The sequence below is a fragment of the Maniola jurtina genome, chromosome 7 (genome assembly GCF_905333055.1).
Source record: "Maniola jurtina chromosome 7, ilManJurt1.1, whole genome shotgun sequence".
NCBI classification, from domain to species: Eukaryota; Metazoa; Arthropoda; class Insecta; order Lepidoptera; family Nymphalidae; genus Maniola; species Maniola jurtina.
Genome location: NC_060035.1, coordinates 4,966,001 through 5,038,089, shown reverse-complemented (window position 1 = coordinate 5,038,089; position 72,089 = coordinate 4,966,001). Strand labels below are relative to the sequence as shown.

Genomic DNA, 72,089 nt, shown 5'->3' with positions numbered 1-72,089 from the left:
TAGTTTAATATCAAATAAAAAATATGGAATGACCGATGATAAAACTTAATATGTATGGGATAAACCTTAAAAATATGTGAAATCTGTGGCATTTTGATTTGATTTTCACATGACCGCCCAAAAATAGGTGTGTGATGTTTTCAGGGATCATGGATGTGACTTTCCTTATCATACCACTAGCAACCCGCCCCGGCTTCGCACGTGTAGCTTATTGAAATGTTCGTAAGGATCTCGATTTTTTTTGGAAATAAGCATAGCCTATGCTACTCAGGAATAATGTAGCTTCCTATTGGTGAAAGAATTTTTAAAATCGGTTCAGTAGTTCCAGAGATTGTACAAAAACCTTACAAACTGTATCCCTATATAATAGATAACTTTTAATCGTCTGACCAGATTAGGATGTACGAATCCAATATATTATTATCATCCCAAATGACACTGACTATAATTAAAATTCTGTGAAAAATTCAATACGGTGGCTAATAGGTAAGTAGGTACCTATCAAATGTACTATAAAATAAAATAAAACAATTTACTTTTTAGAACACTTTTTGTCACGGCAGTCGTGTTTATTATTTTTTTAATTACCACTTGTTTTTATTTTCTACTCGTCATGCTTTTGCGATTTAGCTCTTGATTAAAAACCATGTTTAACTTAACAACCTTATTTTTTGTTCGCTTTTGATAGAGATAAAAGTTGGCACTGACTTGTTAAGTAATTTGTATGAACGACGGTTGACGAGAGAGGCAATTTAACTTTTCAAGCGAAGAGATAATTTTGACACAAAAATAACTTAATAAGGTCTCCTTTCAATAGATTGACAGCCACCACAATTACATGCATTTAACTTGAAGAGGATAATTTGGGTATTTTTTAATGTAGATACACATAATTTATACAGGATAATATCATTCGAAGAAAAGAATAAAAATTGCTTTAATGATGAAGAAAAACATCATGAGGAAATACTTATTATATGCCTGAGAGTTCTCCATATTGTTTTCAAAATGTGTGAGGTCTGTCAATCCACATTTCGCTAGCGTGATGGACTAAGGTCTAAACTCTTCTCATTCCAAAGATCCGTGCTCAATAGTGGCCCGGTGATAGGATGAGACGATGGTGGCATAGGTACCTACGAGATCGTTCAAATTGAAAACGCACTAGCATGGATTATTTCTCGTATCTGCTATACTTGCCCGTATAATCATTAGCCTGTATCTAATCAGGGATAATTGGTTGCTATGTGATATCGCGGAGCGGTGATAGCCTAGTGGTTAAGAAGTTGGTCTCCTATTCAGGAGGTCGGGGTTCGATTCCAGGTACCTACGTCTAAGACCGCAGAGTTCTTCATAATATTCTCAAAGGTGTGTGAAGTCTGGCAATCCTCTCTTTGCCGGCGCGGTATAGCCAACCCCTTCTCTTTCTGTGAAGAGACCAGTGCTCAGTGATGATTCGGCGATGGGTTGATCATGATGATGATGTAATGACGTAACGGAACGTTAAATTGTTCAGAAAATCGTTTGATTTTGCTACTAGGGAAGTATCTAATCGCAGAGCTGATTTAAGATAGTAAATCAAATCTACTCAGCTGTGAATAGAATCTGGGATCTCCTTTTAAAGTCATTAAGCAAATTGCTCTAGCAAGTATAGCGATGAACGAAAAAATGATCGAAATACCACATACCATGCCGATGTAATCGTAAAACATCCTCTTATTTGCATACACCGTCTAAATGCAATCGTACATCTAGATTCTAGTTCTTAGGACACAACGCCTAAACTAGACTATTGAGTAACTCAGTCTAATTGGTAAGATGACATAAGTAGGGGGTCCTTTTATCGATATATGGTAAAATGCGGATCTACCTAGTTACATCGTGCGTGCGATTGATTCAATTGCCACATGCATGTAGTGCCAAAGACCACCGATAGATAATTTTAGTGAAATTTGCAGTAAGTTAAGTTATACGTTCTTGTAATATAGGTAATTACTGTCTTATTTTTAGTTTCCTTTCCAACTAAATATACTCGAGTACGAGTAGGTTTCAATTTCGTACTAATATTGTAAATACGAAAGTATATTATGCCTATCTGTCTCTTTGTATACTAGACTTTTTCTCTACCCATTCACTTAACTTATTATAACGTTTAGTGAAGGAACCACCTGCATGCCAGGGATATTAAACTTTTTAATTTCCACGGAAGTTTGAAAATCCCTAAATCCACATGGAGGAAGTTGTGTTTATCATCTATTTGGTACAGAGACAGCTTGCATCACATCGCAGTAGGGAAAGACATACGCTTTTAAACTTTTGGTGCCGGAAAATCTAAGGGTTCCCATACTGGAAACGGATATAGGCTACTTTTTATCCCGGAAAATCATGGAGTTTCCACAGGTAAAAAAAAACTAAACTTAAACGAACGAAGTTGTTGGCGTCATCTAGTATTATTAATCATCTAGTATTATTAGTATTAGTCGACAAAACTAAAACTGTGACTTCGGATTTCGAAGTCATTGATTTATTGCTGTGATTGAATGATGTAATTCTAATTAATTATTTACGACAGTACTATACTAAGCCACATGGACTTTTATAAAATCAACTTCAAAAAACATTTTTGTTAATGTATGCTTTACAATGGTCATTGGTCATAAATCAGGTAGGTATAATGTCAATAGTGAAGTACCTATGTATTTAGTTTATAGCAAAACTATCAGCCATCTCTTACATTTTCTGACGAAATGGCCTGTTTGCCGTTAAGAAATAAGTGCACCCTTCGGAGTTAGACAAATTGAAAAGTAATTTATTGTAAACGTTGCACGTACGCGGTACGTCTGTATCTTAATAGGGATCAATTTGGTTGTAGTGAATTTGTAATTATAAAATAAAATATTGTAAGTACATGATAAGTATTAGATTCATTATACAGGGCATCATCAGGACTCTCTTTAAGTGCTTTGACGGCATACGCACTTGCTGGTAAAAGGTGAAGCATGGTCTTATTAGTGGGAAGTCCCGGGTTCGATTCCCGGCTGTGATTTGGAATTTTATAATTTCTAAATTTCTGGTCTGGTTTGGTGGGAGGCTTCGGCCGTGGCTAGTTACCACACTACTGGCAAAGATTTAGCGTTCCGGTACGGTGCCGTGTAGAAACTAAAGGGGTATAGGTTTAATAAAGACTGCCATACCCCTTTCAGGTTAGTCCGCTTCCATCTTAGACAATATTATCACTTACCACCAGGTGAGATTGCAGTCAAGCTTGTAGCTGAATAAAAAAAGACCCGTTCTCAGTAGTGTGCTGGTGATGGGTTGATCATGATGATGTTGATGAACCTTTTCTGTGGTGTTCACCTTTTCCAGGTGAAAACAAAACAAATGATTAATATACCTACATGTCAAATTATATAACCTTCTCCTTTTTGGATTAGCTGTATAAAATACCAGAACGTGTGACTATGGCATCTAAAGTTCACTGCCCATTACAAACGATTACTACAGACTTATCACTCTTCTTGTTTGTTTATCATACTTGCGTCATATTGTTAACCAAATATATTCAAACATTTTCTCATCTTCAAATAGCAAAATAGGTATAGTTAGTATAGTTTTATATTAAAGTATAGACATCGGCTTGCATTCTATAAATGCCTATACCTAATGTTTTGAATAACCCCATTTCATAATCCCATAATATATTTCTGTACCTTTTCCTGTGTGTACACTGTACAGTAAATAAAGTTAATGTCTACAGTAAATCAATTACTATCTTCGGTATAGTAGGCGTGAATTATTGTATTTCTGTACCTTTTCCTGTGTGTACAGTAAATACAATTAATGCATTATCTTCAGTATAGTAGGCGTGAATTATTGTATTTCTGTACCTTTTCCTGTGTGTACAGTAAATACAATTAATGCATTATCTTCGGTATAGTAGACGTGAATTATTGTATTTCTGTACCTTTTCCTGTGTGTACAGTAAATACAATTAATGCATTATCTTCGGTATAGTAGGCGTGAACCCTAAAGACTCTTCACAGCCCAAAAGTGACCACTATTCGTTACAATGACTGACATTACGCCCCGAAAGTAGGTTGCGATTTATATGCGTCCAAAACACAGTGTCCAAATAGTGATAGTAAAAGTTATGTTGCAAAAGTCACTGAACTTGATTGTTATTTTTATAAAACTACTTGCATCCTTAGGTCTCTATACTTAACGACAGATTTGCCAGAGGTACGAGTATAAATGAGGAATATGGTCTATCACGCAATACTTTTTTTTTGGTACATTAATGATCACACACTTACCATAATAATATACAAGTGTAAATTAAGAAAATTTATAGCACCCCGACAAGTGAAGGTTACAGTAACTAGAAAAAAGCTGATAACTTTCAAACGGTTGAACCGATTTTCTTGAATTATGGCTAAGAACACTCCCGATCAAGCCACTAGTTTCATTAGTTTAGGAGCTACGATGCTACAGACAGATAGGTACACAGATGCACGTCAAACTTATAACATCTCTCGTTTTGAGTCGGGGGTTAAAAATACGCACAGTTACGGTTAGGTAGATACTGTTGTATTAGGATCTTTTTTAATAACAAACCTCTTTTGTATGTTAATATTCCTTCGTCATGTAATGACAGTAAAAAAAGATACATAATAAAAAGACATGTAAAACTGATGGTGTCTTATTTAATAAAATAATTTTATAATTAAATTATAAACACGACATGGCGCAGCCGGTTACCGTTTAAAACATAAATAAACAGGTGAGAAATATATAATTATAATTTATAATGGAGGAAAAGGGCAAAACTGTCAAAGAGAATAGACAGTATGGATCGATAAATCCACCAACAGAATTGAGCTGGCAGGGCTCAATGGCCGAAAATTGGCGTTTGTTTCGACAAAAATTCGAGATTTATTTAATTGCATCGGACAATGAAGGTAAAAGCCCAAGGGTAAAGACAGCCTTGCTGTTAAATGTAATAGGCGAAAGATGTATAAAAATATATAATACGTTTGTTTTTGAAAAAGCGGAGCATGGCAATGATATAAATAAAGTCATGCAAAAATTTGAAGACCATTTTAATCCAGAAAAAAATGAAACATATGAAAGGTATAGATTCTTTACAAGAATGCAAAAAGATGGCGAGTCTTACTAAGATTTTGTGGTTATGTTAAGAGACTTAAGCAGCACATGCAATTTTGGAGTTCTTACAGAAAGTTTAATTAAAGATAGATTAGTTTGTGGAATTACAGACACAACTGTAAAAGATAGACTTTTACGTACAAAGGATTTAACATTAGATAAAGCCATTAATATATGTCGTATATCCCAAGAGACAAGAATGCAGTTAGAGAAGATAACATTGGCACATATTCCGGATAATGCACATAGTAGCAATAGTTCGGATTACAACATTAATAAATTTAATGAAAAACAAAATAAATTGACAAAATCTGGCTTTACTGGCCAGCTTGAAAAGAAATATAAAGAGAATTTTAATTATGATAAGAAATTATGTAAAAGATGTGGCTATAACCATCCAATGAAAAAATGTCCAGCGTATGGTAAACCTTGTGTCCGCTGTAATGGTTACAACCATTTTTCAAGTCAATGTAGAAATCATTGTGTTCATGAAGTAGAGGATGAAGATAATGATGCAGCGGGTGAGAATGTTGAGGAGAATATTAAAACCATATTATTTGGAGCAGTTTTTGTCAATGCACTAAAAAGAAACGTGAAGGACTGGACAATCATAGCTGGAGTTAACAACGTGCCTCTTCATTTGAAAGTAGATACAGGAGCCCAAGCTAATGTATTATCAAATAACATGTTGTTACCATTAGGTTTAGATAAACATAATCTTTGCCAGTCAAAAGCCAGACTGACTACTTATACAGGTCAGGTAATAAATTGTATTGGTAAGTGTTCACTGCCTATAAAATATGAAGGCCAAAACTATATATTAGATTTTTATGTAGTAGACTCAGACAAAGCATGTAATATTTTAGGGTTGCAATCTGCAATTGAAATGCATTTAGTTAATCCTATAAAGAACATAAATGAGACTAAAAGTATTGTAACTGAATATGATGATTTGTTTCATGGTTTAGGATGTATGAAAGAAGAGTACGATATAAAATTGAAACCGGATGCTACTCCTGTTGTTCATGCAAGTAGGCGAGTTCCGCTTGCTATACAACCTAAGTTGAAGAAAAAATTAGAGGAACTAGAAACAATGGGAGTAATAGCTAAAGTCACACATCCAACAGAGTGGGTTAACTCTATAGTTATTGTATACAAACCCAATGGAGATTTACGATTATGCTTAGATCCTAAAGATCTCAATAAAGCTATAAGAAGGCAACACTTAGAGTTGCCAACGCTTGAGGAGATTACTAGTAGACTTTCAGGCGCTGAATTTTTCAGTACATTAGATGTAAAAAATGGATTCTGGAATATAAAGTTGTCTGCAGCGAGCTCAGACTTGTGTTGTTTTAATACTCCATTTGGTAGGTACAAATTTCTCAGAATGCCTTTTGGAATATGCAGTGCTTCTGAAGTTTATCAGCATCGCATGCGTCAAATATTAGATGATTTGGATGGCGTAGATGTTTATATTGATGATATATTGATATGGGGACGAACAAAAGAAGAGCATGATAAGAGATTAAGGCAAGTTTTCAATAGACTTAGGCAAGAAAACGTAAAATTAAATAAAGAAAAATGTAAAATTGAGGTAGAGAAATTAAAATATTTAGGACACATTATAAGTAAGAATGGTATTACTCTTGATGATAGTAGAATAAAGTCTATTATTTCGATGAAAAGTCCAAAGAACAGAAAAGAGTTAGAAAGATTCTTAGGAGTAGTAAATTATATTTCCAAGTTTATTCCAAATTTTCAAAATTTATTCTCATTTTTGAGAAATTTATTAAAAAAGGATGTAGAATTTATTTGGCTAGACCAACATGAAAAGGCATTTAACGAGTTGAAAAAGATTTTAACTAAAAAGCCTGTACTACAGTTTTTCAACGAAAAGTTACCGTTAGTGCTGTCTGTTGATGCCTCTAAAGATGGATTAGGCGCTGTTATTTTACAAAATGGTTTACCAGTTGCTTATGCTTCCAAGGCATTAAACGAATGTCAACAACGTTATGCACAAATTGAAAAAGAGTTATTAGCAATTTTGTTCGGTTGCGAGAGGTTCAGTCAGTTCATTTTTGGTAGAAATATTACTATTGAGACTGATCACAATCCTTTAATAGGTATTATGAAAAAGCCATTGAATTCTTGTTCACCACGAATTCAGCGAATGTTAATTAAGTTGCAAAAGTATCAATTTGAATTAGTTTACAAGCGAGGGAAAGAGTTATACATAGCTGATACTCTATCCAGGTCGTTTGATGTGAATGATAAGTTGCAGATAAAGTTGGATGAAGAGAATATAGAAGCTAACATAGACATGGTGATAGGTTCATTAAACATCAGCGAGAAACAATTAAACTATTTTCAGAATTTAACAGATAAAAATGAAGAGATGAGATTATTAAAAGATTCAATTTTAAAGGGCTGGCCTGCTCACAAAAACTCAGTACCAGAAATAATAAGGCCATATTGGCATGTTAGAGATAGCTTGACTTATAAATCAAGTTTAATATTTAAAGGAAATTGTTTAGTGGTGCCACCAGAATTAAGAAAAGAAATGCTAGCACGTGCACATTTTCCACATTTAGGAATAACGAAAACGGTATTAAGGGCAAATGATGCTATGTATTGGCCAAGAATGATTCATGAGATAACGGATATGGTTTCACGGTGTGAAACATGTATACGTTTTAGTAATAATAATAAAAAAGAGACTTTAATGCCTCATGTTGTACCAGAATTACCTTGGGAGAAAGTAGGTGTAGATTTATTTCAATTAGACGGTTGTAATTATATGATTGTGATAGATTATTATTCAAAGTTTCCTGAAATAGATTTTTTAAGATGTACTACAAGTGAAAGTATCATTGACAAATTAAAGCAGATTTTTAGTCGGCATGGAATTCCTAAAGAAGTATTTAGTGATGGTGGGCCGCAATTTTCTAGTGATAGTTTTAAGAATTTTGCTAGGAAGTATGATTTTAAACATACTATGTCAAGCCCAGAATATCCTCAGTCAAATGGTATGGTTGAACGAGAGGTGCAAACGATAAAGAAACTGCTTAAGAAAGCTTTGTATGAGAAAAGAGATCCATATTTAGCAATATTAGAATTTCGTAATACCCCTATTTCAAATACAATTGCATCTCCAGCGGAAAATTTATTTAATAGAAAATTAAGAGGTATTATTCCTATGACTAAGAAGGCATTTAATCCTAAGGTTGATAGAAATTTACGGCGAAATTTAGTTCATAGACAAGAAAAGGACAGATTTTATTATAACAGGAATAAAGTTAATTTAAGAAATTTGGAGCTCGGAGAACATGTATTTTTTAAAACAGGGAGAGTTTGGAAAAAAGGGATTATTAAAGGAAAAATTTATGATAGAACGTACAAGATATTAAGTCAAAATGGGAGAATGTTTGTAAGAAATAGGATATATATAAAGCCTTTGAATTTTGTACCATTCTATATTCCAGATGAAAATGAAAATCTGGAATCTGTAGTAACCCCACAACCATCTTTATATACAACTTCATATGGTCGTGTGATTCGACCTCCGGTTAGGTATCCTGAGTAAAAAAGGGAGATGTTGTATTAGGATCTTTTTTAATAACAAACCTCTTTTGTATGTTAATATTCCTTCGTCATGTAATGACAGTAAAAAAAGATACATAATAAAAAGACATGTAAAACTGATGGTGTCTTATTTAATAAAATAATTTTATAATTAAATTATAAACACGACAGATACCTAGTTAGTTTTGGATTGTGTAAACCACAACTTACATTGTTAGATAACAACAGTTAGACACCACGCATAGATATTTTGGTTACCTTCACTTAAGTGCCCAGAACAAGTCAATTGTTTCTCATAAGTTTCTATTCTCGAAGTGTATGGTTCTTTCGCTATCTACAAATTATTACTGAAAGAGCTAACGACAACATTGCGTGATATTCCGAATTCAGTACTTATTCCCTCCAGAGTGTTCACGATCTTATGCATTCCCAATTATTTATACCATCACGGCTTCACGCGTCAAATCGCTTTGCAAATTGTAGACTATCACGACCCTCAGGCATTTAAGTACTTAAATTACAACTTGCTAGTAGGTATTTAGCCAAATGAGTCTGCCCGTGAAGGTCGAATGAGGTTTTTTGTAGGAAAAAGAAACAAGAAATATTTTCATATTTGATAGAAATATAGGCTCTATTAATCAAATTTTAAATGATTCTCAATAACTTTATGACAATCTTAGTGAAAGAATTATTGTAATATTATCATAGGCCGCTCTTAGGGCTTAGGGCTTAGTATTCTTAGGGCTAAGTGTAATTTTATAGGAATACAGTATACTTACTCATTTATATCCACAACTTCAACTTTACTAGATTTAAAAAACTTTAATCTTTTATTTTTTTAATAGTGTTTGCTTTGCACGAAAAGTATTTGAGTAAGCATTTTGTCCCGTATTTAGAGAATTCATCCATCTTTGTGTTTTTTTTTGTATTTTGAAGTAAAATCCTTATTTTTATTATTTTAAGAGTTGTTTCAATGTATAAATAAAATTACATCTACGAAGCATTAGAAATGTGGATGTACTGAAACCATATGGTGCTTCACAAATAAAATTATAGTGTAAGATATATTATGAGTAAAATATAACAGAGGTTTAGCAATCGAACGTTAAGAGGAAAACCTATGCGAATGACATTGACGATTTCCCCTTCAAACTAGCAATTTTGACATGTCATGACCCTCTATTGACAATTAATCAAGCAGACATTTCAATCTGCGAAATTTACGCGGACTTTTAGTATTTTGACGTAGGAGGGTAAAAGATCCAGTACATGAACGAATAAGGACTACCCTGACTTTGACCTAAAATTAAGATATATCGTTCTATATATAATTTTTATATTTTTTTTTATCTGTGTCTATACACAGTAGGTATACACTCTTAAATTATTTAAATATCAAAAACGCAAAAAAATGCGTGGTATTAATTATTATAAATTATTTTATTTAACAAAAGGATAAATTGCCAGTAAATGAACTGGGAATTTCAGTGAATGAACGAACTCTATCTAGTGCATAAACTCTCGATTCCTATTAATAAATTCTTAAGTATATTTTCGCCTTGGAATTTTAAAAAAAATGTCAGATTTTCAGTTTTTGACTTATTGTATATTTTTTTCTACATTTTGCGCGATAAATCAAAAACTATTTTACATAATAATAATAAATAAAACCTGTTTTAGAAGACTGCAAGTTACAATAGAGCCGCTTGGAACAATTTTTTTTGCTGTTTCTTCTGGTAATATTCACAATGCAGAAATAATAATCATCATGGTGTTTAGATGGTTTGCGTCAAATTATAAAATTTTTTTTTAGTAAAAGTAGTTAACTATTCTTATTTGCTCATAAACGCAACGAGGAAATACAGCTTCCACATATAAAAATTTGAGTCCAGGCCTTGCTGTTAGCTGCTAATGGGTTCTCAAAGTAGCCCGAGTATGCTTGTTTTACTGGGCACAAAAGGAAAGAATGAAAGGAGCTTACCCAGTACATCTTAAAAGATCCGTTATAGATACATGCATCCTGCCATGCCTTACCTATGCCAGCCAAACATGGGTCCAGACAAAGAATATAAAAAGAAATAGTGACTTGCTAAAGGGCGATGGCAAGGTGCATAAATTAAGCAAAAAATATTCAAAGTGAGAATTGAAGACATAAGAAAAAAGACAAAGCCTACAGACACCTTGAGACATGCCCTAAAACTAAAATGCAAATGGTCATATTGTATCGATTTTTACAGATGAAAGAAAGACAGGTAGGTAGACCGAAGACGCGTTGGTCTAATGCTATTGTGCAAATCGCGAGAGAAAATTAGCTTGATAGTACCAAAGACAGAGAGAAATGGGGATACCCAAGAGGGATCCATATCCAAGAAAGCAGAATACCAGAATAAATATAAAAAAAATTCAAAAGAAAAATAAAACCGACTTCAAAATCACAAACACTAAAAAGTAAAAAATAATTTAAGTTATTGTGGTTTTTGAAGTCGGTTTTATTTTTATTTTGAAAATTTTTTATTTCAAAATTTTTAGTGGCCCCACTGTACTATAATAATATGCCATGCCCAGCTAAAACCCTACTGTTTACTAAGCAATTACACTGATCGCGAGCAATTTGCTCCTATCCATTGAGGAGTTCTGTTCTCCATCTCAGAAGATATTCATCAGAACTTCATCAAATTTATATGGGACCACCTGCAAAGTATACCTAGCTTTTCAAAAAAAAAAATCCAGATCGGTCCAGGCGTCTTTGAGCAATCGGTGAACATACATTAAAAAAAAAATTGAATTTGCTCTTATCCATTGAGGAGTTCTGTTCTCCATCTTCAAAGATATTCATCAGATCTTTACCAAATTTATATGGGACCACTTGCAAAGTATACCCTATCAAACAAAAAAAAAATCCAAATCGGTCCAGGCGTCTTTGAGTAATCGGGGAACATACATAAAAAAAAGATACCAACGAATTCAGAACCTCTTCCTTTTTTTAAAGTCGGTTAAAAATATACTAAGATTTACTAACATGGTGTTATACCATAGAGTAGCAAACAGAGGCAAAGCTTCTAAGAAGCGAGCAAAATTTATAACTATTTTGGTAGGGCTGGCACTGGAGGATACAATTTAATTAACAATAGTTATTTGTTCAACAAGATGGTAAAGTTTGTTTTTGTTGTGATTGCCTAGTTTAAATATCGATCTTTAAATATCGATCGATAGATCTAAATATCGATTTTGAACGAAATCAGTCAATTTAGAAAGAATTATAAATGGTGCCAACTTTTTTAAATTTTGGTTACAGGTTCCTATTTTGTGATCCCAGGGAGCTCTAAATATCGATTTTGAACAAAATCGGTCAATTAACAAAGAATTTCAAAATGGCGTCGACTTTTTTAAATTTTGGTAACAGTTTCTTATTTTGTGATCCCAGGGAGCTCTAAATATCGATTTTGAACGAAATCGGTCAATTAACAAAGAATTTCAAAATGGCGTCGACTTTTTTAAATTTTGGTAACAGTTTCTTATTTTGTGATCGCAGGGAGCTCTAAATATCGATTTTGAACGAAATCGGTCAATTAACAAAGAATTTCAAAATGGCGTCGACTTTTTTAAATTTTGATAACAGTTTCTTATTTTGTGATCCCAGGGAGCTCTAAATATCGATTTTGAACGAAATCGGTCAATTAACAAAGAATTTCAAAATGGCGTCGACTTTTTTAAATTTTGGTAACAGTTTCTTATTTTGTGATCGCAGGGAGCTCTAAATATCGATTTTGAACGAAATCGGTCAATTAACAAAGAATTTCAAAATGGCGTCGACTTTTTTAAATTTTGGTAACAGTTTCTTATTTCGTGATCCCAGGGAGCTCTAAATATCGATTTTGAACGAAATCGGTCAATTAACAAAGAATTTCAAAATGGCGTCGACTTTTTTAAATTTTGGTAACAGTTTCTTATTTCGTGATCCCAGGGAGCTCTAATTAATATCGATTTTGAACGAAATCGGTCAATTAACAAAGAATTTCAAAATGGCGTCGACTTTTTTAAATTTTGGTAACAGTTTCTTATTTCGTGATCCCAGGGAGCTCTAAATATCGATTTTGAACGAAATCGGTCAATTTACAAAGAATTTCAAAATGGCGTCGACTTTTTTAAATTTTGGTAACAGTTTCTTATTTCGTGATCCCAGGGAGCTCTAAATATCGATTTTGAACGAAATCGGTCAATTAACAAAGAATTTCAAAATGGCGTCGACTTTTTTAAATTTTGGTAACAGTTTCTTATTTCGTGATCCCAGGGAGCTCTAAATATCGATTTTGAACGAAATTGGTCAATTTACAAAGAATTTCAAAATGGCGTCGACTTTTTTAAATTTTGGTAACAGTTTCTTATTTTGTGATCCCAGGGAGCTCTAAATATCGATTTTGAACGAAATCGGTCAATTAACAAAGAATTTCAAAATGGCGTCGATTTTTTTAAATTTGGTAACAATATCCTGTTTTGTGATCCTAGGGATCCTCAGATATTGATTTTGAACAAAATCTATGACAGTTCAAGAAAATAGATTTTAAACACTATTTAAATTATTATCATTAACATTAAATTAAATGAAAACACGACGCGCGACGTGTACTGCAGCCCCTGAGCTTGAGCACAGGCCGAGCCGATATAAACCGATTTCTCTCCGTACGCGACGTAGCGCCTGTGCTCACGCACACACGCGCCTCAAGCTTGTAGTAGTGTACCTATCGTAGCGCGCTTGTATGAAGCTTTGACTCTGTTCGCTACACATGTGGTTATACAACGCAATACCACACTAACAAACACTCGTACAAACATACAGACAAGTATATACTCACACACACTCACACACACACATGGACGCACGCACACGCACTTTTGAACGGTTTGAACGGAACACGGTTTTGAAATTGAAATTGAAAAAAGTGTAAGAATTTGTAAGAAAATATTTAAAAAAGGTATATCAGCCGGTTTTTTATTCCAGCTCTTAATACATGTAAAAACGTCCAATCTGTTCATTTACTTGAGCCTTTACCCTAGTACCTAATTATATCGACCGCCCCATATCAAAACAAAGTAAATGTCATTTTTCCGAAAATCGTTTTATGTCATAAGCCTAACTTTCATAGTATGTCCCGTTGTATTGTAAGGACACCCACATTAAAGTAAAATTAAAAGCTAGTAAGTCGCTTTGACCATTTTAAAACATAGTAAGTCTATGAACTGGCTAGGTTTTTTATAGATTAATGCGCCTTACTAAGTTTTTCAAAGGAATTAGATAAAATAAAATAAATATCACCCATTATCTAAATACCATGTCAAAACAGTAAATACTTAATGATGCATTAAAACTTAAAAGTAAGATAGGAAAAGTCAATGACCTCTACATGTCAACTGTTAAATATGGCTTGCAAGGGAAATACTTTGCATACTTACATAATGTTTTTAAGGTTCCATATCTCAAAAGGAAACACGGGACCCTTATAGGATCACTTTGTTGTCTGTCTTTCTGTCCGTCTGTCCGTCTGTCGTGTCTGTCAAGAAAACCGATAGGGTATTTCCCGTTAACCTAGAATTATGGGCAGGTAGATAGGTCTCAACTCTCATAGCCCAAGTAAAGGAATAAATCCGAGAACAAATTTCGTGATTCTAGATCAACGGGAAGTACTGTATAGGTTTTCTTGACGAACGGACGGACAAATGGACAGACAACGAAGTGATCCTTTAAGAGCTCCGTTTTTCATTTTGAGGTACGGAACCCTAAAAAAGAAAGTGATGCACATCTAATGAATAAATGTGTAGGCCAGTCTTCACACTAAAATATTTAAACCCCTTTAATTTAAAAACTGTCATAGCCTAGTGGTTAGAACGTCCGCCTCCTAATCGAAGGTCGGGGGTTCGATCCTGGAATCACGCACTACTAACTTTTCAGTTATGTGCGTTTTAAGCAATTTAATATTGTATATCAAATCTTTGAAAAGAGCAACCGCCGAGTTTCTTGTTGAAGACTACGGCCTAAACTTCTCTTGAATTTAAACCACTTACTAGGTTTTGATCTGAGAAAGAAATTTGACATTAATTGACAAAATTGAGAGACCTAAGCTTGTATAAGAACACAGAAGTGTCATAATTCGTGTTCACTTTGCCTAACGTCTCTCGGAGAGCAGAGAGAGATTTAAACTGTTTCTTATAATCACTGGCCATATTTCAAATGCGAAAGTGTGTTTGTTGGTTTAATATTCAATCACGCTGCAACGGAGCAACCAGTCGACGTGGTTTTTTGCATGGATACATTTAAAGACCTTGAGAGTGACATCTCTCTCCGCATCGTATTCTTTATTGCTGAGGGTTGTGACCTCTTTCCATTATTCCTACATCTAATGGTAGGTTTTCTTGGGATAATAATGCGGTGGGTTCAAAGAGCCTACGGAACTCGACTAGAAAAACGAGATTTTGACTCTTAGTTTTAACGGTTATGAATTAGTTATTATTATCAGTGATAAAATTGATTAGGGCTGCCAGGTAAAATGACATTTATCTCGGAAAATCAAAGAGTTTCCACGAGATTTTTTCCAAGTTTGCGCTACTAAGTACATATATTATGAAGAGGAAAGGTTTGTTTGTTTGTTATCGATAAACTCTGAAACTACTGAACTACTTGCACTAAAGACATAATCATCAACATCAACCGACAGACGTCCACAGTGAACATAGGTCTTTAATAGGGTCTTCCACATGCTACGGGTTTGCGCCGCCTGAATCTTTGCGCTTGCGCTTGACGACAATCATGCTTTAAAGAAAGCAATGATGAGGTCCAAGTTGGAGCACGCTTACCTGGAAGATGCCTATTCACTCTTGGCTTGCAGGTATCTATGGTATATATGGCAGGAAACACGGCCGCCGAAATGGCGTTCCAACCTTTAGGCTCTCCCCATTGCCCGCAGCATGAATCTGAGCTTCCTTATGATGGTTATATTATGTACATATAATATCTCATAAGAAATCTCTAACACACAATCCAGCTAAGTAAGTCCAATTTCGAAAAAAGCTAGCTAGCCGACAAATCTAACTCAGGCAGCCTTCGGGAACCTTCGAGATGTCTCTGTCCAAAATTCCTCAATGCTTGAAGAACAGTCTTTGAATAGTGCATATTGTCAGTGATGAAATATGGATCCGAAATATAGGTCTTTTTTTTGTACACAGGAAATGCCTGACGCATACCCCTCCGTCATGTGGGGCTTGCACCAAACTTGCACTACTACGAAATCCATTTCGGAACACGGCACCCGGAACGAGGCGCGCTATCTCCTAACATAGGTATAATACCTATTTAGAACACTTACTATCTGTCATCATAATCTATGACAACCTCCGAGTATTTACCTGGTAAAACCGTAACTTTAGAATAAAATTTAGTATATAAGCAGGCTTCATTTAGAAATGAAAAAATCCCTATTTTATTTTTCAACGATTATAAACACAACTTTCATTCAAAAATAATAAGCTTATATTCATTTTAAATAATATTTTGCGACGAAATGACGCGCACAGTCCTTCCGCCATGACAGTCCAGTGGACACTGAATTCCATAGAGCGCCTGCAAGAAAATAAATAGCACAGGAAGTTTTTTAGTTAGTTTTAGATTATTTAAGAAACGAAAAACATTTAGTATAAAACTAACAGTTAAAATTGATTGCTAAACCTAAACATATCATTTTCTGGAGGTTGGCTTCAAAGTATCAAGATGTTAAAGAAAACTTTTACAGAACAAGTTGCGAACAGCAATGTTTTCAACTTGGTTTTTTTTTATTATTGGGATAATGTATACTAAATTAAAAAAGGCCCTTATAATCTTCACAAACTGAAGTTTTTAATTGCATGTATTTAATAGCTGTTAATGCTTTAGAAAAATAAACAATTTACTTCAAAGTACAGCATTTTTGCGATTTGTCAAATAGCAATTACCTTAACCAAAAAATAATTTTCATTGCTATTATAATTCAAACCAATAATAGTAATTGGTACAAATATATTGGAAGATGACTGAATGAGACACCATTAGAAGCCTCAGGTGATTCTTTTATATTATTAGCAACAGTGTTGCATCTTACAAACGTTTCGCAAATCTGGCTTCGACTTTAGTATAATGTACGTGAAAAAGCTGACCTCAACAAAACATTGAGAAAAATTGTTACTAACGAACGACATTCTAGTATATGTATTCAAAGAAAAAAAATCTAAATGTTTTTATTCAATTAAACTTTTACAAGTGCTTTTGAATCGTTAGGAAAATCTACCACTGGTTCGGAATGCCGTTCCTACCGACAAGAACCAGCAAGAAACTTGGCGGTTGCTCTTTTCAAGTACATATTCAATTTACAATAATATGCCATACTGTATACAAGCAATTGCAGGGTCGTGTATTGCTGGAGCGAGTCATATTTATACACTAGTCACTCTGACACGGGTTTTGTTTGTTCTTTGTTTTTAAAATGTAGAATTAATTAAATACAATAAGTAGAGACGAATAGAATAGGTTTGTTCGAGAAAATGCAACAGACAGAAAGATACAGTGCTTTTGCATTTATAATATTAACTAGCTGATGCCCGCGATTTTGTTCCCGTGGATATAGGTTTTTTTAAATCCCATGGGAACTCATTGATTTTCCGGGATAAAACCCTACCCTAAAAAATGACTTATGTGTTAATCCAGGGTAGAGTCTATCCTCATTCCAGAGCCAAATCCGTCCAGTAGTTTTTGCATGAAAGAGTAACAAACATCCATACATCCATCCATATATACAAACTTTCGCATTTATATTATTAGTAAGATATCAAAAATAAAATGTAGAATAAATAAAGACGAATAGAATAGGTTCGAGAGAATGCAACAGACAGAAATACAGTGCTTTTGCATTTATAATAATAATGTGGATATCTGACGGTGGTCTCCGATACTAAAAGACGTTCAGTCTCGGACGATCAACAGTCCTTATGTATCTCCTCTAATTATGCAATTTATGCAACTACGCGGTCGGGCCTTGTGCTCTTTTCTATTGTGCGTGCTAACGATGCTTTATGGTGATCGAGATGTTATCGTCTGCTAATACCAGTAGCTGCGACAAGTTTAGGGCTAGCTAAGAACGTTATAACGATATCACAGTAGGAAGTTTAGGTACTTTTAGGGTTCAGTATCCGAAGAGTTCCAACGGGACATTATTACTAAACCTCCGCTGTCAATCAATGTCGTCTGTTTGTCTGTCTGTCAGCGGGTTGTATTTCACGAACTGTTATAGGTAAAAAGTTGAAGTTTTCACAGAAAAACTTAACTTCATAAAAATTTGAAAACGACCGCCATGTAAACTTAAAAAATTAAAAGTAGGTACATAATCTTGTACGATGGTTTGGAGTTTGGACCCCTTAAGTTCTTGAGTCTGAGCAAAATCAGAATATTTTGTTTTACAGACAGTCTGATTGTTTCAATTAAACGTGGGATTTTACAAAAGTTACAATATAATAATTTTCGAAACAGTCATCTAGATAGGTAACTATTGTACTTATATTGATAAATAATTGGCATGTACTCAGCATTATCGATGCAATGTTGCTTTTAATAAAACCGGGCGAGTGCAAGTCTACACGAAGGATTCCGTATTATAGCACCAGATATAGCAATAGATATATTATTATGTATGTATGCGATCATTTGTAAATTCACCATCATATTTTTTTATTATTTGTTGTTATAGCGGCAATAGAAATACACACTCTATGATTATTTCAACTCTCTACTTATTACGGTTCATGAGATGCAACCAGACAGACGGACAGACGAACAGCGGGGGCTTGGTGATAAAGCCCTTTCAGGTACGGAACCCTAAAAATGATAGTTCGAGTATATTACCTATTACATTATTTCCGTTATTTATATAATGTCAGTATTAAAGAAATCCTTGTCTACTTAAATAATTTTTCAATTGCTGACTACTTAACGAGTTTCTAAATGCCATTCAATAAAAATATTGTTTACGCAATACAAGGCGTAGTGTTGTTCCCATTTACTATCGCTGCTAACGCTGAATGAAAGGTGTGACGTCAGAAATATCATGCTGGGGAAGGTCAAGATCACTTGCACTCTCGACGGAAGTGAACGTCAAGAGAGAATCCCATTCTCCGTAATGCTTATGGTAGGTATTCTTTGAAACGCAGAGTACGTAAGAGTTACTCTTTCCTAGTCGTTTACTCATCTTTGCGAATAGCAAAAGTTAGAGTCATGCCGAATATGAAATATCACTTTCGATAGTCTCTATCTTTCTTTATTCTACTTACTTACCCATTGAGCTCGAAGTTTTAGTCATATTTAATTTTTTTATAACCTTTATCTTTCGCTATTCTACTTATTTACCCTTTGAGCTTAAAGTTTTAGTCATACTAGTGTTTGTCATAACAATTTTTCCACATAGAACTATGCTGCCCGCCTCCAGCAGTTTAATTACACTTGCCTACTTTGTGTTTCCATCTAGTTTTGTGATTGTAAATATACTTTTTTTATATAAACAAATAAAATACTTTGTGAATTGCATATGAAATGTTCAATAAAAATGCGTGTTGTTTTTTGATTGGTAGATTTAATTAAAAAACCATGTTTATGATTGAATAACAAATCGGTCTTATACATTTGAGACCGAAAAATATTTGCGCCTCGACTGAGACGTAGGAAATTAAACGAACGTTACGAATTATTAAATTTTAAAGTTTAAAAAATCCGCATTCTAGTATAAAGCTTTTAATTAAAAATTGTTTTGGGAAACATGGACAAGATGGAGAAAAATGAATATCTTTTAATTGGTTATAGATACCTACAGCTACTTTACAATTTATATATTTGGTTTTAAATGAAGTTCGGAATATTTTCTCCATTTTTTCTATATATTCCGCAAAATCATCGCTGGGTACAATCAAAAAATTTGCGAATTAATCTTATTGTAGTCCCGGTACCTTAAATACTGACATTCTGAGCTGAAATTGTGGCTTCTTTGATCGGGTTTCACATACAACGAAAAAATCGCGCGGTTATTGTTAGAAAAACAAAACACCGCCCGTTCGTCACTGCGGCACAGTCGCGACAGTCTGCGTGTCGAGCGCCTGCCGACATCGAGGTGCGTAGGTATAGCTCGCGTTTCGTCCGTTTGTATGAAGTTGGAATACTGATACATAATATTACCGTGACATGGCATACCGCTTGCAGGGCGTGAACGTTCGCGTAGACGTACCTGATGTGTGCAGTTATGTCTACAGATTCACGCGCGTCATTACGCGCGTGTCACGTGTACGCGCTTGGAGTGAATCGGCCTTAAATGTTAAATATCCCCAATATCTTAAACCAATAAAGTGATAACTAACAATAATATTAAGCAATATTATTTAGAGATAAAGCTTGTAAGTTTGTTTGTAGGAAGTAATCTCTGGAACAACAGAACCGATTTTGAAAATTCTTCCACCATTATTTTTGAGTGGCAATATTTAATTTTCAAAAAAATTAGAGATCCTGCGAAAATTGTAATAAGCTACCCATGCGAAGGCAGGGCGGGTTGCTAGCAATAAGTAAATCCACCTCATGAACTTTTATTTTCCAAGGGTTTCGCACCAAAAGTCTCACTAGATAGGCACTGTTTGCGAATATGTGATTGACCATAATAACATGGTCTAGTAAACAAGATTCATCAGTTTTTTTTTTTACAATAACAAGATAAGTGGCGTTCGAAGACAATAGTAATTAGCCCAATGTGTCAGTAAAAACATTAACGCTAGGTCACCTATATAGATAAACAATTAAGAGATGAGTGTACGTGGGAACTGTTTGATAAGCATGCAATCTTTGCAAAACCATTGTGAAGACGATAATCAGAATGCCTGTCTAATAGAACTGCAAAAAAATGCTAATTGTTTGAAAATACATGAAAATTATTCTTTTTTAACAATAATTACACTAAGATGTTCATTGCAGTAGGATCATTGTTTTTCAATCAGATGTAATATCTAAGCAAGAAAATTTTCAAAGCTTCTTTGATATAAATGTAAATAATATTTATTTTAGCTTAGGTATGTCTTGTGTATGTATATATTTTCTTTGCGAAATTATTAACATCCGTAGGTTTAGCGTATAGTGCAGCTATATTACAATTTTATTACAAAATAATAAATTGTGTTTAAACGATATAATATTTTCCACTTAAATATCAATTAAATTTGAGTAAAATAATAACATGCTTTTCACAAAAATTCCAAGATTATTTTTGAAATGTCAAAGAAATTACAAACCAAGTTTATTACGCCGAATATTTCTGAAGGTTAGTAATTATTAAATAAAATAACTGTTCTTCATCTGATGTTATTATAATAAGTGTTTAAATTATAAGTTTATCATTTAATTTAATTTACGTTAATAACTTGCAATTAGGTACAGATTATTATTACCTATTTGTTTATATTATTGTCAGTTATAAAAAGGTTTTTGTTTTCATGTAAGTACCTACATTAATTATTGGTTTCAACATATTACTGAAATATTTTTATTTATTAAAGTGCAAAGATAATTGTATCCATTATTATTATTAGATATTAAGGAAGGCACTGGCCCAGGATAGGTTTTCAGGGTTAGGATCCCAAGGTATTGTGCTGTACTAATATGTAAGCGTGTGTTTAACTAATAAGGATTTTCTGATTATAATTTCTAATTCTACTTAATTTACCTTTTGGCGTGGAGACCATGGGTTCGTGGGGCGAGGATGCCAGATCCTTTTTTAAGGACCTGTCATCCCGTCTTGTGGAGTCCACGGGTGACCGGAAATCTGGCAGTTACCTTGGTCAGCATATTAGTCTGGCCATTCAACGAGGTAACGCAGCCAGCGTTCTGGGCACCCTGCCTCGTTACAGTGATTTGGATGATATTTTTGTTTTATAATTTTTATATTTAAGTATTTTTAATATTTGTGAAAATCTGTTTTATTACTTTCTGAATTAAACTATTTATCTTTTGCCTAATTGAGTTATAACTTTACCTAATTAATTAATGCCATATAAGTTATTACTTATGCCATTAAAACTTACAAGTCTAACTTTTTTAATCAATAACCAATCATGTCAATTAAACTGGTTTTGAAGTAAGTAAATGTCAGCATCATTAGATGAGAGTTGTATTTTATCTATGATCTGAAAAAGACTGCTGCTCAAATGTACCTACATTGCTGCAGTGATGGCTGAAGTCTATTATTAAAAGATGTAGAGTAATAAAAAGCTTTAATAAAAACCATTAGAGGCAAACAATTATTTAGTACTAGAAGATGCCCGCGGCTTCGCCCGCGTGGATTTCGGTTTTTTAAAATCCCGTAGGAACTCTTTGATTTTCCGGCATATAAAGTAGCCTATGTGCTAATCCAGGATATTATCTATCTCCATTCCAAATTTCAGCCAAATCCATTCAGTAGTTATTGCGTGAAAGAGTAACAAACATACATACACACACACACACACACACACACACACACACACACACACACACACACACACACACACACATACAAACTTTCGCCTTTATAATATTAGTGTTACTAGCCGATGCCCGCGACTTCGCCCGCGTGGATTTAGGTTTTTCGAAATCCTGTAGGAACTCTTTGTTTTTCCGGGATAAAAAGTAGCCTATGTGCTAATCCAGGGTATAATCTATCTCCATTCTAAATTTCAGCCCAATCCGTCCAGTAGTTTTTGCGTGAAGGAGTAACAAACATACACACACACACACACACACGTGTGTGTGTGTGTGTGTGTGTGTGTGCCACAAAGGCGAAAGTTTGTGTGTATGTTTGTTACTCCTTCACGCAAAAACTACTAGAGGGATTTGGCTGAACTTTGGAATGGAGATAGATAATATCCTGGATTAGCACATAAGCTACTTTTAATCCCGAAAAATCAAAGAGTTCCCACGGGAAGACGGGCGAAGTCACGGGCATCGGCTAGTACCTACTATTTACGGATAACGCATAACTGAGTAGGTTCCTGCGGTAGTGGAGCGGTGAAGGAGAGGTGTGATGACGTGATGCGAGAGCTCAGTGATTCTTCAAATTGTAACAACTGTCACCCTCCCGTACCGCTCCACTACCACAGGAGTCTTTCCAGTTATGCGCTATGCTTATAATAGTCACTGATATTTGCAATACAAATATCTATAGCTACATATAATTTATCTGCTCTACCAATCATTCACCATCCATGATTGAGAGGGTTGACTGACCTAGAACCTATCGTCTAATGGACGCCTAAATACAAAGAAGCATCTACGGCAGAGTGAACTGGAGTGAGGGAACTCTCGGTTTGATCCTGAATCGACGCTATGGAGACGTAAAATCAAAAAAAAAATAGGGCTACTTTAGAACAACCTGCATCAAATGTACTAACAATTTCGCCTCGATAGCTCAACGGTTGAGGAGCCGACTGAATTCCGAAAGTTCGGTGGTTCAAACCGCACCCGTTGCACTATTGTCGTACCAACTCCTTGCACAAGCTTTACGCTTAATTGAAGGGGAAAGGGGAGTATTAGTCATGATTAGCATGGCTAATATTCTTTGAAAAAAAAAATTACGCCTGCCAGTAACGTCGAAGCCTCGACGTTTTGCTAGAGGTACACTAATTACTGTCGTTAACTGTGTCTCTACGGTGAGTTGTCACATGTCACTTTTGTCTTAGTATGTAATTAGTGGCATAAACCATAATCATTTTGATCTTGGAAACTCACTCGTTTGCTTATTAAATAATTAATATTAATTTTGTTGTACACAAAATGTTCGTGTCTTATTTAATAATTATAAAAGCTGAGCGCTTCAGTGCGGAAATGTAGTTAGCATTATTTTTACAATTCCATTCCAACTTAATGATTACGTATTTTATTTTTTAATTCAGGTTTGAAAAATTATTACATATATTTTTTGTAATTATTTAAGTAGACGTTACGAAAGCATCTAAACACATTTTTGTAATAAAGATTAAATATTTCCTTTATGATTCTAAGTGAAGATTTTATTGATGAATAAGTGCCTAACTATAAATTATTTTATGAATGCTAAGGCAAAGGGACCGTCAAAGTTAATTAGGGTTAGTAAATTATTATGTCTGTATGTTATTTATTGGACTTTATTCCAGCTTGAGGAAACTGGCGTTGAGGTCTTGGCCTATATTTATATCTAACGATAGGTATATTTCTAGTGTCGGTAATGTGTAATGTAATAGTGAAATACCTACTCGCACTAGACACAAATACGAAATCGAACGTGCGTCAGACTATAATGCGAAATTAACCGTAAATTGTTTTATAGGATACCTAGACCAACTTACCTAGTATGATTTAGCTTTACATTTGCCTCAATCAATTATTTCACTAATTCATCACATGACTTCATCTTACTCATTTTTTAAGCCCCGACCCAAAAAGGGAGATGTTATAGGTTTGACGTGTGTATCTGTGTATCTGTCTGTGGCATCGTAGCTCCTAAACTAATGAACCGATTTTAGTTTATTTTTTTTTTGTTTGGAAGGTGGCTTGATCGAGAGTGTTCTTAGCTATAATACAAGAAAATCAGCCGTTTGAAAGTTATCAGCTCTTTTCTAGTTACTGTAACCTTCACTTGTCTAGGGTGTTATAAATTTTTAATTTACGCTTGTTATTTAATTTTGTTAATCTACCATAGTTTTATTTTGATGTAATGCATGTGTGGTGCATCTTTTGTGCTAGTCAGTAATTGATTTTTGTGATATATAGGTACTATTATTTTACCTAGACGTCTCGTTTTCATAGATATGTTTTTATTATGCATGAATGTTTTTGATTAGTCAAATAAAATAAATTAAAATAAAATTATTATTTATTTTATTTTGAAGATTCAGAGGCCTGAAATAAATGTGATTTTATGAATTTATTATTTAATATGACTCTATTGTAGTCTGTTGAATCTTTAAGTTTCGATTACATAATCGTTATCAATAAAATGTTTCAAGCCACTAAGCTTTTATACTTTAAGTTGTCAAGAACTTTCCTACAATTGGTAGGTATATCATGTAAAGTTACTATTATATACCTACTTAAACTAGTAATATGTAGTAATATGTTCATAACTTAGGTTAAAAGAAAAAAAAAAGTGTTTTTTCGTGTTCTATATTCCTAAAAAAGGTAAAATCAAACGCATTTCATATTATTAAGTTTCTTTATTTTACATATTTACAAGCATAGGATTTATTTGTCAGTTTATCTATATACATATTATTTTATTAGTTAATGAGACAACAAAGTGTCTCTATAGTGTGATCAATTTCATATAACATTAAATACATATTTAAAAAAATAACTATAACATTTCATAGAAGATTATTTCTTTAGATGGATACGTACAAAGTAAAAGCAAGATGTACAATTATTTACGCTATCAGACTACATAATATAATGGGTACGTACCGACATCATATTAAATAATAAGGCGTCTTCACACATTGAGACAATAATGCATGATAGCAAAAATAATATGTTATGTGAATGGAGTGATACATTATAAAATATTAACTAACAGAAATCACTGAAGAAAACTTTAAGTCAACAAATAGTTCAATATAATATCAAACATCAACATCAATGTAATAATAATAACGTAAATTAATAACTCAAAAATCGCAAGTGTAAAAATAAGAAGATATTACAATATTATCAGACAAACATATTAAATAAGCTGTAACATAAAAATATAACAAAATCAGAAGTTTTGTTACATTTATATTTGAAAGTTACTTTGTTACATGTGCAAGCATCCTTATGCATGTTACAAAAGTTATTTGCTTGATGACGTTTTCTCCATCTCGCTACTTTTTGGTAAACGACAAAATGATTTGCCGTGTAATGAACGAACATAAAGGAACAATAAAGTTTATATAACCGTACAGTAATACAGTGTTTGTTTTCTTAAAGCGCTTAGCTAATCCTTTAAAAAATATGGTGAAATATACCATGTGTGACTTAATTTAGTTTTAGGGTTTTCGTAACATTTTCTCCATGGACTATCGTAAATAAAAATACATAAATAATCATCTCTACTACTTATGAATAAAATATAGAATAAATTAATCTTTGTGTATTTTAATCTACAAAGATATTAGCTTGTGATCAAATTACACATACAACCACCAAACCACACACCATAACCACCTCACAATTCAAATAAGGAAAAATCTTTCAAAAATTTATAGTTACAAAATTTTGATCTAAATCGATTCCCTAAAACCCGCGAGAGCAAAATCTCAATTTTCTGATCCCAGCGGTGGGTTTCGCTGTACGTTGTATATTATGTCAGTCAGTCAGTTTCTCTGTTTATATACAGATGACTATTTGATATAACAAGTGCTACTTAGATAGAGTATTTATAGCATGTATAGAATTATAATCACAAATCAGATAAAATGGCCATACTTCAGTTTAGTACAAGTATAAACTAGGAATTCACGCTTGTTTCAAAAATAAATGTCCACGTTTTTCAATAGCTACATCAAATTGCCGTAATTCAATTGACCGTGTTCAGAATGAGGACACCTTACTAGGGTGAAAACGCACTACTGATACTGGTAATTTTATATGTTTGGTAACAAATGCTTTGCTTGAAATAATGTTGTTTTAAAACACTGAACAGCAAAACATTCAATTATGCTTTTTATTTACGAAATATGAAAAATTTACAAAAAATATCTAAATATATTGAAGCAATTACTATACTTATTTTAGTAGCTTGAATATGATATTATATTCACCTTAATTTTTAGGTAATGATACCTAAAAATATAAGTGAATGTATTATTTTTATTATTGCATTAATAAGACATTGTAGTTGATCGTATATGAATAACCATTTTAATTAGAAATACTACATGGAAACCACATTCAATATAGTTAGTTTGAAACTATCATAAAACACTACATTTTTATACAAATCGAAACCTAGGCTTCATGGTTCACTCGCGTGATTTTCAAGGTTAACATTACCCTTCTCAGGTTCCAGTGAATCGATTTTGATTGTTCTATTTAAAACTGACCAGCTGTATTTCAATCAATCAATAAAGCATAGTCAATTTTCAATTACAATTTTATAATAGTAGAAATACAGTAGTGCGCAAACAGTATGGTCATGAACATGGTCAATACATCAAGCGCACAGTAAATAATTTACCACATCATCTTGGAAGTCATTTCAAAAAGTTGTTGTCACATGTGTCACAGTGTTAGTGCTAATAGTTGTAACGAAACAACTTATGCTACTTATTGCATTTATTTTAGCGACTGGCAGTGAAATATTGATATTATCATTCCAGCAAAGTGCGATCATTTGTTGTAAAGATATTTCTTAAAGTACATGTAGTATTTGTTCAGTACAAGCGCAATAGATTATTGTGCATTTGTTTAACAAGACATACCTATTACATTTTCGGTCTTCTAAACAATTTTGGTTTTACTTTTCTTCAAACACTACTATTATTTTAGAATTAGCGCGTTTTTTAAAGCAATTTGGTTAACCACATAATTGAAAATCCGGGGAAATTTCATCAAAATGGGTCAGTTGCAACAAGGACTACAGTAATATTTAATATTAAAAAAACTTATCCGGTACGAAGCAAATGAAAGGTTGGTACAATGTTACTTTACACTGACGAAGTCGTAAACATTTGAAGGTTTTTATATTTCAACACTATTTTCCGCAATTTTTTCGAATCTAGAAAGATGTCTAATCGCATCCATTTACAAGAACGATATTATTCATTTAAGGTACGATAGTCCATACAGAGAAAATGTTGAAAAGTGGATTGTACTACGAAGCATTGTACTACCTACGTAATTTTATTAGTTGAAAGAACAAAAAGATAATGTATGTGTTCCAATCGGTGATTCATTCAGTCCTCAAATACTGAAAAATAAAGTCATTTTATCGAGTCTCTCTAAGGTACATAATATAAACCGGCAAATAAAATAAATATATTTAAATAAATTCGATCAGGGTAATGTTATAACGATATATAAATTCCACGTAAGTATCTTATAACATCTGGCACTTTTAACTTACGCTACAACTATCTAAAACACCACAGTTGTTAGTTCTTAACAGTTAATATCAAGGATATTTACTGACCATCACGTTAATTGACCATTAATTTGTAGTATAAAATCAGAATATTAGACTTACGTAACAACTCATCATTATAATGTGCTAAATCGGTAAATAACTAATCGAGTTTAATATTTAAGAATTTTTATTATAATATTATTCAGTGCAAAAAAGAATGTGTCTTGTTATTATTTTAATTATAATTGATTTTTTTTTAATTCTTTAATACTAACTCGTTTTAAAATCGATTTTATTATTATAATATTATTATCGATGGTGTTTTCACTGTCCTGAGGAAATGTTATTACGTAAGTGACGAAGTTATGAAAAAGTTACTTTTAAGTAACCAAACGATAGTATGTTATTGTTATGCATATGCAAGACACAAGATCTACATCATACAAATATTTGCCATTTTATATAGAAAATACTTTTGCCTTTAAAAATAAATATTATTATCAAGTAAGTCAATTCGATTCCGGGAACGTAATTATAACTGTTATTTTGTTAGTAAAATAATTTATATACAAGCTTAAAAATACGATGAAAATTCGATAAGGGCAGTAACTTGATAAAATTTAGAATTTAGAAAGTTTTGTTCCTATTTCTAACATAGTATACCTATCTACCGACCATGGTGTTTAAATGTTTAATTCTAATATTACTAATATTAATGCCTAGGTTGCACATACTCCGGCCACGCGTATACTGGTCTGGCTGAATCCTAAAACAAGAAAAAATTACAAATTAACCTTATTAAAAACAAAATAAACCGTAATAGTTAACAAAAAAACCATCAGGTCTTTATTGGTAGGAAGATTAACATACAATTGACGAAAACAAAAATAAGACTGGCCCGTGGCCACTAAATGTTCTCTTCTAATAGAGATCCGAGACATGGTCACTGACTATGGTCTTGGAATGGCGACTTCACACCTGAAAGTGCAACATTGGTAGACCCCTCGCTAGGTTGAGAAACGTCTCAAACGAGTCGCAGGGAGTCCGGATTCAGGCGGTATAAGACCATGGCGAGTCGAAGTCCCTAAAAGAGACCTATTTCCATCAGTGGACATCTTTCGGTTGACGATTATGATGATGATGCTGTATGTTTTTATATTATTACTAGAGGATGCCCGCGGCTTCGTCCGCGTGGATATCGGTTTTTTTAATCCCGTAGGGACTCTTTGATTTTCCGGAATAAAAAGTAGCCTATGTCCTTACCCGGGGTGTATACCATGTCTGTACCAAATTTCATTAAAATCGGTTCAGCAGTTGGGCCGTGGAAACGTAGCAGAAAGATAGACAGATAGACACACTTTCGCATTTATAATATTAGTATGGATATGGATTATTAAATTAATTTCTCAAAACTCATTATTCACTTACTTCTAATGTGTTTCTAAGAGCTCGCTTTGTTGATTCCTTCTCATACTGCCAAAGAAGATCATTGCTTGATTCTGCATTTGGTCCACTAATATCATTGGTTTCAATGTCATTATGCTTAGCATCTTCCTGTCTCTTCTCTCCTTTTCTTGCCTGCAGTTCGTTGATATATGCCGGTACAAAGTAGCGTATACCAATGCCTGGTAACCTTTGAGAGCTGAGAACTTGGGAAGGATTGAAGTACTGTTGGACTGGTTGTCGGTTGATTGTTTGATATCTAGGCTTGTAGGAATTGACGAATCGTTGCGCACTGTTGAGTGGTTGTTCGGTGGTTGTGGGTATATTGAAGATTATTTGGGTGTATTTTGGTTGAGGCACGAAGAGTTGAGGTCTCCTGTTGAAATAAAAAGATGTTAAAGAAAATTGGTCATACTTTTTCTCTTTTGTAAATTATTCTATGCGGCAACCATCTATAAGTTCGCCATTCAGCGTTAATGAGAATATTTTGCCCCCGCCAAATTGAACACTTGCTCCTTTTTAGGGCATCGAAGGCTACGCTGCTAAGCCGGCACTGTCCATCCGTCAAATCTGTCTGTCTGTCTGCAGTCTATCAGTGGGGTGTATCTCATGATCCATAATAGTTAGACAGTTGACCAGAGAGTGTGTCATTTCTATTGCCGCTATAACAACAAATTTCAAAATGGCCGCCATGCAAATTAAAAAAGTAAAAAAGTGTTATTTCTTGCACTATTACGGAACCCTTTGTGTGTGAGTCCATTTCCCACTTGACCGCTTTTCGTAAGATGGTGATTAATTTAAATAGTTGCTCAGAGTTCATGTTTAGCCGCTTTTTATCAAATCCTAAATAAAATTTATAAATTCAAAGATGTGACAGGGAATTAAATGTAAGTCTTATTTTATTCGTAATAAATAGCTGAACATGTAAGAGACCTGTTTCTCTGGCGCTGTAATACTATACCCCAATAAGGCACACAGCCTTATACGCGAGCTCCCTAGTGGTATATCTGACTAAGTCAATTTAGGATTCAGGTCTCATCTAGTGACAGATTCGGCTGTGGCTATCGGCAAAACCATAGGCACTGCTAAGCTTTTAAATGTTCCAGTATAAATGAGCAATCAGGATACATTCAGGAAAACTGGTATCCAGTTGCTAAAGTCAAAAAATGCTGTCAGCTGAAAGCTTGTTTAAAAAACGCCATATCTTTATCCTCGTAATTTCAAGGATTAAGTTTATCTGAGGGTGTAGGTTCTAGTAAGTCATCGTTTTAAAAGAGGAACTGCGGAATTTCTTGTTGGCTTTTAGTAGAATCTGCTTTTCAAACCGAAGTGGTAGAGTCTAGACTGTCATAAGAGCTGGTAAGTCTTGAAGCGGTAATAGCCTAATAGTTAAGGCGTTGAACTCCTATTCGGAGGATGCTGAGTGCTATCCAAGATACGCAACTCTAATCGCCTGAGAATTCTCCACAATGTTCTCAAGGGTGTGTGAAGACTGCTATTCTGCATTTGGCTAGCTTGTGAACTATGGCCCAAACCATTTTCGTTCTGAGAGAAGATCCTTGCGTGATTCCGTGGGGCTGATGGCGGGTTGAGATCATAATGTTATAGAAGCTATAAATTAGCCTAATTGTTTTTTTTTTAATTTTAATGAATGTTCAACGTTACCATTGGGCGTTAGGGTCTGGTGTGTCCTCTACTCTGTCTTCCCAGACCGGCGCGGGTACTCGGTCGGGCTGCGGCGGCGGCAGCGGGTCCGGTATCAGCGGCTCGATGGGCCCATCACTGGTGCCGAACTTGACCTTGATTGAGTGCACGCTAGATACGTACACTATCAGGCAAGTCAGCAACTGTAAACAAAATGTATTTTAGGTTGATCGCAGTCTATTCTGAGGTTGAGATCTACGGAGCCTATTTTGACTTTGTTCCGACTTAAGACACAGTTAAACTTAAACAAACTCTGTCTCTCGTTTGTCCTAACTTTAATTGAAGTCTGAGGAATATCGCAAGAAAAGCACCTGCCCTTCGGCTTCACTTGGGTCCTAATAAACCTCTGAATGAATCGAAAACTAATTACCACTCGAAAAAGCAAGAATGCATATGACTACTGCTGAGGTCATTTGCACTTATAGGACTGAAATATACGCAACTTACGGCTTGTTTCATATTATTCGGTCAGTTTTGTTGTTTTAATATTTCAAAAGTTCGCTAGTAAACTAGTATACCATTACATTTTACGAGTCTAACATACAAAATTATCAATTGGGATGGTGACGCAATTTTATTTGATTTTAACTTAAGTCTTCAAAATTGTATTTTTGTCCTAAATTGATAAATAAAATCATCGTCTCTGAGGAAAGACATGCTCTAAATACAATGCATTAAATTATGTGTATGGAAATGAACTAGGCATAATTTGTATTATGTCATTTTATTACAATAATTGCGAAATAAGGTTATAACTGTCATGTTTTAATTGAGATTAATAATAATTTACGACTTCGTAAATTTTTCCGCAATCTACTGCTACGCATTTTTAATCAGAAATTTTAATCTTTATAGCTAAGAATAATTTACTTCGCTGACCCGTGAATCAAACTATCATTTGGAAGATCGTAAATTAATTAATTAATATTCAACGCAAAAATCTGAATCTCACAGCCTTGGAACCATTACAAATGCTAGTTTATTCTTTCTCACGCACCTCTTCCTATCTCTTGGAACAATTTAATTACAAATAGAGACATTCAGTCATAAAACAGTGAATAATTCGCAGTGGTGATGAAATGTGAGTGTAATAACTTTATTAATTGACTGATGAGTCTGAATTATTACCTGTAGCTAAGTAGGTATTTTCTAGACTCTAGAGTGATATATAAGCCCTTTGATATTCCGGGATTCAAAATAGCCTATGCCACTCTCCAGTTTTTTAAGTAGGTAGGCAATACCCAAGAAAAAAATCGTCGCGCCGATCCGTTTCGTCGTTGCGGCGTGATTAAAGGACAAACTAAGAAACTAATACACTTTCGCATTTAGAAGATCTAGTAGCAGAGATACCTACTAATATCTCACATTTTTGTTAGCCCTTAGCCCTTGTCTCACCACCCGGCACTTGGCTAAGGGTTAAGGGCTGAGAACTGATGATGCAATCTAAAATCGAAGCAGGCCAACTTAGAATAGCAGTTTTTTTAAACCTATACCCATAGATACAAGTGTAAATTAAAAATTTATAACACCCCCGACAAGTGAAGGTTACAGTAACTAGAAAAGAGCTGATAACTTTAAAACGGCTGAACCGATTTTCTTGGATTATAGCTAAGAACACTCTCGATCAAGCCACCTTTCAAACGAAAATACTAAGATGCCACAGACATATACACACGTTAAACTTATAACAGATACACACGTCACACTTATAACACCCCTCTTGTGGGTAGGGGGTTAAAAAGAAAGAAAAGCATCGGTTAACACGTGGTATGATACCGGATCGCTAAATCGCTTGGCGACACAAATCTTTGCCAGTAGGGTGCTAACTTTTAAAGGCTAAATTGACCTATTACAAAATTTGCAAACATTGCAAAATTTACTCAATGAATAGACTTGTAGAATAGATGATATAAATTGCAGATTAATAACAATCACCATTGTTTTTGTTAAATTAACACACCTATCCGCAACCTTCTGGCAATTGTAACGCTTTTAATAAATCCTACGTTTTATCGTAGCATCGTGAGGAATTTGTTAAGTTGTTTTAAGAACGTCGGAATTGCGTATGTCTAATTAGCGTGCGATGTTGGAGTGGTTCAACCAAAATGTAGAGGTTTGCTAAACATAATAGATACATACAATGAGATAATTTTATTTAAATTTATTAAGATCATAAGTAGCAAAATAGAAGAGAAGAATAGTAAATGATACTCGAATTTAAATTACATTACTTAAATGATCCTTGTATTAAATCTCTTGTATATTATTCAAAACTAAATAAAGCCCGCGACTTTATCCACGTTGATGGAAAATCCTATGGGAAATCTTTGCTTTTCCGGGATAAAAAGTAGCCTATGTAAGCCTCCAGGTCTTTAATTGTATTCTTGAAAAAAATCACGTCGATCCATTGCTCTATCCGTCCGTTCACTTTTTATCCCGGAAAACCAAAGAGTTCTCTATTCAATTTAACGAAGGCGCGGGCATTAGACAGTTATTTATAATTTTGTTTCATAATAATAATTAACCTAATGACAAATTAACCCAATTGCACCCCACACATTATAAATTCTTCTTTCAAAACTTAATTTGTGTTTGTAAATTAAAACTATTGACGCATGTAGGTATAATTTACGAGCGATATAGCGCGAGCTTACAATTTTAGCCATACCGATTTGCTACTTGATTTTATGCATGCCAAAGTGCAATATTATATACTATAATGAAACTTGAAAATGTTGACAAGCGGTTCTGGGTAATGTGATGCGTTGCGGTTAGGCCCGTCGTGGTATTTTTGGCTTTAAAGTCCTTAAATTAAATCTATGTCGTCACCACCGTTACTTATTAATTTTATAAAATGTAGGAAAGTGTGTCTGTCTGCTAGCTTTTCACAGCCCATTTGTTTAACCGATTTTGACGTTTGGTACAGATAGCTTGCCTCCCGGAGGGTAGGACACTTCTTTTTGTGCCGGAATATCAAAGAAATTTCCAATGGATCATTAAAAAAATCCGAATCCACGTGGATGAATTTGTGGACATCATCAGCATGTTGATTCACACTTTAACTTCTTGTTTTTTATATCTCGTATAAAAAACAAGAAGTTAAGGTCTGAATCAACATAGTAAATGTATTATGAGCACATGCACATAAAGTTATTCATAAAACTAGTGCTATGTATTTGTACTATGTTAATATCAGATAGAGAACTTAAAAGTGGAAGAGTGGTGGAAATGATAAAATGTTACTTAATTTAGGGTTTATGTAATTTAAAAAAAAATAAAGTATATAAGACTCACCTGAAACCTCAACGAAGAACTCATGTTGTGCTACTTTTGTTTATCGCTAAGTTATCATCCAAATTGGTATTCTGTAACAAACAAAATAACTATTGATTGTACAACCTACAAAAATATAATTAAAAATGAAAACATGCCTCAATCTTTGATTACATTCTGTGATGCGTAGATAAATGTTATCAATGGCAACAAGTTAATGGGTATTTAATATCTGATGAAATATACATCACTATTTTGATGTGTGAGGTACAATAGTGATGTACTTTCAACACCTCTGAAGAAAGTATTCATATCTTAATAAGGAACAAAACGATCTGATCTAGAGTTGCTAATATTACACGTTATAACTACAAGATTGTGAAATGAGTGAGAAAGGTGAACCAGTAAGTAATCTCTGTCCATCACGATGTTTCACGTAAATAGAGCCTGATATTTCATTACAATAAATGCTATGCGTACAGATACTATCTCGTTCTGTTGTAATGAATACACTTTCGCAACTTTTCCGCATGGTTTGTTGATAATTTAGCTAATAACTGTGCAGGAGCAGTCTTCGTTATGCTTACATGATTGTCTCGTAATTCATTAGCTATTTGGTTACTTGTTCTTGATTTGAAATCTATTTGGCACTCGTATCATTTGAATACCTTCTTATTAATCTGATACAACGTTATTATCAGCAAAGAAATTTTGTTTGCGTATAACTACATGACGAAAATGGTTTTAATTACTTTTAGCCCACTTATACTTAGATGTAAGATGTAAAATTTATACCTGGATGTAATAATATGGAAAATAATATCTCGTGGTAATTAAATTCTGAAATAAAAAAATAGTCTAGTCATCTGCCTGCCTAAAGAAACTTTGAGTTTTCATAACGTGCAAATAAAAATGTGAATTTAAAAAGGCAGTTATTTTAAAATCACAGACAAACACTTCAGTTTTATTTATATGTATAGATAAAAAATATTATTAATTACTATATATCTACAAAATGAATACCAATGAATACCTACTAAAACATCAGTAATTTTTATAGTACCTTAATATCCGCAGTAAAAAACACGCATTAACTGGAACACATTAAACGAAATCGCATCAGATAACCTTCTTGAAGGACAACGCACATAAGGTATTTATGTAAATATCGAACAGGTTTTACTGTACCTATTACCATCATAACTCACAACACTAAACCATTGTTAACATACAACGCAGTGGGTACAACATTTTGTAATAAATTTCCTTTTATGCCTTACCTATTCTATATTATTTCAAGGAATAATTTACATCACAGAATATATCCTGTTTAGTAGAAACACCTGGTTAATTGATATAATTACTTTCGCGCCATTTACGAGTATGTTCTGGTAAAAATGCCCGCTCTACATTCTTACGTTGACACGATATTAATCCGCAAACGCATGACGGCTTTGCTTGGTTTTCAGTACTTCCACTCATCACCATCATCTCACCCAACACCGGCCCACTACTGAGCACGGATTTCCTCTCAGAATGTGAAGAATTAGGCCACAGTCCACTACGTTGGTCAGTGCGGATTAGCAGAAATCACATACCTTTGAGGACTTACAATATTAAGTTAGGTACTGTTTTTTTGATATTTGCTACGTTTTAACGTAGGCAGAGTGACCTACGTAGGTCTACGGTCCCGTATGAACAAAATGCCAAACCACACAAAATACAATTTAAGACTTCTCTGACTTTTAAGATGCTTTTCAGTTCTCAGTTTTAGAAGAATTTGCAGAAAGGATTGCAGTCAAGACTCAGGACTGCAAGTAAGATTCATTCTCATTGATTCATATCTCAATTATGAATAAAATGAATAAAATGTAGTATAGAAGGAATGTAGTATAGAAGAAGATAATATAGTACTTATTGTCAGCTGAAAAGTTAGTCACATGTCGCGTTGTAATGTAATTTTTAGATCACTGATAGGTATACTTTCTATCATTGATTTTCTTTCCGTTTACTGTCCTAGGTACTCGTACCTACTATATACCCGTGAGTAACATCACAGCACACTTCAGCCACCAAGATTCAATCAAACTATACGTAAGTACTCTCTGCTTTAATTGCGTACTTGCGTAAGTAGATTTGTCATACTAAAGTCTAATTTCGTTTAGTGTTTTAAATTTAATGAAATAACGAATTATCTAGCTGCAATGGAAGCAGAATCGTGATTTTACTTAAGTAACCTTTTAACGGGCGAATCGTCAAGTTAGATGACAAGTTTAAATTGAAAACTAGGATATTAACAGAATGGAAAATTGTTTTCAGTATAACAAACGTCATGATAAATCAAAGTACCTATGAATAAGCGCTGGCGGCGTTACCCCAAAGCTATCAAATGATTGTTAAAATATTAACCCTTTGATACCTATAAGTTAGGTATCAAACTATCTAACAGATAAAAAAGTGATCCTTTAAGGGTTCCGTTTTTCCTTTTTAGGTACGAAACCCTAAAAAAGACTATTATAGCAAATCAGGATATCATCATGATGGCCATCATGATAAACCCATCGCCAGCTTCCTACTGAGCACGGATCTCTTTTCAGAATGAGAAGGGTTTAAACCATAGTTCACCACGCTGGCTAACCGCTAATTGCAGATTGGTAGACTTCATATAGGTATCTTTGAGAAAATTATGGAGAACTGTCAGGTTTTTTTCACCGTCAAAGCGTTCCTGCGGGATGTTTAAAAACTTAGACCCACGCAGACAAAATCTCGGGCAACAGTTAATACACCTACTCGCCAAATTGAAAACCTCCTCCATTCTTAACCGACTTCCGATAAAGAGGAGGTTCTCAATTCGGCGCGCATTTGGAAGTCAGACAAGTAGAAGTAAGAAAAACTAACAAGTTTAATTAAAATTGAACATTCTCAACGATGCCAAAAGCACCACAATAAATCACAGTGACTCGTCTTATGTGTAATCTCTTGAGCAATCCTTTTTGCTGCCAATTCCTTTTATTTACAGCGCGTGTTGCCTGTTCGTCACACCAATTCACGACGTCGTGATCTGAATACAAAGCTGGTACATTCAGTATCTTCTTTGTAAGCTGTAAACGTTAGATCACACGAGAGACATTTGGTCTTTAAACTTTTTGTCTCGTTGACTTACGCATGATTTAATCATCATCATTAGCAAGCAACCTGTCAATGTTTTATCTAATGAGCGTCACAACACCCAAATCTAACCTTAGATTTCCTTATCCAGCGATATCCCATCACCTTCTTTAAATCGTCGGTCAATCGTGCTAAATTTTATGTATGCGGTGTCCACTCTAGGACTATTGGAATCCAAGGGTCGCATTCACTCCTTTGAAAAACATAGCCTGCCATGTACCACTAAATGCCTAGTCCGGCGCACATCCCAGTCTAGGCGACGGCGACGAGACAAAAAAATATACCTATTACAAAAAATCCCTAGTCAGATATAACGCTAAGCCATTAAATGTAACAAAAAGATTTTGAGATCCGCTTTTAAAATGGAGTCTCAATATTTCTTCAAATGAATACGAAACGAATGTCTTGACTGCCATGAGTTAGTGATTTTCTTAACGCATGGGTTAAATGGTCTAATTTTAAAATATTCCTTCGCTAATTATTGTGCTAAATCAATTATTTCACAAAATATTTGATTTCCAAAAACTGTTTAATTTCTTTACCTTTTATTCACTGATATAAACATTGCTTTCACTACAACCTAATTACCCTTTAAAATATGATTAGTAAGTAAATTAACTATGAAAATTTTAGAAGATACGTCTCGAAGACATAAAATGTCACAAAGAATCAACCAAATACCAGATGAAACAAGAAAAGGGCACTTGTTGTTGTGTACATCTATACATATAATAAAATTGTAGAAAAGTGGTGTCTGTACAATGGAAATATATAAAAAAAAAGTAGCAGGGGTTGTTATTATATCGATGCCGAACCCGAAATTGTAATTAATTTTTTTTTTGTCTGTTTGTCTGTTTGTCTGTTTGTCTGTTTGTCTGTGTGTTTGTGCACGCTAATCTCAGAAACGGCTTATTCGATTTAGATACGGTTTTCACTAATATATTGTAGTAAGCTTCACTTAGGATTTAGTGTTTATTTCATGTCAATCGGTTCATAAATAAAAAAGTTATGTCAATTTAAAGAATCACGGCGCCTCGCGCCTGAGCGTCCGTGGCTATATAAAGCGCGAAAAGTCACTATTCCACGCGAACGAAGTCGCGGGCACAGCTAGTTAATTAATAATACAGTACATATACCAGTTTTGCCGTCATAAACTTGGTATTTATATCAATAAATCATAAGAACATTTACATCTCTGCAATGCCTGTCAGAATGTTCAACATCAATGTTTATATGACTGATCTCCACTAATTCAAGTACGCTGGACTTTCGATTTCCGACCTATTTTGAAGCAACTTGATTTTGCCATTTTGGTGCTGGGTAGCAGCAGTGAGCGTCATGTGAACGTACTCGGTACTAAATGTTAGTGATGAAACATTTGTCAACATAGTGTAAACACGAAGACCATTTGACACAAAATGGTAAAGTGAATTTCGATTAGTAGGTACTTACTTATTGTAGGTAGGTACGCTCGGCGCGTTAGAGCGCTTCGAATTGGCACAAAAAAATAGCTATCATTTTGTATAGCATACCATATCCAGCGTGTATGTTGTCCACTTCAGTGGTTTATATAAAAACACAATCCGCACATTTCGATTCCATTAACAACTGACATTTCATTAAAAATGATCTCACAAATTTAAAACTTGATTCAACATTGAACTATGAAACTGACCAAGCAATTTAAACGCAGATGTTATTGCATGTAAGCATGTGTGATTTAAAAAATTTACTTATGCACGAAATTACTTAACGTTCATTTTTTCGTTTAATGAAGCGATTCAATACGAGACTGCTTAGTTATGTAAATAGGTACTAACTTTATAATGGGGTTTCAAAGAATTTACCTAGATAGAAGAATACAAACCGCACAGTAACACAGGATTAGAAAATTTCATAGGAAATGGAAACTCCGGAACTTTAAAATAATGTTGGCAGGTTTTGCTTGAAAAAAATAATTGAATTAAAAAGCTTTACGAGGCAATAATAGTTCTTTTCTTTGGCAATAATTAGTTCCAAGTTTGTAAAAGTCACTTTCCACTTTATAAGTATGTACAAATCACAAACACTTCGATTGTACCAATTATGTTAATTTAATTTCCATCTTATTTTTGAAATTAAGAAAAGAGCCGGGTGGCTTACTTTTCATTTTCATTACTCATAATAAATAAGATAGGTATATTTTTTTAAATATAATGTTGATAGTTCGAGAGTTTTTATTGGTAGCTGATAATAATAAATCATTTTTTTTTTTTATTCACTATAGGTAAGCGCTTGACCACAATCACACCTGATGGAAAGTGATGATGTGGTCTAAGATGGGACGCGCTTACCTAGAAGGTGCCTATTCACTCTTGTTTTAAAGATACCCGGATTGTAATTGGTAGGAAACACAGATCGCGGAAGAGTATTCCAAACCTTAGCCATGCGTATGAGGAATGAAGACGCAAAACGTTTTGTGCGTGTAGATGGAATGTCGACGACATAAGGATGGAAACTCGCCCCATAAGGATGGAAACTCGCCCATACTTATTATACAAAAGTATTTTGTCTGTAGGTATGTCTATTATTTTTTCACGGCCCCTCTAGTCAACCAATTTTAATGTTTGGCACAGAGATAGCTCGCATTTTGGAAATGGACATAGGCTTTTTACCCTGGAAAACCAAAAGATAGTCACGGGCTTAAAAAAACCTAAATCCATCCGGACGGAGTCGCACATATTATCACCTAGTTACATAATCAATCACGAATGCACAAAATACATCACAGTGACACTGAAACAAATGACTAAAACAAATTGTGAACACTGCAATCCATCAATAAATAATTATCTCGTGTGATCATAACCTCAAAACAAATACCATCCAGTAAGAAGCATAACTGTACATAACAGTACATAGTACTATTACATTATTCTGTGACAGTACATAATATAGGTACCTAATTACTTTGACTCAAGCTTCCGGCAGTAACTTCCTTTTAATGGGTATAAAACACGGTCAACAATCATTACTATAATGTGACTTATCTCCACTTATCTTTAAAGCATGGTTCACACCATTGATGGTATACATAGTCGAGCACAAGATACTAAAAGAATTTACATGAATGAACTAAAAAACCATGAAAATGTGGACACACACACACACACACACACACACATGTGGACTCAGAATTAAGGACTGTCCAATAAATAAAAACTCTCACTCTCTAACTGTGGTCAATTAAGCAGAGTTTTCAGTACCATTTGTTGTCATAATTACTCAAAATTATGAGTACCTATTTGATTGTTTAATTACGATTGAATTGATTATGATTGTATTCGTGCCTTCGTATAAGTCTTTGGCGCCTCTTGAAGGTATACCTATTTTAACCGAATAGGAATTTGTACAGGGCGTGCTGAATCCGATTGATATTAACAGTCACACCCACACAATTAATGCATATTATTACTCAATTACCTACTGGACTATTATGCATGCCCTTTCTTGTATCTAGTACACTTAAATATTATAGCTTCAAATACAAAGTTGCTGTATCTCAGAGAATTATTATACGAATCATTATGTGAAATTATTGAATGAATAAATGCATACCTAAAGAATTATATTTACAACACGCCCTTGCCTACCTATGTAATTCATCTAATATAAATTAAAAAAAGAATCTAATCCATACAATATCGTTCCCAACTACTTAATCGAGAGCAATCCCTCGTGTTATCGTGCAATTTGCAAAGCAACCTTTACACGATAGCCAGGCCGGTTAGACCGAGGCTAAACGGTATAACATTAGAAACATAGAAATAAAATAAACTTTTACAAGTACTTTTACTACCGAGAAGAACCAGCAAGAACTGTTTTCTAGATTCGATTTGTACAATCCCGCGCATTGCTGAAGCAAGCGAGCTGCAAGTCAAATCCACGATCATTTTCATAATCTTTGATCGTGTACCATGCTTTTTTCAGGAGAATACTTTTAATAAAAAAAATTAATTTATGTGAAAGTAAGTCTTAAATTGATTGCGGATTTTTTTTATAAAAGATTTATAATATTGACAAGGATAATATAGATTTTTCGTAAACCCAACAGACCGAAGCCGCGAGCTTTCGTTAGTTTAAAATATGTATTCGTATTAATTTATGACTACCGTTCACTAGGTTATGTTATGATAGTTCTCACACAAATGGGGGTTTTAATGATTATGTTAATGTACAGAAAAACAAGAAAGTATCATATATTACGTCCAAGATGTGCCCTTTCTCTGGCTGGTATTAGAACTGGTTTTCTTATATCATAATAATGTCAATCTTGTTCTTACAAAATTAAAGAGTAAGGAGCTTCGAAGAAGATTCTAGGGATTTTATACTTTAAGTATCTACTGGGCATTTTTTAAGGAAAATGTTCTATAAAACTTAAAGCTAGCTTTATATAATTAGTGTTAAAACCATGCCCGCGTTGAATGATGTCAAGATAGTGGTTGAATTTCCGCGCTGGATACTTAGTCAGATTGCGTCAAAAATGAGGCAGCCGTTATGTTACCAGATGACGCTAAGTATTAAGAGGGCTCTCTCCGTCACTCGTTTCATACAATCGTAGTTCCAATGTCATTTGAATATTAAGCAACCAAAGTCCATGAAATTTTGCAGACATATTCTAGAAACTAATATCTATGTCTGTGGTTTTCCAGATTTCTGTTAAAATATTCGGTTTCAAAGTTACGCGGTCTTAAAAATTTTCATACAAATCTTTGAGCCCCTGTAATTTTAAAACTACATATTTTTAGAAAAATCTAAAACACCACAGACACAGATATTAGTTTCTAGAATATGTCTGCAAAATTTCATGGGCTTTGGTTGCTTAAGATTCAAATGAAATTGGAACTACGATTGTATGAAACGAGTGACGGAGAGAGCCCTGTTAACCGCGGAGAAATATATCTTGAATTTTTAGGCACTAAGACTTCATGGTCTTAATGCTAAAAAAATGACTCCCGATCCTGATGCTGTTTTCCTGCTACGAGGTGGAGCATAAATGCTATTACTAAGTGATATACTAATAATTTTAATAATAGGTAAGAAGACTTCTGTTACATTGACATGTTGTCGCTTAGTGCGCTCGTGAAGGCTACCCACGCAATTATGTTAAATCGTGGTCATGCCATCATTAGGAAAATTATTTATGATGCCCTCTCTGGCGTCCGTTATTAACGTCTATTAACTACCTACCTACTACAAAACAAAACATTAACAGAATGTAAATATTTACACAGAGCCGTGAAATAACAAGTGTAAATTAAAAATTTATACCACCCAACAAGTGAAGGTTACAGTTACTAGAAAAGAGCTGATAACTTTCAAACGGCTGAACCGATTCTCTTGGATTATAGCTAAGAACACTCTCGATCAAGCCACCTTTCAAGTAAAATCGGTTTATTAGTTTAGGAGCTACGGTGCCACAGACAGATACACAGATACACACGTCAAACTTATAACACCCGTCTTTTTGTGTCGGGGGTCGATAAGAAGAAAAGACAATTTTATGGTAGCTTATTTACACTGATACAATCTTAACTTATTTTTCGACTTACGAGTATAAAAAAGGGTGAAGGTTCTTAACTATCAGAGTATTGTTTACGAATATTGAAATTCTCCATAAACAAAATGGTGATCCAAGGAACTGTTTTATCACATCATTCATACACATAATAAAAACATTTTTTTAAACTTATCACCAAATACTTCACTTCCTGTTTTATTAGGTTAATAATGTTTTATAAAACCAAATCGAAATTTAATGTCAGTGCATAATGAACGCCGGCAAGCAGCGTTCATGATCAGCTAATGACATCATTCATGGAACAAGGTTAGCGATTCGACGCGATGGCTTGGCTGAGCGGTGTATGGTAATGACATAACTTAGTTCTCAATTGATTTAGAAACCTGTGGAGGAGGATCGTGCAGCTACAGTGTTTTAATCAATATTACAGAAGTGACTTATAGATTTTAAGTTGTTTCGTGCGTATACTTAATGCTGGCTTATAACGTGTTGAAGATACCTATGTTACGATATAGTGCGCTCTGGCTAGCTAAATACTTCAAAGTCTATCTGGAAGAACATATAAATTATAATGGCACGACCTCGTCCACGTAGATCTATGTCTTTGAAAATCCCGTAGGAACACTTAGATTTTCCACTATAAAAGGCTTAGAAAAGAAAAACCAGTGTACGTCTCCGGAATGCAAGCTATCTCTGTACCAAACGTCATGCCAAACAGCACGATCCGTTCAGTAGTTTGAGCGGTGCGTTGATAGATAGTCAGTCAGTCAGTCAGTCAGATTTTCCTTTTATATATTTAGGTTAGCTTAGATTTTAGCTTCTGTCGATAAGCTGATTTACCCAGTAGGTAAGGATTTATTGTGATGTAAATTTATATCAGCTGATCCAAAATGATAGTTGATTAAAGACGAGGTGCGTGCTCCAACATTCCAAGAAATATATTATCACATAATATCGCATTTTAAATTATGAATAACAAACTATTATAGACAACTAGCTTACCTTTTAAATCACTACGTTTAATAAAATTAACCTGTCGTATATTAATGAATTTATGATAGGTGTATTATAAACTCAGTATAATGTTAGTGACATTGTAAAGAAACAACTTAAAAAGTGTCCGATATTAATATTTAATAAAGCCTTTAATCGATGGTAATTTAGATTTTATCTGTTGTACAACAGTTGCTTTACCAGATTAGTGTTAACACATTCATTCACGTTTTATAACCGAAGGTGGAATAGTCACTTGGAAGCTAACAGTCCTTCTAAGGATGTATAGACTGAAATAAACATCTCTGATCTAAGTACGGTAAAGATTTATGAAGGCAATGTCTTATTAGTTAACTGCATAAAAGTAAGTACATATCTTAAGGAATTCCGCAGGCGGAGTTTTCTTCGGTATTTAATCCGCGCGGATATGACGCTCCCCAGAATTCCGTACAAATTTTTCTTAACGCGGAATTTTACTAGATTTGTCCCTAGCTTTAAATCATCTCAGCATGTTCCGCAGTCTGCTGATTCTAAACCCTTATATGCTTGGATAAGTACAATTTTTTGCACGAAGCAATTGCCATAAAGTTTGACGTTAAGTACTTAACTAAAACAAATTGATCATTATCCCAAAGATGGACCTAAAATCCATTTGTAGTCATTAGCACTCCACGTAGAAACCAATATTGGCGTGGATCTTAAATCTATCAAAGAGAAGGTGTTTGTTTACATCGTTGGTACAATTAGTCTCAATTGAAGTTTTACTCATGCATTACAACCGTTCGCACTTATGTCACTGATTGTACCTTACCTACATAATCACGCATCATTATGTTAGATTAAAATGTATAATTAAAACTTGTTTTTGCCTCTAACAAGCCATTGTTCAACGCAAATCTTTTACACGGTAATTTATATTGGTTAAAAAAACACGGAAGTCCGTACGAAATACGAACATCCTTTTTAAAAAACTCTTCAGAAAAAATGTTAGTGATTTCATTGTTTAAATAATTATTATGAATAATTTAATATTAGAATATAATTGTTAGAAAAAATGTTTGTAATTTCATTGTTTGAAATAAGAATGATACTTTAATTGTACAAATTAAATTTTTCATAAGCAGTGATAGCCTAGTGGTTAAGACGTCCTATCCCGGGGGTCGGGAATTTGATCCCGGGCATGCATCTCTAACTTAGAAACTATGATCACTTGCTTTAACATAAAGGAAACATCGCAACCTGCATGTCTGAGAGTTTTCCATAATGTTTTCAAAGGTGTAAGTCTGCCAATCCGCAGTTGACCAGCATGGCAGACTGTGGCCTTAACCCTTCTTAATCTGAGAGGAGATTCGTGCTCAGTAGTGGGCTAGTGAAGGGTTGATGATGATGATAATGAATAAATTACTTAATAAACAAATTACTGTTCTGTAACTAAAATATTATTCCCAAAGGAAAGGTTCCTGTCTTGCCAAAAAAATTATGGTTTGTAATTTCAACTTTGTACCCATAGTCCTCGGTAGTATAGTGGTAAGTATCCCCGCCTGTCACGCGGGAGACCGGGGTTCGATTCCCCGCCGGGGAGACCTTTTGTTTAATATATTAAATTATCTAACTAACATATTTTTACTTTTTAAATAATAAAAATACAAAAAAACGCGATAGATTTAATTACACAATAAATATTAAATACAATCGATTCAATTGTTTCAATCAGAAATACCTATCCAATTTATAATCATTAATTATAATTAATTTGAGCTCGCAAATTAATCGGTCCATCTAAATAAATAAAAAATCTTTGGAAATACAGACTAAGGCACAAAGTCCACCCGTAGAATGCGGTGGAGCGGAGGTGGTGGTCTTTCTTTATGGAGTTTTATCTTATTTTCTTTGGCATATCGAGTATCGAGGCTAGCGCGCTGGCACGCAGCACTTCACGTACGATCTGTGAGTTGTGACGATCCTGTGCATCTTCTACGTGTTTTGTTTTCAGTATGTCCAATTAAAATATATAGAGTTAAGTTTTAGTTCTATCAAGAAAACGGTTTCACTCCACTCCGGCTGTATGCGTCGGCCGTTATTTATCTCGAGCGGAAGTTCAATGCAAGCTATTTTTAGCATCTTAATTGATATTAAACCGTAACCAAATTGGTTATACTGCTAAATAAATGAATCCTCCACCTTATAAGGCTATTAATAAATCGAGTGTTGATAACATTTTGTCGCGTAACGTTTAATAGCCGTTACGCAAGATCGGCGTCGGTCGACCATGACCTCGGCTCTCGTTGAGGCGTACAACCGGCTGTGTTCATTTGCATCTTCACTACGCAGCTTTAAACGTTTTTGTTTCGTTTTAAGATGTTTTATTACATTAGTATTTATTACTAGATGATGCCCGCTACTTCGTCATGGATTTAAGATTTTAAAAATCTCGTGGGGATTATTTGATTTCCAGGATGAAAAATAGCCGATGCCAGTCTCCAGGATGCATCATCCATGAAAATATATGGATTTAGTTTTTTTTTTTAATCCTTAGGAACTCTTTGATTTTCGGGGATAAAAAAGTACCTAGTCTATACCCGTCTCCAGGATAGCTATATGTGTACCAATAGATGATGCCCACAACTCCATTTACGTGGATTTAACTTTCTTAAAAGTCCCGTGGGAACTCTTTGATTTTCCGGGACAAAATGTACCGAATGTGCGTCTCCGGAATACAACCTATACCTATCTGTAATGAGTTTCATACAAATTGATTAAAGAGGTGGGCCGAGAATAAGTTGCAGACAGATAGACGGGCATACATACTTTTGCATTTATAATAGGTACTACCTACTATGGATTCTTTAATTCGTTATATATACTTTTTCTAAAAGATCCTAATCTAGATGATCTGCTTCTGTTAGTACTTTAGTCAACGTTCTTTACAATAAGTAGGTTGGTATAATTATTATATTATCACTAGCCGAGACCCGCGACTTCGCCCGCGTGGATTTAGGTTTTTCGAAATCCCGTGGGAACTCTTTGATTTTCCGGGATAAAAAGTAGCCTATGTGCTAATCCAGGATATTATCTATCTCCATTCCAAATTTCAGCCAAATCTGTCCAGTGGTTTTTGCGTGAAGGAGTAACAAACATACACACACACACACACACACACACACACACACACATACAAACTTTCGCCTTTATAATATTAGTGTGATAGTGTGATTACTTAAATAATCTGCTCTTGTTTATTTTTGTGATCTCTGAGGTCAGAGCTCTAGTTTTGAGCATGACCATTTCAGCGAATGTTACATGATACTTAGAAGCTCATATAAAAATAACAAGCGACATTAAAAACGTCGAATGCTTTATGTTTTGTACAATGCTTAGGGTTATCAGCAACTTAAGACTCCTATCCTCCGGGTCTATGCTTAGCGAATTTTTGCGTTTCATGCTCAACGCTGCTCGATTTGCCAGCATAGACGCATCTTTAAATTTAAGATAAAACGATTGTAGCAAACGATTTACTAGACAAAGACCAAGAACAAATCCTTATAAGTTCACGTACGTCTGGTACGTGAACTTATAAGGATTTGGTTATGATGGAATAGGTACCCATCTCTATGTAATACCCATCTCTATGTAATAATATAATATAAGGAGTAAGAACTTCAAAGAAAAGATCTTTTGAAACGTAACCTTTTGGCAATCATCTGATTGCTAAAAGGCTGATGGAAGATTAAGTATTAAATTAAGCATGAAACAAAGCCGATTTAATCTGAACTTTTAATATTCTGTATTCGGATGGCATCGAATCAGGTTCACTCGATTACCTAACTTTCACAACGATTCGGCGATGGAGGTCATAAGTTACGTGAATCGTACCGCGATTGTTTATTACCAAAAGCCAAAACATGACCGAGAGGCACGTGCAATACCTAATTACAACTCATCGTTCTTTACATGCCTTAAGGTGAATCCACTTTAGGTATTGCAAAACCTTTTAACGACCTTCCTGCGGCAGCGGTGAGTGCTATGGTCTTGTAAGTGAGAGCTTTCAGGTTATTTTACGGCAGACTCAACTTAGGCACTTATAAGTTCTAACTTATGTCATTCTAGCTTAGCTTATAAAGAGGGGTCTCTCCGTCACTCGCTCCTTACAAACGTAGTTCGTCTCTCATTTGAATACTAACCAATCATACTCAATGGAATTTTGTAGCAACGTTCCGGGAACTAATATCTATGCCTGTGGTTTTCCAGATTTCCGTTAAAATATTCGGTTTCAAAGTTACGCGGTCTTAAAAATTCACATACAAATCTTTGAGCCCCAGTAATTTTAAAACTACATATTTTTAGAAAAATCTAATACACCACAGGCACAGATATTAGTTTCTAGAATATGTCTGCAAAATTTCATGGACTTAGGTTGCTTAGTATTCAAATTAAATTGGGACTACGATTGTATGGAGTAAGTGACGGAGAGAGCCCTGTTAACAGATTTAGCAGTAATTAGGCAGCTTGATTTCTATGCACGGTTAAATCATATGATCACTGAATATTAAAACTTGTTATTCTTCCTTACAACTACACGCTCAATTAAGGTTGAAATTACCACGACACCTACGTAACTCTACTGCAACAAGAATTTAATAATAGCGTTCAATGATTCAGTATCCATACATTATAACGTTTTACGGTTACTTAATAACTTGATAATAGATTTAACGCTATCCAAGAGGTCAAAAGCTAAGGAAAAGTGATTAGTAAATTTATCATAGGCTCAATTATACTAGTTTTGTACGGGCACTATCTCACTAGGACACCAGTGGCGGTGCAACTAGTCGCGCTACCAACAAAGTGGAGGTATCTTTGGAGGATACCTCATCTGGTGTCCGCTTGGATGCGCAACCAACCGTTGGTGGCTGGCGCAACCACTAATATGTACATAGACTTATTTGGTGTCTCACTTACTCGAGTCCACCAGTAACCAGTTACACTACCAGCTAGTGCGTGACAATGATATTTGCAAGTGTGTACACTGTTTTTGTCCGGCAATAGTTGTCACCCTGGTATGTGCTCTGATGTTTTTCGTTTGGCAGTTCAAGACCGGAGGCACCAAAATGGTGTCTTGGTGAGATATTTGCCTAATATTTCGCAATTGCGAGGGAACTTTCAGTATTAAATTGCGGTAGGTACAACCGCAACTCATCCCAAACCTATCACGACAGAATTGAGAACGAACGTTTACGAAACTCTTCAAATATACCTACTTGTATTATATTAAATGTTACACGGATTTTACACGACTTTTTATAGTGGAGAATAGTCATAAATCTTGTCAAAGAAAGTGCAGGCTTGCTTTCGGTGGCAACAATGGAACATTACTGGAACAAGTTCCGATATTTTATCACCAACGCACATTCGTATTATATACCAGCTGACTTGTTAGGTATTTGAGCTTGGCACGGCTAGAGTTTCCTACCTCCATTCTATATATTCTATTAAAACGACTAATAATATGAATAATTAATACCAATAGACCTTCTCATAAAATACTCTAAATTATAATGATATCCATTGCACTGAATATAGTACATACAAAATAGGTATGTACGTAGTTGTGTTTTTGTTCGCAGCCTATCACGGGCCCAGTACTACTAAGAACGGTTCTCCTCTAAGAGCTAGAAGTGTTGAGGCCATAATTCATCACGCTGAGCAAGTGCGGATTGACAGACCTCAGTCACCCTGAGAACATTATGGAGATCTAAGCAGGTTTCCTCATGATGTTTAACTTCACCGTTAAAGTAAGTGATATAATTGCATAAAACGTACATTATGTCCGAAAAGTTAAGATGGAATATAATAATTCATAACTCAAAATTTAAAAAAACCCCAACAAACTAACTTTCAAACCTCTATAAGAAAACTAGAAAAGAGCTGATAACTTTCAAACGGCTGAAGCGATTTTTAGCTAAGAGTACTCTCGATTAAGCCACCTTTCAAACAAAAAAAAAAACTAAATTAAAATCGGTTCATTCGTTTAGGAGCTACGATGCCACAGACAGATACACAGATAAACAGATACACACGTCAAACTTATAACACCCCTCTTTTTGGGTCGGGGGTTATTAATAATTCGATTGACCTAACAGAAAAGAAGTTCTATGCTCTCTCTTTTTAAGATTAATTAGTAAATTGCAAAGAACCCATCCTCAACCTATCACGCTATGTTACGAAACCATCTTTCACATGGTTTTTATCGTTGGCCATAAATCTACATAGAGAAAGTCCAATTTTAGAATGGAATACCTGATATCTATTTAATTTTGTACATTAAAATATTTTTCTAATAAAAATAAAATAGTTACAAGCAATCATAGTATTTCTAAAGTTCTAGAGTGAAGACTGTGCACAAGTGATTAGGGGGCGCCCACTACCAAGATGGATTGATTATATAGAGGGTGGGGGAAAATGTCTGGATGAGGAAGGCTGAGGATTCAGGTGGCGGTGCTCTTTGGAAAAGACCTAGTTTAGCACTGGACATCCACACGCTGATGATGATGATGAATCAATCCGAAACCATTGGAGGGATTTGGCTGAAATTCGGAATGGAGATAGATAATATCCTGGATTAGCACATAGGCAACTTTTTATCCCGGAAAATCAAAGAGTTCCCACGGGATTTCGAAAAATCTAAATCCACGCGGACGAAGTCGCGGGTGTCAGCTAGCAAAATAATAAAACCCGGAAAGTCTATATTCTCCAATATTTATATATATACTACCGATAATGTCGACCCGTATTATAAATGCGAAAGTATGTTTGTTTGTTGATCTGTCCTGCAATCACGTCGAAATAGAGCTACGGATTGACGTAATTTTTGGCATACTCATAGTTGAGGACATGAAAAGTGACATAGGCTACTTTTAATCCCGGGAATACAAATGCTGGTTCACTAACTCAGTGTTCACGATAAATGATAGCCACTGAGCTCATTTGACATTGGTTGCTTCTACATTGCTGCTTCACTTAATGATATTAAAATCATTTTGCGTAGAAACCCTTCAATTGATTAGCAAATCAAGTTAGCAAATCAAGTTAGCAAATCACCCTGCAGATCAGAATGTAGGTATCCTTTAAATAGCTTTAAACCAAATCGTGTGTTGAACTTTATTCCGCTTTGAGCAATTTTGTGAGCAATTTTGCGTGTCGTCTTCCAATTAGCATAGAATGGGTACTTGTGGTTTACACAATGTAAGAATTAGAACACATCGTAACATGGTTTAGTAATCTTGTATTATCCACTTGCCTCGTTGGGCGCGAGGTTAGCATGTTCGACTCCAAATGACGAGGTCCTAGGTTCGATTCCTGGGTCGGGGCAAAAATTTGTTAGTACAGTCAGCAACAAAGCTCGGTTTGCACCTGCCAGTACAAGCGATTATGGGCGGGTGCAAGCCTACCTTTGTTGATGTCTGTAGAAGTACCTATTGGATTTTTCTGTTAAGAAATTCTCAATATCTACTAATCTGGAGTTAAGAAGTTGGCGGAGTTTCACCTCCATGCCCGTGAGAGTATGTAAAGCCGTCGGTCTCCAGTTGTGTCGTATTTCCGTACCATCGGGCGAAATTCGCTCGGAAGGAAATTATCAACCACTTGCTGTCAATTTTATACGTACCGTACCATTTTGGACCACATCATCATCATCATCATCATTACCAACCGATAGACGCCCACAGCTGGACATAAGTCTCTTGAAGAGATTTCCAGACCCTACGGTCTTGTTGCGCCTGAATCCAGGCTCCCTGTGACTCGCTTGATGTCTTCTGCCCAGTTTTTGAGTAAAGAAATGATAAATTAGTAGATTCTTGGCTACGAAGTAATTTATTTAAAAATAAATTGCATTAATTAAGCTAATTATATATTCAACCCTGAAAAAAGTTATGTATGTGTACTAGATTAATTACTACTACTACGCTAGCTATGCAGTAGTTTAATATTATTATGATATAATATTATAATAATTAGATAACGTCATAATTTGTATACAAACCTACAGTGTTTAATTCATAACTTTAGAATTTAAGTGGCAATAAAGCATTGAATTCCTTCAGATATGGTTAGAAAGCTCCCATTACACTCACAATAATATAACATAACTACTCAATTAATATTACGTAAGACCAAAGTGCATTTTTATAGTTTACTAGCTAATGATCTAGCTAGCTATAATTGTCATCAATCATCGTAATCATCATCATCTGAACTAATCATCGGCCCACTATCGAGCACAGGTCTCCTCTCAGAATGAGAAGGTGGTCATAGTCACCATGCTGGCCAAGTACGGATTGGCAGACTTCACACTCCTCTGAGAATATTATGGAGAACTCTAGGGCATGCAGGTTTCCTCACGATGTTTTCTTTCTCCGTTAAAGAAATCTTATTCTACAGGTCAACATCAGGAAAAATAGAAAAGAATCAGCTCTGCTCTAATTCAAATTGTTAAATTAGCGTGCTAAAATAAAATATTTTTATTGGGCTTTTTTGGGTTCCGTGCTGTCCAAACCCAAAAAAACAAACGTTTACTTCATGTAGGAGAAACAGATTTTGATTTATTTTTAAATTGACTTATGTGATATATTAATTTCACCAAATAAAATTATTTATATTTCTTTCTAAGCCACAGAACCTTTAATTGAATGGGTCTGACTCACACTTGGCCGGTGTTTTAATGTAACCTTACTCCGAAATTAATAAAAAAACTTTGAATTTTAATTAGAAGACAATTCAATTTAATAATAACAAAGTTGTACATGCTTAAACCTACTTATTCATGTGCCACTATTACTAATTTAATGATGTCGGCAATCATCTTATTCGGTTAATACTAACTGGCATGATACTTAATTAATATGTTTAAGGAGTAATAATCTTCACTAGTATTTACCCAACTACGCATTCTAATCATTATGATAGTTTGATTGTTTGTGCCTACGTTCATTTTTAACCCTCGACCCAAAAAGAAGGGTGTTATAAGTTTGAAGTGTGTATCTGTGTATCTGTCTGTGGCATCGTAGCTCCTAAACTAATGAACATATTTTAATTTAGTTTTTTTTTATTTAAAAGGTGGCTTGATCGAGAGTGTTCTTAGCTATAATCCAAGAAAATCGGTTCAGCAGTTTGAAATTTATCAGCTCTTTTCTAGTTACTGTAACCTTCACTTGTCGAGGGTGTTATAAATTTTTAATTTACACTTGTTATTTTCCACATTTACTCTTATTTTCCAAACAAATAGAAAAAAACCAGAAACGAGAGAGAATATCCAGAAATTTGTTATCCGAAATATATTTCTTTTCGTTTGTCGTTTTTTTTTTGGTTAAGAAGTAGTCAGGTGTTATGTTAAAGATAAGATAGGATATATATATTTGTTTAATCGTCTTCATTAGGCCATTATTAAATGAAGAATCAAATGGATGATCATTACGTAATTGCCTGCATTAATACATCCTGGATGCATTTGCAACACGATTCTGTGATCGCTATCTTGAGTAGTTTTCCATGAGGCAGAAGTCACGAAATTGTTCTCAAGTGTACCTACATAAGATTTAGGTATATAGCTATAAGTACACTAACGCGTGACAAAATTCAACTTTCTCTTTGTTTTCTCAGAAGAAATTTTCAGTAGGCATAATAATAGTATCGTAAGTATGCTAACAAAGCGTTGGGTACAAAATTAAAGACATGATTCTGCCACTTTTTTTGTGTTTCGTACCTCAAAAGCAAAAAAGGAACCCTTATAGGATCACTTCGTTTTATAGCTGCCTGTCTGTCCGTGTCTGTCCCTCTGTCCATATGTCCGACTGTCCGTTTGTCGCGTATATCAAGAAAACTTATAGGGTAGGTACTTCCTGTAGAATCATGAAAGGCAGGCAGGTAGGTAGATCTTATAGCACAAAAAAAATGTATTCATGAACAAATAAATAATATATAATTAATTAGTATTTTTAATTCTCTAAATAACTATACCAAGTGGGGTATCCATATTATGAAAGGGCTTTCTGTGCATTCAAAAACAAATTTTTATTTATTTTTATGCATAATATTTTTGAATTTGTTAACAATTAAACTCTCAGATAGTAAAATCAACCCGTATAATGCAATGTAAATCGGTCGGAGCGCAAACAGCAACTGAAGCTTGTCGTTCCACGCCACGTCCTCGCCCTAGCGCCATCTTTTTCGTCTCGATGGAGGGGGCTCTGACGTCACGACCACAGCATAACCACCAACACCAAGCAACACCGAACGTGAGAACGAGTTGTTGCCAACACGGCCATGCTGCATGGTGCCCGCCCCGGGCACCCCACGAGTCGGGATAAAATTGCTGCAAAATAAACAACCGTTAACACCTGATTCACATTACCTACTTGTAAGGATCCTTCCTAACCTCCTAAGGAATATTGCCCATTCATTGTCACTTATCACTTCACAATCATACGACAGCTCGCAACTTAACAAGACACCTCCACTATGTACTCGTAAGATCCAGGAATATTGTCCATTCGTTATCGCTCATCACAACAACAGCTTTCAATTTAAAGAACAAAACAACCGCATCTAAAGGGACTTTGCCACACTTAGGGGACCAGATTTGTCGTAGTTGAAAACCAACTGCACTTTAAGAGCGTTTCGCTCACTTAAATGCAGCAAGTTGGTCAAGACCACTTGCACTTAAAGAACATTTCGCTCACTTAAGCGTACCAAGTTGGTGAAGACCACTTGAAGATCACTTGCACTTAAAGAACATTTCGCTCACTTAAGTGTACCAAGTTCACCTTCAAGTTCCAAGCATCATAGAAGACCACTTGAAGACCACTTGCACTTAAAGAGCATTTCGCTCACTTAAGCGTACCAAGTTTGCCATCAAGTTCTAAGCATTATAGAAGACCACTTGAAGACTACTTGCACTTAAAGAGCATTTCACTCACTTAAGCGTATCAAGTTCGCCATCAAGGTCAAGCATCGTAGAAGATCACTTGAAGACCACTTGCACTTAAAGAGCATTTCACTCACTTAAGCGTACCAAGTTCGCCTTCAAGTTTAAGCATCGTATTACAATGTGATATTTTATATTCATGGTACAATATTCCCAATTATCTTTCAAATATTTTATCAAAGTTCAAGCTTCGTATCCCAGTGTGATATCTTATATCCATGGTGCAATATTCCAACTAATTAATCTTCCAAAATTTTATCACGGCTCGCTGTATCAATTATGTTGCTATACATACTTAATTTTAAATAGATTACTCAACATAATACACAAGGTAGCCTTGCCAACACGGTTTTTAATACTCCATGAATATTCTTTAAAGAAGCAATGCATTAGCACTCACGATTAAAATCAGATCATACCTCTTTACTAAATCTCAAAATTCTTTACTAAATTCTGAACACATACTCAATGCCATAGCATCGTGCACCCACACAGTGCTCCGACACTATTCATCCACGTATGCAATCACCACACTATCTTTATCTACCGCGCATCCACGCAAGAAATCACCGGTGCCTAGTTCACCATAATACAAGGTATTTGATCTCATAAGAATCATATTTGATCTCATCCATTTTATTTTAACTATCAATGCTTTATTATTATAAACGGATCATTTGATTGTAAAGCTGATGCTATCAAAGTTAACTTTAAATAATTATTATCATACTAAAACATCACTTTTTAAACTAATCAATATCTTAACTTCAGTTATATTAATGATTTCACTAGTTCACTGCATTATTAATTACGAGGGTTGGTCACCAAATATAATCTTATAACCCACAAACTATTTTAATTCATGAATTATTCTAGTATCAAACAATAATAATAATTGGTATTTCATATTCCATATATGCAAATATTAATTACGCTATCTCAAATAATTATTAGGCTAATTAAAAATGATAAACAGAGAGTCATGGATTATGAGCGACACCGATGCATGCCACTGCCAAAACCAAGACTTTCTTTTTAACTCATTCATCTGTCCATTCACGCAGGGAATTCATCTACTGCCACTGTATGCTATCTAATATTTCTATTCGCACAATATACTCTTACTGTCACTCTTTATTATTTTCGGCCTGTCCTGATTATAGCACAGAATTGCAGCTGAGAGCATAAAAATGTTACATTTGTCTACCCTCTTATTGTAATCTTTTAAATGAGAATTTCTCAAGTTAATAATACCCACTTAGCTATCCGGACAAGAATATTTCTTTGTTCAACGCAAATGTGAAGCTTTTACCCAAATTTGTAATATTAGGTATTAACTACCAACATAAATCATAGTTATTTTTTTTTAAATATTATTCTAATTTGCATTATTAATGATATACTATGACTTTACAAACTAAATAAAGCTTCATTATCATATTATACACACCACAATCCGTAATTATTATTTGTTTTTGAAGCAGGTACCCAACAAATGCAACAAAACTTTTGAATTGAACAGACTACAGGCAATAGTTCTAACTCTGAAGAGAAATATTACTTTCATCGTTACTAGTCTGTCTGTGTCTATTTTATTAAAATATAAGGTACAATCCTTTTACCTTCGTCCTAGTTCAATCTAATCGACTTGTACATGTATACAAAACGGTTCTCTGTTTGGATGGACAAAAAATAGCTAAAATGCTTTCAGAGGTCAATGTGTATACGAGTCTACTACTATTACATTACTTTTCTCGGGGATAAACCAAATCGGATCACTCTGTTATATTCCGTCCAAGCAAGTTATTACTCTCTAGTACCCAATAGGTACATACCTATAACGTAAAAATAAATTCGCTTAACGCAATTGAATCAAAAGGAATGTTAACACATTTTTTTTTTATTACCTTTTTGTAATTCTGCTAAAAAACCCTTGTATCAACAAAAAAATTCAGCTTTATTTTTAAATAGAAACCTTACGTAAAATTATTCATCTTGTATGCCAAAAGTACGCCCTAATATTATAACGATCTAGTCAAACATCATATTGTAATGCATGGTAAATTATTTTGACGATTCAAAAGCATTTGTAAAAGTTTACTTGAATTATTATATCATATTCTATTCTAGTCTAGTCTATTCTATTCTATTGTATATTGAATACTATATCGAAAATGGGATGCCTATGTCGATGAGCACGCAGAATATAAAAAAATAAAACTAAAACTTCATATGTAAATAATCTTTACTGTAATAATTTAAAGTTATTATCTATCTAATTAATTATTTACTTGGGTAGCACTAAGGTAAACCTGTACAGTACTTATTTAAAACTGCAACAAAGGTTCTTTTTTAAATATTTACTGATTTAAATAACCTGTATAGCAATAATAATAGATGAAACAAAAGAAACAATATTTAAACAAAACTAAAAAAATGGCTAATCCAAAAATGTTACTACAGTGTGCATGAACTATTGAATGAATATACCTCAATAATATGATAATACGATATAAGAAGATTGTAATAACTTTGTTAACCACTTTTTATTTGTAAGTACTTTTTTTTTTTAAAGTCTGATTAGTTATAATAGGACATAATTTGAAAACTCCCATAATCTTTATTTATATGTGACCTTTTTATTTTATTTTTATTTAATGACCATATAATTAATTCATAATTTTTGCTATTCATATTTCATATTTCATAAGAATTGTAATATTACCTTTGATTATTTACATATGTTTTACTTTGCAACGCCCCAACGGGGCTTCATGTTGTAATATTATGATATATTTTTTTTATTTATGATGTAAGACATGAATGCAAATAAAGAAAGAATAAAGAATTACCTCTATAAAGATACGAAAATTCTAAATATAAGTCACTCGTACGCGCTTCAAACTTGTATTCCTATCAGGAAAATAATAACAGGATATATACACTCCCAATTATGCTTTAAAAGAAGAACAATTACGAAAACTTCCCTAAAAACTAGTATTATAAACGTATGGATGTTATTACTTACCCACACAATTATTCAATGTAGATAATATGAAGTACTAAAATGGATACTTGATATCATGTGCGACCATTGTAAATGTAAATAGCTGTAATTCCTGATATCTAAAAGACTGTTATGCTCTTTATTGATAAATAAATGTTTTTAAACTGAAATCCCTTTACTAACGATTTTGATATGCGCGGACAACTACTTCCGGTATCTATAAACGCCTCGTGACATGTATCAAAAATATACACTTTTAACCCCATATATTATGTAACATTTTCTTACAATTAATATAATAACTTATTATAATATTAATATTGACATTTTAATTAAGAGACATGTTACCATAGAAATTAATTCACTTTATGGTCTCATCAGGATTATTTGTACGGATTATTCCTGATGAGTATTAAATATTTGCATGCTTATGAAGTAGAATATGAAGGTCGCTACTTAGTTATAATTTTGAACTCAACAACTGATATTCAGCAAATAAATAAATTTCATTTCATTTCAGTATACGAGTTCGGGATTGGTTATCATGATTTATATCTGAGCTAACATTTCACTTGTGAAGTTTGACTAACCTAAGACATTCTTCGATTACTTTTACCACTACCACTATAACATTTTAACTTGTTCGTCATGTATACTACCCACATGTTTAATATTTTTATTATAAAAACTTCAACTTCTATGTAAATAACTAGCTCAATCATCACACGTTTTTAAATTATTATCTTCTAAGGACGTATATTCTGATGCTTCTATAATAATTGACCCACTATAATTTAAATAATATTTTGTTCGAAAAAAAGTTGAGACAAACGTGAATTTAACATTTAGTTCCAAAATAAAATTCGAACAAACTAAAAATTAACCATTTTAAAAACATATTCCTTTGAATTTGGAACTAAAAGACAATTTCGTTTACCGATCACTATTCCCACGAGGACCACTTATAGACTGTACGCAATATTAAATCGTGCCAGACTTTTAGCTGATACCTTCAACTTAGTTTAGTAACGAATTATCTCACCTGACTATACAAAAGTTTGAGAATACGATTTAGTAATTTAAACCATATTCACTTAATCTTTAATAATTATTCAAAGTACTCACAGTTTCGGTATCTTTACGAGATACCTTATTACGTTTCCATCGCGGCCGACGGTGTCCTGGCACTTGAAGACCTCTAGGTGGAAAAGTACGTTTGCGTTTCGACCGATTTTTCCTCAAAGCGTAAGTTACTACACACTTCTGATGTTAACAATTAAACTCTCAGATAGTAAAATCAACCCGTATAATGCAATGTAAATCGGTCGGAGCGCAAACAGCAACTGAAGCTTGTCGTTCCACGCCACGTCCTCGCCCTAGCGCCATCTTTTTCGTCTCGATGGAGGGGGCTCTGACGTCACGACCACAGCATAACCACCAACACCAAGCAACACCGAACGTGAGAACGAGTTGTTGCCAACAAATTATTTAAACCGAAGTTTTTGAATTACCTATTTAAACCGAGAAAATGTTCGGGAGAAAATAACGCTCGATTTTCATTATACCTATTCAAGAGAGATCTACGCTGAAATAGTTTTAATTTTTCAAATTTTAAATATGCGTTTGTATTGCCATAAAATTTATTTTTAAAATGACTATAACGTACACAGACAGACGGACTGGACGAAAGTATAAGTTCTTTGTTAACTGTGGAACCTTAAAAAACCAAATATCATTTCATCCGGTAGCTCGTGCTTGTTACGTGAATATTTTAATACCGCATAGAGTGTTTGTTTTAAAGTTACAAAATAATAAGCGGCAATAAGTTACAGCGGTTCTAATATTATCATAATATGAATTTATTGGCAGCACTTACTCAACAGCCTGCTAAGTGGGAACGATGAAATTTTGCTCACTTATTATAGTTTACGGCAGGACTTTGCAACATAACTTTTATTCGATTAATGATTGGGTTTATTTATAACGATTTCATTAAAGGCCATAGGACTAAGCTATAAAGCTTTTCTGAATAGAAACATTTCTTGAGGAAATACTGTGTCGAAAACAATTCTGCGATATTTCAAATCTATTTGAATACGAGCAGTGTGATAAGTAGGTATTTTGATCTCTCCTTCAGGCTGAGGAAACATTGGCTATTGTCTGGACGTTTCTACTATAACATCTAAAAGACAAGACAAAGTGAAAATCTAAAACCCGACTGAATATGATACAATAGCAAAAAAAAATTTTGGAGACCCCCACTTTTTTTCATGTAATATCCGCTAGGTCAATTTTTTTCGTATAAAATGTAGCCTATGTCACTTGGACCTTTACGACGAATCGATTGACACCTCATTCATCAAAATCGGCTCAGCAGTTTAGGCGCTACGATGAAACACACAGAAACTGGATACAAACATACACACACACACACACACATACATACATAGACTGCTAAAATCATAACCCTTCCTTTTAGTTTTGCCACAGTCGGGTAAAAAAAAAAGTACTGTAAGGCCTGCTATCATGGTTACGGATCTCGAGTTTGGGAGCTGTAAGAAGGTTTCTGTCATAGTAACATCAATATCAATGGGTGGCGTACGAATCATTCAGACAAAGAGTCATTGCAACGCAACGCATGCCGAGCATTAGCTAGTTAAAACTATAAGCGGATGGACTAATGCGCCGTTTTAGGGCGATATATATCACGACCTAGCCTCACAGAATTCCAACAACATATAATTAAATCTATTTGCGAAATAGTGCAAATTAGTGCCTTCGCAATTCATGCATACATTATTCTTAAGCTTTGGACCTAACATTATAAACGGATTTGTAAATGATGAGGCTAATTTGGATTTGAATGTGAACTTAAAATATTAGATCAATTCTATGGCCTCAATCAAAGCAAAATTTTTAAAAAGGTGTCAATAACACACGAATATCGAATTTTGTTGGATATCAAATAAATTGTATCAAGACGTAGAAGGTCAATATAATATTATTTGAGAGTGTGTAGACGCCAATGACTTTGTTTTTTTGTTATTTTTGAAAGAATTTTGTGATTTGATACTGGCTCATTAATGGATCCACAGATTAAAAGTTCAGTGTTTCTTTCAGAAGATACATTGAACCTCTAGGTAAAATAAAATAATCCACCCAGGTCCTAGGCATATCTATATTTTTAAGTATCAAAATAATTTTAGTCTTAAGTAATAAATGTACTTCAAAATGCACTTATCACTTAACAGTGTGTCCATTTGCATACTAAACTTTACTTGTTTATCTCTTTTCACCTGCACTTGGTACCTAATTAAAACGTGTAAATCAGGCACTAGGGAAAAGAACACTAACCAAAATTTTTGCACATAATCGGATTATCCATCTCGAGCCGTGAATTTTTGATTGTCAGACATCTAATTCTCAGCAATAAGTAAGTAGAAATTAACAGAAGTTTGTAGCAAACTCACATAGTTTTAATTTTTTTTACATAAAAACCATTCGAAGATTTCATATTATGATACGGTAACCGAAAGCATCTGCCACAGCGTACGATATGCTAATAGAAACATTATTCGCGATTTCAAAACACGACGAGACATTTTGTTTGGTATCACGAGCATGGGAAGATTCAGTGTCGAAACTGAATTAGATAGAAGGCAGTTCGTGGTAGAATTAGATGAGGCAACCGTCCAGCTTCGAAATATATGGTTAGTGGCATTAAGGTGTTAGCCGCTTGATCCCACAGCTGTTTATTAGAGTGGATTGAAGACTAAGTATTCTTGCCTTCGCAAATTAGTTGTGATACATTTATGAATTTTCATTGAGCAATCTCTAATGGTCTCTCGTTATTCAAAAATAGATGGTTATAAAATGCGAAAATTTCAAGTTGTTTTAAGTAAGATGTGTTAAGTATAAAAACGTGGTAAACGTACCTAGACCTACAAGAGCAAAAGTGCCTACATGAGAAAAAGATCTTCCTAAGTGCTCTATCTTGCTAAGAACTTAAGCATATATTTTGCTCTAATTAACCATGAGGTCGACTTTAAACGTACAGTAGAAAAACTGCATTGTTAATAAAGGTATCTATAGTAACATTAACTCAAAATTTTAATTTTGTAGCATAACGTGAATTTACGTAAGTAACGTGAATATTATTGAAGTAATCCAAGAACGATCGTTCAATCGTAAATAATAGAAAAACCTAACACATACTTAACTATAATATAAATCTAACTTTGAAATATTGTACAGTGTCAAACAGCTTACATAATTTTCAAGGAAGTCAAGGGCTAAGCTCGTACATTATGTTAAAACCTTGTCCACGAATCCTAACAATAGCAATAACATGTTAAATTAACAACGTTGTATTATCTATTTCTTGGTAAATAATAAATTCTTTAGTTTAGTTATAAGGATTGAATTTTTACAGAGGAATTATTACCGTAGGAAAATGCAAAGCTTTGAGTAAAGACAAGATGAACAAACACTCCAGCAACTAATTGAATTTCTAAGTCAAACTTTCGCAACCGTTACAAAATCATAGAGATAATACATAAGTCTACTAAAACGTAACCGTCTCTTAGTACTTTGCTTCCTTATTCCTGAACATCAAAATACTATTACATGCTATTCGTTTCCATTTAACTGGGACAGTGAAAGCTTTCCAATCAACACCAAATAAGGCGAACAGAGCAAGGGACAGATGTAAAACGTGAGATACCCTCAAACAAAGAGCCTCTTTAAGATATCCATTTCTAATCTGTTACGTGAAAAGATTATTCTATATCTGTTCATTTTATTTGATGATTGCAGTGTATTTTGATTCCACGAAAGAAAATTAGTATTATCAAAATCCTGATTTATTTTACGGCATTGGTGCTAATTCTGTTGTTTTCTCTCTTCTCTCTCTGTTCTTGTGCTCTCCTTTTCCGCAGGGAGCATTGTGATAGGTATCCTCATTTTTAAACCACATTTCTATTAATTAGTCTTTTAGTTTAGCTTAGAAATTGTGTACAACAGAATTAGCATCAATGTCGTAAAATAATACTTCATGCTTACAGATAATTCTAATATATTTTTTTTGGAATCAAAATATACTTCATCAAACAAAAGGAATAATAAAATCTTTCTACGTATTAGGTATATTCCCCGTGAAAAGGGAAAGCAATACTTTTAGTTCTGTCAACTTAGTATAGTTTAGAGATTGTGTACAAATAAATTAGCACCAATTGTGCTCTTTTAACCGTGCCTCATCTACATACCTAATAATATTATGTAGAACGAAAAATTCTAGGATAACGAGAAGAAGAAGGTTGTCAATTAATGTCAGCTGTAATAAACTAAGTTTATTCATATCTTATTTCGAGTAACGCATATGAGTAGTAGCTTCAAAGTATCGAATGGGTATTATTTTATTGCTCACCCTTCATTTGTCAAATAGGTTAAAAGAATTATAAGATAATATTTCTCGGTGAATGTTGTTTTGTAATCCAATATTCCTTTCGGGTTTTATTTTACAAGAACTATGATACTAAGGCTATGCTGAGACGTATATCTATTGACGTGAGATCGATCGAAAAGTTGTGAGAAAAGTTAAAATAACATTATGAGATTTATCCTTGGCATGGAGTGATTGAAAATAATAATAAAACAGCGTATGTACCTACATCTTTTTACTCATTTCTGGTTTTAGACAATGTTTCAGAAGATAATGACTAAAGGTAAAGTATTGTAGAAAAGTAAAATACAATGTAGGTCACTTAATTTCAGGAAATCAAAGAAATTTCGTAAAATTTTATGATAGATTCGCTTATTAGATTCGCTAAAAATGCGACAGTTAAAAAAATCCAAGGCCTTAGACTAATCCAGAGTTAATTAATTAATGAAATTGTTTTAGTATTAACAAATCACATTTCGACACGATAATTATAATACCTATTTAACTATCGAATTTTAGATTAACTTAGGAACTTCCTTGCATATCCGAGGTTTCAAGCATGTCGATTTAATGTTCAGTGAAATAAAAACCATTAAATAGACAATTTCAATACAAATAGGCCGTTAAATTCATACTAATGTTGCAAATTAATGACGCGTCTTTTCCTTATCTTTTCAATAATTATATTTACACGCATTAAGGTACCTATTGGAGCTGCGGATACGGATATTTGAGTTTGCTATTTATGTTTACTATTTAAGACTAGGAAATCCGATTTTAGACCCTAAGTACTTACTATATTTCTGGCGTTGTTCCTCGCGATTAATGATATGGTAGTATCACACTTCACACTAATATTATAAAGGCGAAAGTTTGTATGTGTGTGTGTGTGTGTGTGTGTGTATGTTTGTTACTCTTTCACGCAATAACTACTGAATGGATTTGGCTGAAATTTGAAATGGAGATAGATAATATCCTGGATTAGCACATAGGCTACTTTATATCCCGGAAAATCAAAGAGTTCCTACGGGATTTAAAAAAAAACCGAAATCCACGCGGGCGAAGCCGCGGGCATCTTCTAGTAATATTATAGTTAACTAAATAGTAGGTAGGTATACTTGCGCGACTCCAACCCGGGAACGCAAATTTACTTTTCGGAGTTAAGTATGTGCATTATAAGCAAATCACCGTGAGGAAGCCTGCATACCTGAAAGTTCTCCATAGGTATGCGAAGGCTGCCAATCAGCTTTGGGTCAGTATGGTGGACTATGACTGCTCCGCCCATTCTGAGATGAGATCCATTCTTAGTATTGGGCCGATCATGATGACGATGAGGAATGTGTACGCTAGATATTTAGCTCTTATTGTTTTGCGTCACCTAGATTGAGCTAAGGCAAAAAAAGCATAGCACAACAAAGTGCCGTGGAAATGACGAGTGATGAAAAACTTACATAATTTTATGTTGCTAAATAATTGTCGCTTCTAGGAAATGAAATAAAAATATAGGTATGTGTACCTACCTAAATCCTACTTCCTATATTTTTAAGAATTACTGTATGATGCTCGCGATTTCATTAATGTGGATTCAGGTTTTTAAAAATTCTAAGGGAAATCTTCAATTTTCCGGAATAAAAATAGTCTGTGAATATTTCCAAATTTTGTGAAAATCGTTTTTAACGGTTGACCATGGAAAGACAAAGAGTGGATGGAAGACGGGCAGACAAGAACACCTTCTCATTTTTAATAAATAATTAATTAATAGGTCTGGATTTTAATGACGTTTCTTAAAGATCAAAACAATAATACGAGCTTCCTTATTGTGTTTGTATTTTTAAACAAAATTATTTACATTAATTTACCTATCCAATTCCAATAACAACTCCTACATACAATATTATGTACTTGTATGTACCAGTAAAACAAGTCACCTCAATTTTTTAATTTGCTCACTTAATGAGTTTCTTCAAGCAAAAGATTATCTAAACTCTACTAGTTCGAAGTATAAAACCTGATCTTAGAAAAAGTCTGCATTGTAAAAAAAAATGATAATTTTGGCAAGCTTTTGTAGATGCATAAAAAGTTTTACACATAAACTAGGTAAGTGATTGGCACTAATACATATAAATGGTATCGTCAGGAAATTGGCAACAGTCTTTTTGAAATAATATATGTATTACATATTATATGTACATTCATAGATGAACTGGTTACCCTTTTTGATATTCTAAATTAAAATGCTGACTTCTTACATTCGTAAAAACTTCACAAAAAACTACTGGACTTATAAAGTACCTGCTACATGTTTAAGTATGAGCTGAATCATTAACATGTACATCGCCGACTACGATCAGTTTTTTGTCAGTATCTTACATTCTGCGTCATTTGTTTTTTTATAGTCAAAACTTCTATTATGCTTCCAGATATAATATCTAAAGATTTAAGCTAAGGCAGGTGATAATATTGTTTGGGACCAATTTTAGACCAATGAAAAGTGATGCCCAATTTTACGCTGACTCAACATAGATACACTGTCGTCTGGAATCTATGCTTTTCCATCGAAAATCGGATACGGTCAGTAAGATGGTCTTGCCATCTAAAATTTTGGTAGAACCGTGTTTTGTGAGGTCTGCATTACATTTTGGTAAATGTTCTGTTTTGTTTGTACCGTCTTTTTTATCGGACCGCCTATTAATTTATCAGGCTTCGATAGGTGATATAGACAAGTTTTTAACTTATACGTATTGTATAGAAATTAAATATTAGAGTAAGAAAGATTCAAACAAACTTTTACAAGAACTTTTACAACGTCTAGTGAACCAAGGAAGGAGCATTCCGAACCAATGTTCGAAAGGGCTTAATTTAATGAGAAGGGTCTGTCTATCCATTAACTTTTCACGGTCAATACCTTTAACCGATATTGACGAGGTTTGGAACAGAATAAATATGGATAGATATCGGTTAATTTTTGTACCTACTAGGAAAATCAATTTTTAAAAACCTAAATCTTATAAGTAACTAATACCAGCCAAAACGCCAATTATTATATATAGTTAATACAACCTTAATTTGTAGATAGAGACGTAATTAAATAAGGAAGTTTGCATTTGATGAAAAATCGATTTATTTGCAAAATATGTTCGAGTGTTCTACTTATAACTTCCTACTGAATAGTAATTAATCAGTCAGCAAAATAACAGATGTAATTAAAGGCTACAAGATGGAGCACAAACTAATAACGGTTGAAAATGATGGGTCAATCAAATTAACAGTCACGTTTAATAGTATGTTTTTAAAGAACGCAAGGTCAAAATTCTTCTGTGTATTAGAGCTGCCTTGAATATGTGAAACTGTTGAAATAAATTGGCTTTAATGAGAGTGATACACGTTAAAGAGTAAGGTAAGACTATTTTTTTTTTTGGTTATTAGGTTACTTGGTTTGTTTATAGCCTACTGTGATAATCCATAATAAATGTGGTCAATTCTGTTGAACATAATCTCTAAACTAAACTAAAACATAATAACAAGTCTAAATATATTTCTATCCCTTTCATAATGCTCCTTGTAGAAAAGGATAGGCAGTATTAGATTTAGATATCTGTAATTTAATTTAGTTAAGAGGTTTGTACAACATAAGTAGCAATAATATTAGGTATCCCACGTTCTAACGATAATAATTCAATGAGACTATTAAACTTGATCTAAAAAAGATCAGATTTTTCAATAGCCAAATCATCTAGAACTGAGGCATAGATTTTACGTTTTGACAGACTTTGAATAGGAAATCTGTCAAATCTATTTCTAAGTTATAAAGGCTGTTTTACGCGGGAGCAGCAACATGCGACAATAAGGCATGCTACAATTAATGGAATTCTGTAGCATGCGGCAGTTTACTATCGTGTTTCTACAAAGAAATGGAATATTACGGTAGGACAGTCTGCTGACGATACTTGTTACATTTTAAATTATTATTGAACCATGCTATACGCATGCATGGCATGCCACAATGTCGCGCTGTCGCTCTATGAAGCTATCGGTTACTTAACGTCATAGATGGGTCATAATATTCTGTGCCTAACATTTTAACAATCATATTAAAAATTAAAAATAAGAAACAAAAGAATTTTTTATAAAAACACTTCGAAATTTAAACTAACATAAAATAAATAAAAGTTTATCTGATGTCTGTTAATAACATTACATCCTCACAGACAGACTGTAATATTATTTAATGATTCAATTTGTTAGTTGATAAAAATTATGCAATTATAATTTCTGTATTCTGCTGTAATAAGAAGACGCCTAATAGGTGTACTTATTTAATAGTATAATAGCAATGGTAATAGGTATTCCACGTAATAATAACCCAGATACCATACTAATTATGTATTTTTTTTACAGTATAATATTGCAGTTGGATGAAGAAGCACTCATTTACCACTTATCTAAGTATATTCATAAAATACGTGAACATTGTATTGTTTCTACAGTAGGTACTGGTGGCTGTTTTAATTATTATGATTTATGATATTTTCACAATAATTACGCAATAGCATTGTATGTGAATATTGTTAAATTATTTATGATATTTAACTTAATTTTATTAAAGTTTTAGATATTTCTCTTTTATTACTTTTTAAACAATTTTTCACTAAAATGTAAATGCCAGCGACTTGTCTGCTTGGATCTACATTTTTTTTATATCCCGGTTTTCTATTATGGAGTCAATGTCTGTCTCCAGAATGCGAACTACATATCTATAATACCAAAATTAAACTTTTGTTAAAATCGGTTAAACTGATGAGCCGTGAAAAGGTAACAGACAGACAGGTACAATTTGGCACTTCTAATATTAATATGGCTTTAATTAATAAAGTGGGAGTAGGTAACGCTGAATATTTATTATTACTTAAGTAAATACAAGTAATAGTTTCATGTAATGTTTTGCTCCGTGAATTACACGTTTGAAAATACAAGTAAAATATTAATCAATTTTTTAGTATTGAAACAGAAAAATAGAGTCCGGTCAACATCTAACAAAATGGTGTCTGGTATTTTATTTTAATTTTGTGAGTTTGTAATTATTTTGTTCATACCTAGTGTCTTTATTCGTATTAACAAATATTATCATCAATCTATTTCACTATTTACTAAATAAAAATGCAAACTACATTCTAAATCAATTTTTTAAAGAAATTGCTCAATTTTTATTACATAATCTAATTTAGGTGATACACAAAATAGTCAAAAATGTTTTAATTATTGTAGTTGCGTTAATATTGCAAGACGCCGCGCGTCGCGACAAAACTAATTCTTGGACTGAATTCCGTGAGAGTTCAGAATATTTACCTCTAACATAATCACAGCAAACGAGTCATAATAAATAAATTGTTACGTATATAATTACAACAATCATAGCGAACTGCTATGCACAAGTGAGTCTATCTGCCACTTCAAAATCAGAGGCGCTGCGAGAAATTTAAAATACCTAAATTCACGCTATAGGAATGGCGATCATCATTCAGTCGTGTTTCTTATTTTACACTAATTTACACGAATTTGGATTTCAATAAGGCTCGATTTACATCTACGCCCGGGGCCAAATATACCTATTATTTTCGCCCTTACCTAGACGAATCAAGGTATTATGAATTAGGTAGCTACTTCATGCAATTTTTTACTTTTGCTCAAGTTTTATTACATAATCTAATTTACGAGTAGTTGATACAGACACGTACAAAAATGTTTTAATTGTAGTTTCGTCATTGCAAGATGTCGCGCGTCGCGACAAAACTATTCTTGGACTGAATTCTACGGCGTTGAGAATTTACCTCTAACATAATCACAGCAAACGAGTCATATATAAATTGTTACGTGTAATTACAACAAACATAGCGAACGACTTGGTAAACAAACATCCATACTTACTAATATTATAAATGCGAAAGTTGTCTGTTTCTTTTTCACCGGCCCATTTGTTTAATCAATTTTAACAATAGATACAGAGATATCTTGCACCCTGATGAAGGACATAGGCTATTTTTTATCCCGGGAAATTAGTGCCCACGGGATTTTGAAAAACCTTAATCCTCTTGGACTAAGTCAACATCAAAATTTTCATCTTTTCACGAGTTTGGTTTTCAATAACGCTCGATTTAGGGCATTTCTGCACTCATTCTTGATTCACTCAGGGAATGACTTTGGTGTAAGATTACAGATTATACACCCTAAGAAGATTTTCTTATTGTCGTTACTACGAAACACACGTGATAAAACTTTTAAACTGTTCAAGCGCTCGTTAAAAAATTAAAACACGCATATGGTAGGGTACCGTAATCATGCTAGTAAAAAAAATATCGCAAAAACCTAGAATTATATACCTAGGGAAAAGCTAAATGACTGACTGACTGATTGGCTGCCTGATCTATCAACGCACAGCTCAAACTACTGGATGGATCAGGCTGAAAGGCATGAAGGTACCTATCTAACATCCACTAAGAAAGGATTTTTGAAAATTCAACCCCTAAGGTGGTAAAATAGGGGCATGAAATTTATGTGGTCCACGGAGATGAAGTTGCGAACATAAGCTAGTCTTCCAATAAAGAATTGAGACTTAGGTATGAAGAATGCACTTGCGGAAAAAATCCAGTTTACAAATGCACTTCAATTATATCGTTAATTAAATCCAAATCACGTATTTAGGTACTCATTGTACACGGGTACAGAATAAAAAAATACATTTTGCTTGATTACATCACTTAGACACGTGCTAAGCATGCTAATTTATTTTTGAGGCCTATTTACATATTTAATTCATGTAATAAAAGATGCTACAGTTAATTTAGAATGTTTAATTCTAATGATTTACTCGGATGAGACTGTTAGAAAAGATAATCCACACTATACCTAAATGCGAAAATGTACTTGTTTGTTTATTTGTACTTCAATAACGTCGCAATAGAGTTACGGATCAGCATTTTTTTTTTCATTTTCATTTTTTGCATGTATCCATGCATAGTTAAAGACCTAGAACTCTCTAGGTTTTTAACTGTGCAAGGATAGATAGGTTAGGCAGGCAGGCTAATTTAGGCCTCTTTTAACCCGGAAACTCAAGGAGTTTCCATGGAAATCTAAATCCACGCGAACGAATTCGCGGGCATGAGCTAGTTGCTAATATATTGCCTTTTTATTCAGATTTTTTGAAGAAGTATTTATTCAAAAAATCTGAATAAAAAAGAATTTAAAGAAAAATAATCGTACGATAGTGAACTTAAGTAGATAGGTTCCTACCTAAATTTTCATGCACATTTATTGCCGTCAACTCATACAGCAGCATTATAAGCGTTATTGATATTGTATTATGCTTTTTTTACTATATTATCTTCAAAATTAAGGCAAAAAAATATTCAAGAGGAATATTAAACATGTAGGTTGTTTTGTAATTTTTGTCACTAAGCTTTTCTTTTACAAATCTTAGCGAAGTTACAAAAATGTGATCTCAAACAAAAAAGTCATGTCACTACCGGAAACGAAATGTTTGACTTCCGCGCAATTTGCGCACGTAAATAATAATTTTGTATACTTACATAAAATATTTCTCTAAATAACTATTAAATATTACTATTACTACAATAGTAACTATTATGTTTTTTCTAAAAAATTATGCACAGTAACAGGTACTTAATAATTCGAAACATTAATGTTATTTCTGACATAAATTTTCGTCATGGCCCACGATTTCGCATACATTCCTATATACATATTGTTATACAGAGAAAGCTCATTATACATACTCATAATTCGGCCTTGCGTAATTTCTAAAGTATTAAAAATTGCATCTTTACTTGGTACATCTCTATTCTAAATCTAAGTTATTACGTTATTAGCAACTACATTCATTTTGCCAGTCTAATCTCTTAGAATATTGTTTTATTCAAATGTTACGATTTGAAATACTCGGTCAGTATCAAAATTATGGTAATAATATGATAATACTAAAATGTATGTAACTATGTACAGTAAATAGATCGCATCTTAGACTTAAAATTAGTATCTATGATTATTTTAATTAAACGCACCCTTTAGTTCAAATCAACGCCGGTGGTCACGAAAAAGTTTATATCCTCAAAGCACTCTACAAATTGTCGATCACAAAAGTCACCAACGCTACGCCAAACGGTTGCGTCTTCCTCGACGCGCGAACATCAACTGTTCCTCCGTACCGCACGCGTACCACCAAGCGCGTGATAACCGATAACTCCATGGATAAGCTTGCAATATAAAAATAATTTGCGAAACGTTGAAATATGATGCTCAAGAGTGAAGAATCTTTCAACACTTACTTATTATGAATGGAACCAACCGTCAGACTCTACTTTGAACTCCGTGTGAATTTCATTAGTGGATTAGTGGAGCGGCCTTTCTATGCTTTCTTGAGTATACTATCTTCTATTGTATTCGTTGTATCTGCAACAATATGACTATTTTCTATGTCTGTGGCCTAGAAACAAATAAAATAGTGTACCTCTATGAATAAATCACTTCTTTAGCAGTTCTTATATACTTACGGCTAATTTTCAAAGTGCAAATAAATGAGCGAAAAAAATTTGCTGTTTTCAGAGATAATG

At 33.9% G+C, this 72,089-nt stretch overlaps 2 protein-coding genes and 1 non-coding gene across 3 annotated transcripts; 2 read left to right on the top strand and 1 right to left on the bottom strand.

The window, feature by feature from the left end:
• The first annotated feature begins 5,359 nt into the window (after positions 1-5,359).
• Positions 5,360-8,743, top strand: LOC123866719 (uncharacterized protein K02A2.6-like). The gene is made up of 3 exons (XM_045908400.1): positions 5,360-5,936; positions 6,027-6,690; positions 7,414-8,743. Exons 1-3 carry the CDS (start codon positions 5,360-5,362, stop codon positions 8,741-8,743), a joined length of 2,571 nt encoding a protein of 856 aa, XP_045764356.1.
• Positions 8,744-26,304: 17,561 nt separating this feature from the next.
• On the bottom strand, positions 26,305-71,703 carry LOC123867046. The gene is made up of 5 exons (XM_045908884.1): positions 71,541-71,703; positions 34,341-34,411; positions 31,008-31,189; positions 29,328-29,718; positions 26,305-28,665 (listed from the first exon to the last, which is right to left on the bottom strand). The coding sequence occupies exons 2-5, from the start codon at positions 34,362-34,364 to the stop codon at positions 28,612-28,614; spliced, it is 651 nt and encodes a 216-aa protein (XP_045764840.1). The 5' UTR covers positions 34,365-34,411; positions 71,541-71,703; the 3' UTR covers positions 26,305-28,611.
• Trnad-guc lies at positions 45,551-45,622 on the top strand. Its single transcript has one exon. It is a non-coding gene; the product is annotated as a tRNA-Asp (tRNA).
• Positions 71,704-72,089: the final 386 nt, after the last annotated feature.

What these genes read in the sequence shown, in the direction of transcription:
- LOC123866719 (XM_045908400.1), top strand. Translation starts at nt 5,360, where the DNA reads ATGCAGTTAGAGAAGATAACATTGGCACATATTCCGGATAATGCACAT. An exon ending in TCAGGTAATAAATTGTATTG is followed by an intron (nt 5,937 to 6,026) that starts GTAAGTGTTCAC and finishes GTAATATTTTAG; the next exon opens with GGTTGCAATCTGCAATTGAA. An exon ending in GAGCATGATAAGAGATTAAG is followed by an intron (nt 6,691 to 7,413) that starts GCAAGTTTTCAA and finishes TACTCTATCCAG; the next exon opens with GTCGTTTGATGTGAATGATA.
- LOC123867046 (XM_045908884.1), bottom strand. Translation starts at nt 34,364, where the DNA reads ATGAGTTCTTCGTTGAGGTTTCAG. An exon ending in CCAGACCCTAACGCCCAATG is followed by an intron (nt 29,719 to 31,007) that starts GTAACGTTGAAC and finishes TTATTTCAACAG; the next exon opens with GAGACCTCAACTCTTCGTGC. An exon ending in CTCTTAGAAACACATTAGAA is followed by an intron (nt 28,666 to 29,327) that starts GTAAGTGAATAA and finishes TTCTTGTTTTAG; the next exon opens with GATTCAGCCAGACCAGTATA.